Source organism: Triticum aestivum, chromosome 2D, assembly GCF_018294505.1.
Source record: "Triticum aestivum cultivar Chinese Spring chromosome 2D, IWGSC CS RefSeq v2.1, whole genome shotgun sequence".
Lineage (NCBI taxonomy): Eukaryota > Viridiplantae > Streptophyta > Magnoliopsida > Poales > Poaceae > Triticum > Triticum aestivum.
In genome coordinates, this window is record NC_057799.1 from 175,265,774 (window position 1) to 175,337,207 (window position 71,434).

Sequence of the window (71,434 nt, forward strand, 5' to 3'; positions counted from 1 at the left end):
GGATCTTTTATTCCTCGTCTATACTCTGGGACCCTGATCTCTCGTCTATTCGGGTTAAACATTTTACTAACTCTGGCATTAGGTTCTCGTACCCACTTCCTCCCGGAGAGCCCCGACAATAACGATGATCGCTTGCTTCGCCAGAAGATTCTGCGGATACTTCTCGATGTTTCTTGAGACCATGTGCCAACTGCCTTGTAGTTCCTGACCACCGATAATCCCCCTGAATAACATCCTTGCCGCTTGTACCTTCATCCCTAGTTGCTCCTGTTATTACAAGATACCAATAGTACTCTCCGTTGTTTCGAGAATCCTTTATGCCTTCTGCTTGCAGCTTCTTTTCGAACTGCGGATAATTCACTTAACCAGGGTTCGTTCAACCCCAGTTGTTCATTTTCTTTTCAAAATACCTGAAAGCCTACCTGATCTTTCAAAAATCCTCTGCAGCCTATTGCTCTTGATTCTCCTTGCCTGCTTGCATTAGGATTAATTCCATATGTCTAGCAATATTCTTTAAAATTCTTTGTGATTGTCATTCTGTTCCTATGGATTCAGCGTGTGTGCGAATACTCGTAATCATCAAATAATCCTTGGAAATTTTCTTTCCGGCCCAGACATCGTTCCGGATATGAGCTGGTTCTTGCCCAATCAAGATTTGATCAGGTGCACCTCTAAGTCTATTCAACTTACTCATCTTTTGGTCAGAGCCTCTGCTTCTGATCCTTCGTCTTGAAATCATAATTCCTTTGTACTCAAGCACTGAATTATTCAGACGTTTCTATAAGCCGATGCCTTTGCATCCCCTTCTTCATCTGATTTATTACCGATACTCACATCAACTCTGTCATGAATCGCCAGATCCATTGTTGGGTTGTTATCCGACAGTGTCCTTCACATCCAAAATCTTGTGAGTTTTTCCCTGATACAAAATACCTTCGGTAAATTGTATCATCTGCTTTGACTTCGATACTCTGCTTTCGAACTCGTATATTTTGCTTGGTTGATGGTTCTATAGATTCGTAAAAAGGCCCCGATGGGTTGAACTTATGCCTTCCATAATCCGTGTGACCCGAGAGTTCTCACGAGTCTTACTCTTCTAGTACTTCGCCAGATAAATCCTCTGCACTACTATTTCTTCGAAAAACGAGGAGTGAATGAAAGGTTATGCATTGAAGAAGTGGGATTCGACCTTGAACCCTTGTGTTCATGCCCATGGACCCGATGTAGAACTTATCATGGAAGCTGCTCGTAAAAATAATTATTTCTTTGGTACAAGCTCATCTTGTATCTATGAATTGATCCTTCGCAATCGTGGCTCCGACCATATTTCCTCCTTGATTCCATTTACCGGATAAGTTAAAATACTTATACTCTGCAACTCATTTCCCCTGTCCAACCTCTACTCGGATTTACCTTCCGGCATTACACCTAGTACTTGATACTGGGATGGTTTATACCCCATCACATCATTCCCCTGATCGGCTATATTTTTACCGTGTCAACTTTTAATTGTGCTACCTGGTCCTTATGCCCGGAGCAACTTCCGACGATGAGCTAAGCTTACGTCAATCTTCCTCATCCTATCATTTCACCTCGAACACAAGCTTGACTTCGAGCTTGTGTCGAATCCGTGGTTCTCATAGCCTTTCACTTCATCCTTCCTTTTCTGCTCGATGGCATCTTCATAGAGTCTCTTGACAAAGTTTGTCGTGATCACCGTAAACACTTTGGCTTCTTCAGAGATGTCAATTGAATTCTTGGCTAGAAATACCATCCCTGCCCTGCGATGATTTGTGATATCATCGATGACATCCTGACTTTCTGCCAACATAGACCTGGTTGTGCTTGGTTATTCCTTAAGTTCTGAGATATCTTGGAATTGTTTCTTGGTATCTCTTGAGATCTTCGAACCCAATCTTTACTTGACACCATATCATTGCTACATCGAAGCATGACTGTGGTACTCCGGACCTCTTTAAAACCATTTGGAGGCGCAATGCTAATTGTTTCTTGATCACTTATCCAAACACTGTTGTATGGGTAACGTCATGAATTTCCTCTCCCCTTTACCTAAAAGGTAATCTACTACCTTGTCATGGATGTCATCCTCTGCTTGTCCTTGGGAATAATATACTCCTGATACTTGTGTTTAAACACATTTTCCTTCCAATGATCTGATTAATCTAATGATCACAGTTTCTTTTCCATTGTTTTGTTTAACCTTTCTTGTGGTTTATGAGATCTAAGCAGTAATAGTTCCCTGCTTATGAAAACACCTCGGTGTACAATTTGTCAGTAAGACCTTGTTACTATTGTTGATGACATTCTGGTAGCCACCGATGGACGAGAACTTTGCCTATTGGTCTGCCTCGTCTTAACGAGCAGGAAAATGGTTCTCTTTGTCCCTCGCCCTTGGTACCAATGTTGTTGCCAACATAACTGACAGGCTATCCTCTGACATACCCTGCCATCATGGCCGTGCAAAATGTTAGTGCCTTTCCACTTTTAACTCACATGGTGGGCCCATAACCCACAGTTCCACAGGATCGAAACCTGACTCTTCTCTACATCCCTGTTTTCCAAAATTGTTCCTCGCACTTGGCTTTGTATGTAAATCATGAGCCACCTTCCTAGTGATCTACTATGGTATCAGATGCAATACTTATTCCCATTGCTCTGAACCCCTTTCACCGCTTGTTTCAGGCAACAAACAATTGTCTACCAGGTTGAAACTTCTTATTGCACCTCCTAACCTTGCTCTCGATGACTTTCCTAAATTTCAACTCAAGAGATGCCTCTATACCACGTTCACTGAGATAGCCCCCAGTTAACTATCTTGTGTTGAGTTCCATCCTTCCCAAGTCTTTCCCCCTTACTCCACCTCTTGAATCTCGGGACGAGATTTCTTGTAGTGGAGGAGATTTGTAACACCCCCAATGTCATGCTACAGTAATCTCCCCCTAATGGTGGCCATGTCAGAGGATTACTATGCAAATTGCCACTTGTCCAAAAATCGAAGTCAAATCCAAATTTAAATTGCAAGTGAAATTACTATTTCTCTAATCAGTAAAACTAAAATGTTCGAATAATTCTATAAGTTCCCCTGATCATCTTCATGTTGAAACCAACTTCATTGGACTCACAAATAAATTCCTAGGAAATTAATAAGTGGTCTAACAGTAAATAAAATGGCCTTTTCAAAGTAAACAAATGTATAAACTTTCCCAATTAAAATAGAACCTTGTGTGTAGCTCCCAAAATATTGTATTTGAATTATAGGTGCGGTATCTTGTAGATCTAATGTCATTTAGGTGCCTAAAGTAAATGGAAAACTGAGACAAAAGGTTTGACAGACAAAGAAAGAAGAATGTCTCCCGTGCACTTTGGCCCACCATGAATAGTACCAGCCCAGCCCATCTCTCCCTTCCTTCAATCTCTGTGCAGAAGGGCATGGCGTGGCGGCCATCCACCCCGCCGATGCCGCCGTGTCCGCCATCCCACGGGTCCCCGAGTGGATAAGAGCATCCCCAGAGCCCCCTCGACCAAACCCTAGGTCACCCATTCCTCCTCCCTCGCTTGCCCCCTTCATTTTCTTCATGCCCGAGGAGCTCATGGCCGCGCCGTCGTCGTACGCGCAACCACCGCACACCCCTCGCCGCCTCTCCATGTCCAGAAGCTCTGCGGGGGTCGACCTCATCGAATATAACTCCGGATCGGAGCTGGGAGGCCGCCACCACGTCGTCTACGCCTGTTGATTTGGACCGGGGAGCCGCCAAGACGTCAGCCGCGACCTTCTTCCCCGACGACGACCACCGCTTCCCGGCGTCGATCCGCACTGCTTCGGCAATCCCCGACCTCCCCGAGCACGCCTCCGATTCGTTGTGAGCCTCTGCTCTTTTCCCCCTTATTACCCGATGCGGTTCTGTCATCTAGAGCCTCCCCACCGCTCGATCCCGAGCCGCCAGCCACCATGGGCGCGGACTTGATGATGCCATACAACCCGGTGACCATTAGCTCCCATGCGCCGCCGGTAGCTTCACTAGCCCCCCCCCCCCCCGCTAGGCAGACGCCCTTCCGCGGAGCTCGTACTCGAGCCGCAGCCTTGCCTTCGTCAAACTCTTGCCGCTGCTGCCGTTGAAGCTCTGCTGCATTTGACTGCTTACTTACTACTACTGCTCGCTTGCTACTGCTGCTCCTAAGTATCGCTGTTGTGCTACAGCTGCCTTGCCGCGGCTGCCGCTTTGCTACTTGCTGATGCCGCTCTTCCCTACTTCCTCCTGCTGCGTTTTTGCTGCTGCCGCCAAGCTGCTTTGCTGCTGCTTTGCCATGGCCGTGCATGTGTGCCCAGCATGCACATCCGGCTGTGTCTCTGGCCGGCTTATTTTATTAGAGAGAGGATAGTTCTAGGATTAGATTAGTACACTAAACTGCCTAATGTGCAGATGATATGTTGGCCTCTTTTGATTAGGATAGTTTTCAATTATAAGTTTAGGTATAGCCTATGCCATGTGGGCCACACCTTCTCCTTTTGACAAGTCAAACTGACCTGGTCAACTCGAATTATTATTAATTCCAAAAATTGTTTAAAACTTTGAAAATTAATAGAAAATAAACCGTAGCTCAGATGAAAAAGTTTTATATATGAAAGTTGCTTAGAACGACGAGACGAATCCGATCACGCGGTCCGTTTACCTGTGTAACACCCCGCATGTAACTTTCCATATTTGTAACTCCAATTCTTGCCATTTTCGGCTATGTGATATGATATTCCCTTCGTGGTCGGGTTTTGTTTGTCATTTTGCATTTTGTTCATGTCATGCATTTCATATCATGTCATCATGTGCATTGCATTTGCATACGTGTTCGTCTCATGCATCCGAGCATTTTCCCCGTTGTCCGTTTTGCAATCCGGCGCTCCCATCTCCTCCGGTGCACCCCTCTTGTTTTCTTTCGTGAGCGGGTGTCTAACGTTCTCGGAATCGACCGAGGCTTGTCAAGTGGCCTTGGTATACCACCGGTAGACCACCGGTCAAGTTTCGTTCCATTTGGAGGTCGTTTGGTACTCCAACGGTTAACCGGGTAACCGCAGATGCCTTCTGTGTGTTCCAGCAAAAACCCCCTCAAAAACCAGCCCAAAACCCACCCAACTCTTTTCCATGCTGTAGGCCGTTCGATCACGATCGTGTGGGCAAAAACCGCACCTCATTTGGAGCCTCCTAGCTCCCTCTACCTATTTATATGCTTCTCTCCCGAAATTACATTCGCAGTCCAACCCTAGACAAACTTCCCTCCGCGCCGCCGGACGCGTTCGCCGTCGGCCGGACGTTTCGCGCCGCCGCCCCGGACCAGTGGCGCGCCGCCACATGGTGCTCCCCGCCGCCAGCCGCCGCCGGCCCGCCCGAGCCCGCGGGAGGCCCTCCCGGGCCCGAGCGCGCCCGCCGCCGCCCGTCCTCTCTCCTCCACCGCGGCCCCGCGCCCGCGCCGGCCGGCCACCGCACCGCCCCGCCGTCGGCCATCGCCGCCAACCTCGCCGCCGCGGCACGGCGCCGTCGCCGCCCGGCCTGGCCCTCGCCGCCCGGCGCCTCCCCACCGCGCCGCCGCGGCCCCGTCGTCCTCTCCTTCCCCTCCGCCGCCTTCCCGCACTCCGGCGAGCTCCAACTCCTGCGGCCCGAGCTCCCTCGAGACCCATCCCGATCGGATCTGGAAGATACAGTAGAGGTTGACTTTTCCCGAACCCCCCCCCCCCGAAACTTCCAAGTCATTTGATCTTGATGATATGTGCCCCTGTTCAACATTGCATAACTCTCTGCATATAGCTCCGTTTCGCGCGTGTAATATGTCAAATTGTTTGTCTCGTGATGCTCTACATTTTGTTCAATTGCACCATGTTCATTAGAGGTCATCTTGATGCCCAAATCTCTGGTGCAAGAGTGCTAGTTGCTGTTATCTGCTTGTTCTTATCAGAACTTCGAGATTTGTCATTTTTGTATCATTTAATCTGTGCATCTTATGGGCATGAGCTCTACATGTGTTTTGTTGTATGCCATGCCATATTTCCAGTAGTGTATGCCATGTATTTTTGTGATCTCTGTGGTGAGTAGCACAAGCATGCAAAATAGGCCCCGTAATGTTTCTGATTTCAGGGACTTAAGTTATTTCTCTAAGTCCTTGTCTGCTGTTATTTTGTTGCCATGTAAACTTGATGCTACAGAGAGATCCATGCATATTTTGGAGATGTTCAGTAAGGATGTTTTGTAGATATTGTTGTATTTGATCCATTCCTGCCCTTGTTTGCAATTATGGAGTGCCATAGCATGACTCAATCTTGCTCTACTTTTGCTATAAAATATTTCTGGCAGATTCTTAACATGGTATTCATTTTTGCCAAGCTTGTTGTAGTTGATCCATACATGCTTTGCATTTGTTCTTGCCATGGATAGCTTCATAAATATGCCATCTTAGTGTAGGTATGCTTGTATTGTCATGCATTGCCTTGTGGTGAGTGCATCAAGCTCACCAAGATGCCTTCATACTGTTATTTCTGCCATGCTCTGTTTTCTGCTAAGTCTGAAACCTGTTAACGAAACTTGCTATGTTTACAAGGTTGTCATCATATCTTCTAGTCCTTTTTGGCTTATGGTCAGTAAGGGACTTTTGTCATATGCATTTAGTAGAATACTGCCATGCCTTGTTTTGCCATGTTAAGTTCATATAGCATGTTGATTTCGTGCTCTGGACATTGCTATCTGATGCTGTTTTCTGCCATGTCCAGTAATTTCACTAAGTCTGTGAACCTGTTATCTTTTGCACTTTTGCCATGCTTGGTTGAGCTTGTTATGTTGTGATCTAGCCATAACTCAGTGTTCATTTTTTGTCAAGCTTCTCCTGTAGATCACTGCCATGTGCTTTGTTGCTATGTTGGAGTGCTGTAGCATTGTTACTTGTTGCATTTTAAGTGCTATCATGCTGTTAATTGCAGATTCGTGTCATTCTTGTTTTGCTTGCCATTTGCAAACCGTGCATCCGTTTCCGGTGATCTTTATATCGATTTCGACCGAAATCATCTCATCTTTCCAGTGGCATGCTTGGTTTGCCAAGTTACTGCCTTGTTCATCATTTTCCTTCCGGAGCACACATATGCATCGCATATCATATCTTGCATATCATACATGTTTTGCATCATGTTGCTTGTGCATTTCTCATGGTTGATTGTGGTTCCGTTTGTTTGTGTTCTTATCTTGGGTAGAGCCGGGAGACGAGTTCGTGAATGAGGAACCTGTTGAGTACGCCTACGAGGATCAAGCTTTCGACAACTCTGAGAACCTTGCAGGCAAGATGACCACCCCTCGAAATCACTTCTATCTTTGCTTTGCTAGTTGTTCGTTCTATTGCCATGCTGCGCTACCTATCACTTGCTATATCATGCCTCCCATGTTGCCATGTCAGCCTCTAACCATCCTTTCCTAGCAAACCGTTGTTTGGCTATGTTATCGCTTTTGCTCAGCCCTTCTTATAGCGTTGCTAGTTGCAGGTGAAGTTGAAGTTTGTTCCATGTTGGAACATGGATATGTTGGGATATCACAATATCTCTTATTATATTAATGCATCTATATATTTGGTAAAGGGTGGAAGGCTCGGCCTTATGCCTGGTGTTTTGTTCCACTCTTGCCACCCTAGTTTCTGTCTTACCGGTATTATGTTCCTTGAGTTTGCGTTCCTTACGCGGTTGGGTGATTTATGGGACCCCCTTGACAGTTCGCCTTGAATAAAACTCCTCCAGCAAGGCCCAACCTTGGTTTTACCATTTGCCACCTAAGCCTTTTCCCCCGGGTTTTCGCGAGCCCGAGGGTCATCTTTATTTTAACCCCCGGACCAGTGCTCCTTCGAGTGCTGGCCTAAACCGAGCGATGTCCGGCGCCCCCTGGGCAACCAGGGTCTATGCCAACCCGACGTCTGGCTCATCCATTGTGCCCTGAGAACGAGATATGTGCAGCTCCTATCGGGATTTGTCGGCACATTCGGGGGCTTTGCTGGTCTTGTTTTACCATTGTCGAAATGTCTTGTAAACCGGGATTCTGAGACTGATCGGGTCTTTCCGGGAGAAGGTTTATCCTTCGTTGACCGTGAGAGCTTATGATGGGCTAAGTTGGGACACCCCTGCAGGGTATTATGTTTCGAAAGCCGTGCCCGCGGTTATGAGGCAGATGAGAATTTGTTAATGCCCGGTTGTAGAGAACTTGTCACTTGACCCAGTTAAAATACATCAACTGCGTGTGTAGCCGTGATGGTCTATTCTCGGCGGAGTCCGGGAAGTGAACACGGTTTGAGTTATGAATGACCTAAGTAGGAGTTCAGGATCACTTCTTGGTCATTGCTAGATGACGACCGTTCCATTGCTTCTCTCCTCGCTCTCTTTTGCGTTTGTTAGCCACCATATATGCTTATTGCCTGCTGCAGCTCCACCTCATTACACCAACCTTTCCTATAAGCTTAAATAGTCTTGATCTCGCGGGTGTGAGATTGCTGAGTCCTCGTGACTCACAGATTCTACCAAAACAGTTGCAGGTGCCGACAATGCCAGTGCAGATGATGGGATCGACCTCAAGTGGGAGTTCGACGAGGAACGTGGTCGTTACTATGTGTCTTTTCCTGATGATCAGTAGTGGAGCCCATTTGGGACGATCGGGGATCTAGCATTTGGGGTTATCTTATTTTCATTTGGATCTTGACCGTAGTCGGTCTATGTGTGTATTTTGGATGATGTATGAATTATATTTATGTATTGTGTGAAGTGGCAATTGTAAGCCAACTCTTTATCCCATTCTTGTTCATTACATGGGATTGTGTGAAGATGACCCTTCTTGCGACAAAAACCACAATGCGGTTATGCCTCTAAGTCGTGCCTCGACACGTGGGAGATATAGCCGCATCGTGGGCGTTACAACCTGTCAGATGCCTCTAACTATCTGAACATGGAACTTTCCCTCTCCGGTCATCTGTCTGACACAGGTCCGGAATCAGGAAAACATTCCCGGTTGACTTCCCCCTTCACCGGTATCGTGTAGCACCGTGTGAGAACACGACTAGCTCTGCCTGTTGTCTTGTTATGCACTTGCTTGCTATGTATTTACTGTTTCTCCCCCCTCTTCTCTTCGGTAGACCCCGTGACGATGCTGATGCCCCTGTGATCGACTACGTCACCGACGACCCCTCCTTCTCGTCTGAGAAACTAGGCAAGCCCCCCCTTTGATCATCCCGATATCGCCCATTCCATTCTCTCATGCTTGCATTATATTTTGCTACTGTAATTGTTTGCTCCTATTCTGATGCATAGCCTGCTTTTGTATCTGCTGTTGTACTACCTGCTTATCCTAAACTGCTTAGTATAGGTTGGTTAGTGATCCATCAGTGACCCCCACCTTGTCCTTGTTGCCCCTGCTTCATCATCGAAGACCCGACCAATGGGATCGAAGACCAGGCCCCGACACCGCACATCACTTTCCCCTTAGTTGCTCGACACTACTGGGTTACTATCGAGTGCCGAGGGTGAGATCTCTACAGCACTTCTGATGTTAACCCTGTAGTGTAGCTATTCGGTCGTGGTCATCGGGGGTGATTCTGCCTTAACCACTTCCGATACGACTCTGTCGTGCAACCCCTCAAGTCTGAACCTCGAGGGTGGTTCCTCTTATGTTCACCTTGATGATTACATCGAGTGGAATTCACCGGGGGTGATTCCTCGGGTTTTCCCCTTGACGTTTGGACACACGGATACTTGGACTTTACAACCGTTTCTTAGAAAGGTGGGTCGACCCTGAGGGGTACCCGCGAGTGATATGGAGTCGGGTTGACCTGGAAGGTGCCCGCGAGATAATTACGAGGCATGGCCGGGCATTCCTAGCCCTTGCCGCAAGTCCTCGAGACGGGGCAACGGGGTCACATCTTTCGTGAGTCTCTGCTTGTTACCGCGCATTCCTAATCCATTAGGATTTGGATATTTGATCCGAGGGGCCTCTGGCCTGATAGCACTAACCATCACGTGGGCATAGTATGGGCGTTCTGCGTCGTATGCATCAGCCGAAGCTTAATAGACGTCATGCGACTGAGCGGCGCGCGCCGGGTTGGACTGGTAAGCTCCCGACTTTTTTAAGGAGGTAGCTAGGTCTGCTCACCGGCCGCCCACGCAACGTGCAGGAGTTCCCGGGACGATGGCCCATGACCCCTGGGGGCATAGGTTTAGTCCGGCATGCTTGACCTCTCTATTAAGCCTAGGTCGGGTTGCGGCGTATTGTTTGGCAGAGGCCGGGCATGACCTAGGAAAGTGTGTCCGGCCGGAGTTAATCAAGCGTGGTGGGTAAGTTGGTGCACCCCTGCAGGGAAGAAAACATCTATCGATAGCCTGTCCTACGGTAACGGACACTTGGAGTTGTATCCCGATCGATACAACTAGAACTGGATACTTGAGATGAGACATGTATATGATAAATGGATAGTATGGCTCTGGGATTGCTTTCTCGCAGGGAGTCGAGAAAGAATCTCTGGCCGAGGTTGATAACACTACTACTACTTTACTTTATGCTACTCTACTCCCTCCTGTTGCTGCAAGATGGTGGTTTCTAGAAGATGCTAGTCTTCGATAGGACTAGGTTCTCCCCTCTATTCTGGCATTTCTGCAGCCCAGTCCACATATACAGCATTCCTTTGATAATGTTGCATATGTAGTGTAGATCCTTGCTTGCGAGTACTTTGGATGAGTACTCATGGTTGCTTTGCTCCCCCTTTGTTCTTCTTTCCGGTTGATGCAACCAGATGTCGGAGCCCAGGAGCCAGATGCCACCGTCGATGCCTACTACTACGTGGAGACCGCCGACGACCATGAGTAGTTAGGAGGCTTCCAGGCAGGAGGCCTTGCCTTTTCGATCGTTGTTGCTTTTGTGCTAGCCTTATTAAGGCAAACTTGTCTAACTCATGTCTGTACTCAGATATTGTTGCTTCCGCTGACTCTTGTGTTTTTGAGCTTATGTATTCGAGCCCTCGAGGCCCCTGGCTTGTAATATCAAGTTTGTATTATTTTAATTTGTGTCTAGAGTTGTGTTGTGATATCTTCCCATGAGTTCTTGATCTTGATCGTACACATTTGCGTGTATGATTAGTGTACGATTGAATCGAGGGCGTCACAGCTACTGAGCTAATTATATTGGCGCTTTAAGCGCCTTTTCTTGTTAAAAGAATGATTTTTTTTCCCAAAAAAAGAGAAAGAAAAGCAATACCATGTTTTTCACTTCAGAACATTCAGGACTCCTTTGATTCAAAGAAATTTTATACTACCTCCGTTTCACACTTTTCGAGATTTAATTTTGATCATAAATTAGATCAATAATACATAAATCATTTTACTGAAAAATTATACCTTTCAGAACTTCTTTCCGATACGAATTCAAAGGTATCTGTCATGCTCCCGCCGTAATCATTTATTTTGTTAAATTTATGGTCAAAGTTAAATCTTAAAAGAATAGACGCACTACATTATGGAACGGAGGAAGTGGTATTTTTGGAGGATTGAAACCCTTAAAAAATTCTTTGTTGGTCCTTTGATTCATAGGATTGGTCTTATATGATCTTTTTTTCTATGAAATCTTTTATCCTAAAATCTTAAAAGTGCACGTGCGCTCATTGGAGAGAACGAGCGGCCGCTCTATCACTCATATGCATGTGTACTTTTTTTTGTCTGCTAGTGTATGTGGTAAGACTGGTCACATCGAAAAGAAAAGAATAGATCTTTGTGCAACTATTTTGGGTTTTCAAATTTTTAAAAAGCCATATCTTTCAAACCGTGCGTCGAAATTTAGATCCGTTTTCACCATTGGATTCCTCGCGACGACATCTTTTAAACTAGATCCCGCATGGATACGTTTCAACGAAAATTTTTTTATGCCAACTTTGATGCTATATGGTGCAACTTTAGTACTGCATTGTGCAACTTTAGTACTGTATGGTGCAACTTTTTTAAAAACCAATTTTTGGAGCTGTATGAGCCAAATTCCTCTGTGTTCGTAACCCAACTTGATGTGTAACTAGTCTACTGCCCCGACCAACTACCTAGTAGTTGATGTGCAACCCTCCTCCCTACTCGTAGATGTGTAGTTTATCAATATTTGCACACCCTGCCCCACCTCCACTACTAACGACATGTGCAATTTAGTATGTTGTTAAAGCCAACTGTCTATTTAGTCGATGTGCAACTCCTTACCTCTTCCTACTTGTGAATACGTAGTTTTAGTTGGCGAGGGCAACAAACAGAGTTGCGCATAGTCTGTTACGCAGCTGGCCGGGGCAACATACGAGGTTGCACATCTCACAGGCATGGGTAGTTTGGATGGTGAAATTTCGTATTCATGAGGGTAGTGAAAAGTTGCATATAGGCAGAGCAGGAAAGTTGTACATTTCACTAGCAGGGGTGGTTTCGACCAGGTGCTAGCAGGGAAACCACACATTTAGAGAAAGTTGCACATCACTGTTAGACAGTTAGCTGTGATAGTATCCGAAGTTACATATCCACTACTAGGCAGTTGACCGCATCCACGGGCATGAGGAAAGTTGCACATCAACTGCTAGGCAGTTGGCTTGGACAACAAACGAAGTTGCACTGGACAACAAACGAAGTTGCACATCTCACTAGAAGTAAATAGTTTGGGGGTGGAGGTGACATCAGTAAAAATTGCACGTTCACGGGTAGGCGGGAAGTTGCACAACCACTGTCAGCTAGTTGCACATTGACTCCTAAGCAGTTGCACAAAACGAGGGACTAAATTGCACAACGAAACATGCTCATGCAGGATCTAATTTCGAAGAGCACGTAACGAGGGTTTCAAAAGTGAAAACATATCTTAATTTCGATGTGCGGTTTGAAAGTTATAGTTTTTTAAATTTGTAAATAATTAAATGATAGAAAGCTATCCATGGACTAAAAAAGGACACAATCGGATGCATGTGGACCATTTAATACGCATGTTGATGGACTATTTCTTGTTCAAGTAGTTGGGACCAGAAAATCTTTCCTAATCAAAGATAAGGGGACAAACACTTAACAAAAACTACCATAATCAAAGACAAGGGGACAAACACTTAACAAAAACTACCAGCTGCCACGGAGCACTAGCGAGCCAACGATTGCTCGCTAGACACGTCCATCTTTTATAGTATATTTCATGGGAAATCTAACATCCACCCGACCTCAAAAAATTCCCAAATACTTATCGGTGCAGCTGCGCTAATTGGGCTTCCCGAGCGCACGCGCTATGCGACAAAAAACTCACACGGCACGGGTTGCATCTGAGCAAACCTGCCATAAAGGGTGTGTGTCATCAGTACAATACAAAAAAGGAAACTATCTGATCCTCGTCCCGTCCGAACACAAGTCAAGAAAGAAAGAATACGTGCATTTTTTTGGGTTTTACAAAATTTAAAAAGCCATAACTTTTGAGTCGAGTATCGGAATTTAGATTCGATTTCACCATTGGGTTTTCCACGACAAGTTCTTCAAAACTAGATCCCATATGGGTATATTTCGATGAACTTTTTTTGAGCAACTTTTGTGTGCTGTAGAGGCAACTTTGGTGCTATAGGAAAGCAACTTCTTTTCAGTTTGCCTACTATAATTGCCTATCAAGGAGAAGTCTTTATAAGTTGCCTCCCATGGCCATGATGTTCACTAAATTCACATATAAATTGTCTACCACACTATTGAGTATGCCACCACTATGTTTCAAAGTACATGCAACATGAGCTACACCGACAGACAACTTGTCCTAGGATCGTAGCCAACTAATTAGCGATGACATGAAAACCAATCATCATTGTTAGGCAACTAATTATCATTGTCATGTTCTCGTGATTTGTTGGGGCAGTTGCTTGGATTCGTTTTGAACAGGTTTTTGCATTTGTGTTTTTTGTAATATAGTTGCTTGGTTTTGCTAGACAGTTGCTTGGATTATTTTGCTAGAACAATTTTCATTTTGTGTTTTCTTTGTAATTGACTTGTTTTGGATTTTTGTTAGAATAGATAAGTTGCATGGGGAGGGGGGGGTTAAGATAGTTGTCCACAAAGGCTATTCAAGTTGGTCATACGTTTTTCCTGCCTAAAGTAGACAATCTAAGTAGGAATGCTAGGGACAGTTGCTTGGTTTTGTTAGGACAATTTTTTCATAGTTGTTATTTAGTAATGCAGTTGCTTGGATTGGATAGTACAGTTGCTTGGATTGGATAGTACAGTTGCTTGGTTTTGTAGGATAGTTGCTCAGTTAATAATTTTGCATTGTTGTTTGGTAATCCATTGGCTTGGTTTTGCTATAAATAATTTTGCATTGTGTTTTGGTATTACAATTGCTTGGATTTTCTAGGATAATTGCTTGGATTTTTTCTAGGAATAGTGGCTTTGGATCTTGCTAGAACAATTGTGTGGATTTCTGCCAGGGGGGGCAGTTGCTTAGAGTTTGCTAGAACAATTGCTATATGCAGATATGTATAGTTGTATACACACACAAGATGAGTTGGACTTGCACACATTTTCTTGATTTTCTCATTTTACACAAACCAACCAATAGGAAACACACATGAGTTGCCTGTTGAATGCACTGGAATTGCACAAAAACACCCCAAAATTTGCTAATTTTTTTGTGTTATACTCAAGTGCATAACGTTCTGAAAGTTATTGTCTTTATTTTGCCTTCAATAGCCCCATCAATGATGAACTTAGACTTTTCCATATGTAGCACTAAAGGTGCATCATGTTTTGTGTGGTTTTTTCAAAAAAAATTACACAAACCAAACCTAATAGGCAGTCCTACTGGAAAAAAATAAAGTTGCTTTTCTATAGCACTAAAGTTGCCTCCATCGTATCCAAAGTTGCCTAAAAAAAAGTTAAATGAAACCTATCTATATGAGATCTAGTTTCGAAGAACTCGTCGCGAGAAAGCCAACTGTGAAAACGAAATTGAATTTCGACACTTAAATCAGAAGTTATAGTTTTTAAATTTTTTTGAATCCCTAAATAAATGCACGCGAAGACATGGTTCCTTTTTTAGTGAACTGCGGTGACAGCTGCTCTTTCCATATTTGGATGAGCGCTAGTTCCCACCAACGGGCGCTCGGGCGCCCGCTAGCCATGTCCCAAAAAATTTCTTTGTTTTTCACACGGCAACATCAAACACTCCTTATGAATCCTATAAAATTCAAATGGGCTTGTCGCTCCAACCCTATGCCTTTCTTGTTCATGTTTTCAAAATCAGTTTTCCTATTCCTGTGTTTTCAAAATCCTGCGAAGCAGAGAGGTCCCACAAATGATCTGGAGAACCATCTGGAACTAGGCATCAAGAGATGTTCTTGAAACTACAGACTAAATAACATGGCAAACTGGCAATCAGATAGGTACAAGTTTCACAAGCATGAATCGACCAGAGACACATTGTTGGCTAGTCTTAGGTCCTATCAAGGACAAACAGCTTCTACAGGAAAATGAAATGCAGACCTCTGCACATCACCAGCCGATAAATTCAGCGGTTGAATTGAACCATCCTACTACTGCATCATCGCCGATCAAAGACATTTTTGCAAGTACGCAAGTATCACTCGAGCCATGAATCTGGCCAGAAGCTCTCCTAACGGCACGCTCATCAGGGGCCCTCACCAGGCGCCTACTCGAATTTTCTGTGACAGGCTTCGGCATTCTTCCTCGTCTCAGGAAGCCACTTACATAGAAGCCTTCGTCGCGTCGCTGACCATACGAGTTAGGGCTTGGACAACTTCAGACATTGGTGGCCTGAATTCTGGCTCAGGCTGCGCAACAAGTTTCAGGTCAGTCACACAGCTCGTCTTAGTGTAAACGATGATATTAGATACAACAGATCACACATATATTACCTGAATACAGCTGCCAATGACATCAGCAAAACGCGACAAAGCCTTTTCAGAACATTGTCCTCTAATCAAAGGATCTACCATCTTTGTTATGGCATCAATATCATAAAGCTGAGTAGAGGCCCATCGCACCAGATGTTGCTCAGCACGTGGACGGGAACTGCAATTCCATTTCATGGGGAAAAAATATATTAAGTTCAAATTCATGGGAACTCATCTGCAAGCAAAACAAGCATGATTGATGGGTGTGAAAAGTAGCTGGCATGGGGATTGCTTACCTGTCATAAGGCTCACGTCCTGTTAGAAGTTCCAACATAACGACACCAAAGCTGTAAACGTCGCTTCGATCACTGAATGATCTGGATTCATGCACTTCTGGGGCTTCATAATGGAATAAGGCATGCAAACTGCCAGATAACTGACACCCAAAAGAGCACAAGATTTATGAATGAGTAAAATAATAAAACCAAGCTCTTTTTTCTCATCTATCACAAATTCTTTGGTTGCCATGGTTGCTATATGACGAGAATGTTTGCCAATTAAATACTCTTCCAAATCCTAAATTTCACAGAGAATCTTTAGACTAGACAGAAGAACAGCAGCCAAAGGATATAAAGGCACGAATAACACATCAGAGGCACCAAATCATGATTTACACATGCATAGCTATGTCTATGCCTAGACAGCCTAAATTAGCGAACATATATGTAGTGCATTTAGGTTTCACAGACAGTAAAAATGTGTAATTCTAGAACACTGTCCATATATATAATCCAGCCCATGCCATGATTAATACCCCAAGTAATTTGACATGTGACATGCTTCTTTTCTTCATTGTAAATCAGCATGAGACTCTCTAGACCTTTCTCTCCATAACTAATGTCAGCCTTCTAGAGATATTGCTGTAGCACATAATGGTGATTCATAGCATCTGTAGTTCCGCGACAACCTCAAAAGTTCTGCAAAATGCAATGCTAAAATATTTTCATCATTGTTTACCTGAGACAACGATGCAAGTCCACACTCGGAAATTTGGACTGCCAAAGTGCTATTAAGGAGAACAACAGATGGTTCAAAATTTTGATGTACAAGCGGTGGTTGACGGCCATCATGAAGATATCTGCAAATCAACATATAAATGTCATTTTCAGAGTCATATTTAAAAACTGCACAGGAGTCAGAAAATTTACAGCAATTATTTCTGCTTACTGTAATGCCTTTGCTGCTTCCACAGCAACTTGGAGACGGGCATTCCATGACAATGCGTTGCTGGGTTCATCAACATAATGGAGTTCATCATGTAGAGTCATCTTACTACAATGCTCGTAGACAAGTAGCCACTGCTCAAACTCCGCACAGTATCCCACAAGCGCAAGTATATTAGGATGACTTAGTTCTGAAATGTTCACAACTAGTTCTAGAAAGACATCAACTGGTACTCTTGAGTTATCAATGTCAATCTTCAAAACTTCTAAAATCTGCAAACCGAGTCAATATTGTAAGTGTAGAACTGATAATGGCATCACCAACGCAATCTTACTATAGTAACTATCTGAATGTTTATTTTAAAGTGTGTACCTCTCCATCAGGAAGTTCTGCCAGATATACTTTACCAAACCTGCTATCTCTTATCAAATTTTCTTCACTGAAACTGTTGGTATATTGTTGAAGGGATGCAACAGAGAAGGACTTGACAGTAGTTCTAAGATCTATCTTCCCAAGTGAAGGTACTCTCCCCTTTTTAGTACGAACACTGGGACTGACAGTGCCTTTTTCAGTACGCAGCGCAACAGACTGCGGAAGACGCAGTGGTTCTTCCACAAAATCATCAGATTTTTCCATATCAATAACATGTTCCTTTTGTTTCTTCGTGATCACCCCAGGAATAGCTGCTATATCAGCATTTTGGTTAACCTTCATATACCAACATCTATAATGTACAGTATTTTATTCAGTTCTCTTTTACCTCTCATCGGTGAATATAATGTAGCCTCCCTTTCCTTTGTGTTATAAGCAACATTAGGAGCTGTTACATACAACCTTCAAATGTCAGAGTCAATATAGACGCAAGGAGCCGAGGACTGGCTAGCTACCATTCAGCCATGCCAGTGTTTTATACACTCAAATTTGCAAAGCAGTAAATTACAACACATATAGGCATTTACTTTAGTTGCTGCAACTCACCTTTCATTGATGCATTGACTTTCAGCTCCTCACTTGAATTAGAAACCACATTTGAAGCTGCTGTCAAAAATTCACATGTCAGTAGGGGGGGGGGGGGGGGGTATTAAGACATTTACAAGAATTCTTTTGCTTGATAAGAGAGAAGAATTAGGACCTTTCCCTACAGTATTCGTAGGTTTTACCAAATGTTCCTTTATTTCCGGCACTTCCTTGATTTTAGGCTCTCCAAGCCTCTGAGGTTCCCTTCCTATCTTGCTTTTCGGATACACATCTTTCTTTGACTTCCTAAATACCTTCTTTGACTTCCTTTCTTTGTGCTTGGATACACAAAACATTACCATTAACACAATAACCACTGCTGATACCACCCCTACAAGAATGTATCCGACGAATTTGACTGTCCAAATAGTATGTTTTCCTGATGCTGGAGGATTTCCATTTGTCACATCAGGCGACTTTGTAGGTTCTTTTGAGGGGACATGCCCTGTTGAAGGTGATAGTGATGGAGATGGTGCTGGTGCAGCAGGCAGTGGAGATGGAGCTATGCTAGTATTAAATGGGTTGCCATCCCTCCTGTGTAGGAGAGCAAATTTTGTCAGCATAAACACAAGTTACTCATTAAGTTGTTAAATTGTTAGTACGAATAGAGGATAGAAGGACATCCTAGAAGAAGAGAAAAGGATAGAAAGGCTTGTCTTTAAACATGACTCTAATATTCCCAACTAGAGGCATACAAACACAAATAATCAAGAAGAATATTTCGATAAAGGAGTGTCTTACTGAAAGTTTGGGACATTGAATAACTTCGGAGGCACAGGACCAGAGAAAAGATTATTCTGTATATTCCTATCGAATGCAAAAAAGTTATCAGAGAGAGGGAGTAATCTACAAAAGAGTGAAATAGCAATTATTTTGTTCTTTAGGAACTTCCGTAAAAAAAGAGTTGTCATACAAATCTTTCAGAGGGAGATCTTGAAGGACATCCAGGGTCCCGGATATTTGATTGTCTTGAATATGCCTGCGCCAATAGCAGATTTTTTAAAGTTGTTTGACACTAGCACACTTTATCAACGAAAATAGGCATAGATACTCACAGGGTAGTCAATGCTTTTAAGTTTCCCATCGAAGGCGGTAATGGGCCAGTCAAGTTGTTGGAAGAAAAATCTCTAATGAAGAAGGTTGATTGACGATTGTCATTGTTATGGAGCATCGAATAACAACTAATGCTAGCATGTAAACAATTAGAGAAGTCAACGCGCTCTTACAAATTTATAAGTCCGGTGAGTGCTGAAAATACATCTGGTATCTCTCCAGACAAATGATTGCTGCTGAGGGACCTGCAAAGCAAAAGAACACAAAGAGGGACAGTTTGAGAAATTAACCGGGAAGTTTTAACTTTCTGAGAGCTGGTGGTCATGCATTGGTAATAGTATACTTACATGTCTGTCAAAAGTGTAAGCGTCGACAATGTACTTGGAAGGCTCCCACTTAGCTGGTTTCCTGAGAGGAAACTATGATTGACAGGAGAAGGATTAGTAAAGAAATAGCTAGGCAAGTGGAGAGAAGGGCAACAGAATGCTCGAATGGACATACAAGCGCTGAATTGTGACCGGTAGATTATCAGGTATGGTTCCACCAATAATGTTGTTGCTAAGTTCTCTGCATAAACAAAGAAGTGTTATGCAACGACTCAGTAGCATAGTGCCAGTTTAGGACCAAATAAAGCGCAAACCCAAACTCCACATGCGATCAACTTACAAGGTGATTATCGACGTGAAATTCGCCAGTGTGTTACCCAGCTGTCCACCCAAATTTATACCATTGAGAGTTCTACCCAAGAAAAAGAAAAAGAAAAAACATCGTTCAGATAACCAAATAAAGAGCTCAGCGACAGAGAAAATCAAGCAACAACACAGCAGCACTAATCACATACATGGAGGTGATATTGGATGCCGCGCATCCAACGCCCTGCCAGTTTTCGACGCAGGGGTCGCCGCCATTCGTAACCCATCCAGGCAAAGACGGGGATCCCAGCGCCGTGTACAGGCCATTTATCGCGAACACTATTAAAACCAAATAAAAGAACACAGCATAAGGTACTATACATAAGATTATTACAAGAATGATAATATTTGCATTATCCCACGCATCATAAGAATAATATGCGCAGTACTACAGGACATAAGTGTAGGTCAGGAAAACATAAATAAATAATCTGGAACCCCTGGATGACAGTGCCAACTACTACTGGACCAAGAAGGATTCTGGAGTAGTATTTTATACCGTCTTGCTCGTAAGTGTAGGTCAGCGAGAGCGGCAGCGCCGAAAGCAGCAGCAGCAGCAGAACGGCGGCGCGAGCAGCCAGGGGCGGCGGCGCCACGCGCACCGAGCGTCTCATCGCCGCACGCGCGTCCATGGACAAATCAATCCTCTGCCGCGGGCATCACCTGACCTGAAAACAAAATTTCCACCACAGATGCGGCCTTTAATCTGTAAGCGGACGGCCAGATGAACGATGGCATGAGTTTTCTTTCTAGCCTGGGAGATAAAGGAAGCAACAAAAAACGCACAAGGAAGTCACGCAATGCCGATGAGCGATTTTATTCTCGTTTAGTAACGGAAAACGGGCCGAAATCCCGCAAGAAACCCGCCTGCGCCCCCCGTCCGTCCCCCGAAAGAAATCTATTTTCCCAAGAAACAGAGCGCGGAGGCCAAAAGTAAAAGCGCCGAGGACGAGAAAGGAAGGGAGGATGCGTCGGGTACCTGCAGATTCTCGCCGAACCCACGGCCGGCCGGCCCCTGGAGCCTTTTGCCGCTTTATGGAGCCGCTCGCCACCGAAAGCCACAACCAGCGAGCAGTGCGACTCGTCCCCCGCTTTCTCCGGGGCGCGTTTAAAACTGCCGCTGGAGCTCGGAGCGGAAGCCTTGGCCGCTAAGGATTTCGCTGGGGAGGAAGAAAGATGGGGCGGGAGTGGCTGGGCACGGGAGGGTGAGAAAGAGGACAGGGACGGGGCCGATGTGGATAGATCTACCGCTGGCTGCTGCTGCAAATCCACCGCGGGGAAAGGGGACTGGGGACCGGAGGCGGTCGGCGGCAAGCGGCGGGCGGATAGGCCGGGGAGCGTGCGCTGTGACAGTGCGGGAGCCGAGGGCAGCAGCTGGGGCAGGGAGTGAGTGAGGGGGGAATGAGCAAGAGGACAAGAGGCGCAGCAAAGCATCGTGGTTTATTTGAACTTATTTTGCGCTGCCGGCCGTACCGTGCAGTGGGCAGCACTAGGAATGAGCAGTGATGGCGATGGTGACGGTGGTTTAGAAAAATAAATGCTTTGATTGGGTGCTAATGAAATGGGGAGGAATGGCTCGAGGGAACCAGGGGCCAAAGGTAGGGCTGTGGCTTGATCTTTAATTAGGCATGGCATGGCATCCGGTACTCCTTTTGCAGCACAGGGTCGCTGATAACATAGAAAAATGCTGTGCTCTACGACTACGTATGTGTGGATATGGAGTGGGTGGTGTTGATTTCCATGTCACGTACTCCCTCCGTTCTAAAATAGATGACCCAATAAAGTTGGGTCATCTATTTTGGAACAGAGGGAGTAAAAGCCAATTTTTGGGACCTTGGAAGCATATGAACTTATCTTCTTTTTTTTTTAATACAACATGGCTATGTTTTGGTGGGGCTTGGAGTTGTCTGATCATTCATCCTAGCGCAGATCTGGCATCGAGGGGGGTCGCATGTTCGTAGCGGCGCGAAGTGTCCTGTGATGCTTGGTTTGCTTGCTGGATGTGGTGTTTGGTGACATTGGCGGCGAGATGCACCATATGACGCTGTTGCGGCTCGGGTGGTGACGGTTCTTTAGGCAGGTTGTCGCGATGATGGGCGTGGTGAGCTATCGTGAAAGCCTAGCACTGACCACATTCGATGTAGGCGTTATCATGGAGCCCCTTCGCCGCTTTTGTCATTGAGTCTCGTTTATCGGGGTCAAAACCAAAGTTTTTGGCCTTGGTTTGGGGCAGTGTTGGTGGCATACTCGTCGCTTCCCGCTAGGGGTGTTTCCTTGGAGGCTCGGTCTTTTCACTATTAGGCAATGGCTTATTACGGCTTCACCAACGGCTAGTTGGGTGCACTGTGCACGGGCCCATGACCAATGTGCAAGTCGAAGTGGCAGCTCTAAAAATCATCTTCATGTTGATGAATGGGGCTGACTTTAGTCGCCTGGGCGGCAGAGCCTCGGGCTTGTCTAGGGTGCGTTCTTCTTGCTGGCGTGGAAGTAGGAGTGATGGCTTTGAAAATCGTTGTTTTGTTGTGGGGGGCGTCCACTATCCCGCATCACTGATAGAGTCGAGTAGTGTGTCGCCTCGTGGCTATTCGTCATAGAGATTCGGAAGCCGGAGCGGCAGTCCGAGAACTGCCATCGTGTTGTAGGGTGTCATATTTTTTATCGCTTGTGTGATATAGTCGTTGACTCGACTGGACTGTTTTCTTTGCAAGTTGGTCAGTTCTCTTTTGACTTGAGGAAAAAGTAGTACTCCCTCCATTCCACAATGTAGTGCTTTCTCTATCTCCGTGCTTCAACTTTGACCGTAAATTTAACTATCAAGACCGATTGCGGCGGGAGCAAAAATTATATCAGTGAATTCATATTCGAAAGAAGTTTTTAATTATGTAATTTTTTCACCCGCCGCAGTCGGTCTCGTTCGTTAAATTTATGGTCAAAGTTCGACCTCGGGAAGCGCGGGCGTACTATATTTTAGAATGGAGGGCTCCTATATGTTGCTTGAAAAAATAATATTATAAAATTATTTTGGAACATGTGATATGGATCACACTTATCGCTTTTCACGTTGCACGAGGGACGTTGTACCCTTTTAACTTGGCAGATCTTAGATGAAAGAGACCTTTTGTACTTGAAGTACAGTACAGCTACGAAGGCGTAGTGTATTAATGCACTAGAAGGGGTTATTAAAAATACAAAATCCGACAAAGAAACTTCACACACAGGATTTATAATACCAGGGTCGATGCCATTATGTTACCAGAAGGTGTGTTCACGGTTGTAACCATCTTAACTCGCCGTAGTATGGAAATGAGGTGAAAGTACTCACCAAGTTGGCTATGTTCAAGGGATTTTGTTAACATTGATTCACGTGGTCAATATGTCCTACGCATAGATTTGGTCTTATATGACTCTGCTAGTAGCCGGCAGTACTCACCAAGCTGGCTATGTTCAAGGGGGTTTGCTAACATCTATTCCAATGGTGAATTTGTCCTACGCATAGCTTTGGTCTTATATGACTCTGCTAGTAACCGCCGTGTTTTCGTGTGTGTGTATGAGCTGGTGTTGGTTGTATGCATCTTAACTATGTAAAAGATCGGGTGTGTACTAATTGTGTTATATATCTTTTTGATGGTTCATTTTAAGCAAATAAAATCCACCCTTTATAAAAAAAAATGGTGAGTTGTGATGAATATAGATCTTTAGATGATAAAACATTCAACTCCTGGTGCTAGAGATTGTTGTTAGCAAACGTCAGTTACCCTGAGATACTATGGAGATATTGTGTAACTCAATCCGTTAGTTTTACTACTCAGGTTTTTTCTTTTTTTTTGCGAATCTACTACTCAGGTTTTAAACGAGAAGATCGTAACTGCTTGACTCTCCGATCCGTGACACGGGGTGCAGTAAATTCTGTTCCTGACGCGGGATCTCGGGCTTGTGATTCCTGTGGATATAAAAGCCTTTGTTAAACGACCGGATGCTCCCTATTTACCCACCGGGATACGCAAAACCGTTGCCAATTGCGCGTAATAATTATTCACTCAATCAACAGCAGCGCTTATCGCTACGAGCGATGCAGATCGCAACAAAACGCATGCTGGCTTTAAACAAGAAAAATAACCCGTCACGCCGGCGAAGATGCTAGAATGTGTGGGACCATGTTTAGTACTTCTTTTTTTAGTCTGCATATAAGATTTGGTCAAAGTCAAATTTTATCGACTTTGACTAAGTTTATAGAAAAATATTAAGATTCACAATATGAAATTAATATTGTTAAATGCATCATGAAATTAATTTTCATTATGTAGTTTTAGTATTGTAGATGTTGATATTTGTTCTGACAAAGTTGATCAAACTTTATAAAATTTGATTTTAAGCAAATCTTATATATAGACTAAAAATAAACGTATACGTACCCCAGTAGGTAAATACTGTGGGTTAATAGAAGAGTTTAGTTTGGGGCCCCTTGCTCTGTGCCCGTGAGTAGAAGGGCACGGCCAATCCAGAGCCCTGCAAATGGCGACAATGATGAGATGAGGCCCCTTGTGTTCCCGCCTTTTGAAATTTTGGCACCTCTCACCAATAACGGAGGAGGGGGAGGGGGAGCCGTCCGGGTCAAAGGAGTGTGTGCCCCCCACCGCTCTCCCCGCTTGGACGCTTTTGTGCTAGAAAATTGTCCCGTCTTTCCTTCGACGAGATAGATTGATAGTACAAGCAGTGGATATACTACAGAATCGGGTGCCAAGATAGATAAAAACTTGCACGTCCCGGCAACGTAGCATCCAGCACGGCACCGCCTCCTCCCGTGCACCGGGCGGCTACAGCCACAGGTGAAGCAAGCGCATGGGCCGCTTCCGTCTCCCAATTCCCCGTCAGACAAAAAGAAGCAAGAGACCAGACGTTTTGGTCCACAGAATTTCGTAACGGCTACTGAACGTCCTGCCCTTTTTTTGACACTAACCACCAATTAATTACTACCAGTAGTAGCAGCCTATTACGTCGTGGTCTAAGTAGCCGTTAGACTAGCCACAATGGGTAGTAACATAGAGTAGTAATATCGACATGTTACTAGTCTATGTTACTACCTCTATAGTGGGGAGTAGCATATGTGTGGTAACATGGAGCATTTCATTTATTAGGCCATAAACACATCTTGCCTTGATATGTGTGATGTTACTACTACTATTAGTAACTAGCTATGTTACCACTTTTCACTCTTTCTTCATTTATTACTTGCCACATCATCTATTTTATCTAGATATGTGTGATGTTACTACCTATGTTACTTTCATTGTGAGTAGTCTCATATGTAGTATGTAGCTGTGCCAGTCTCGAGCTCCGGGCATGGCACTCTAATCCAATCCGATTAATCTAAGATAATCAGGCGCAACATGATTCATTAATAATCAAATACTGTAATAGGAGTACTAGGTGGCGACACGAAAGCGACGCCCGCCCTCACGTGCGTCGCCGTATTCACATCGGAACCGGGGTAGAGCAGCTGCTAACCGCGTCGTACGGCGCGACAAGGATGTGTGTGGACTGGCAGGCAGAGGAGAGGAGATTAACCAAGGACGCACGGGCGCGACAAAGAATGGGATTCTCTTGACCCTGCACTTCAGCTACCAGAAAGAAAACTGGTCACCAGATTCACGACGATTTGTTTTGGTTGGGTTGGGTTGGAATTAGATTCAAGAGGGGTTCAAACGTGCCGGGAAAACTGCTGAGCTGAATCCAATGCCTTGTTGGGTGGCAACATTCTCGAAAAAAAAAAAAACTAAATTCAGGCAATGGGTTGTTGGGTGGTACTGTATGTTCATATGGCAAGTCAAACCTAACGGCTTCAAATGTCATTCAATCTGACCCATGATTTTGACCGGTTTCCAACTTCCAGGTCGTAATCATGCTCGCCACACCACACTTCTTTAAGGGAAACTGAAAGCCCAGCCCCCCACCAAAACTTGCTGCTTCAGGTTCAGCATCAAACAGGCACACAGGCGAGAAAGAACATGCATGGGAATGAATGAATGGCTTTGTAGAATTCCCATCCGTCCATCTGCCAGGGATGGATCTAACAATCAAGTGTACCGAGACCAAGGCAAACACAGACACATGCATATCTCAACACCAGAGAAACTGTCATCTGTCAGGTAACCTCCCACAGCAGTACACGAGCCAGCAAAACTGGCTTACAAAACACACACACATCTAAACCTATCCAGTATGGAGAGACACAGTTTTAACTTAACTGACATGCCCCGGGAGAACCGGCTACAGAAAACAGAAACGCTACTCCGCGGTCGGATGCCACAGAAAACACAATTCTTGGCTCGGCAAAAGGATCCGACCGATCATCTCCACGGGGGATCTCGGCGTTCGTTGGTTATAACAGTTTTAACCTCGTCCTCTTCGGCAGTCGCTTCCAACATGCTCATCACTGGCAGGCTGATGATCATCATCCCAGGTGGTTCTCCTTCTCCATGGCAGCATTCTTTCTCGACCGAGCCGGAGCCGGAGCCGGTACCCTCGTCGTGGCTACGCTGCCGTTGTCCTTGTTGCTGCTCACGGACTCGCCTGCCTTGGCGGCATTGCGGTCTGTAAGAGGGTTGTTCTCTGCGGCAGACATTGCCCTCGGCAGCCTCAGGGGAATGTCGGCTCTGTTCTGTGGAGCGGCTTCAGCGTTATCCGGTGCAGAGGCTGGGGCTGGTGGAGGAGGCTCCGTAGGGACGAGCTGGATTGTTGCCGACTTGCGCCAGTTCTTCCTCTGCTTCGGTTTTGCCCCACCTTGTTTCGCCTGAAAGTTATGCACGCAAAATGAGGCAGTGACAGTACAAAAATGTCCATAACAGCAAAAACTAGATTGGTCGCGAGCGACAGTTCCGTATTCCCTGAAATAGTACTCCCTCCATTCCCTTTTATAGTGCGTGTTGTTTTGTGGCATTCCCTTTATTAGACATGAGGTGGCATATTTATTTGGACTAGAATTGCCCCTTGTCTGCTGGCCTGTCACGCATGTGGCGGTGCATGCAGCTTTGCTGCGCTGATCCAACCATATTGGACTAAAGGCGCTTATGCGCACTACAATTTGGAATAGGACCCAAAACCTTATACGCACTAGAATATGGAATAGAGGGAGTAGTAGTGTGCTTACATCGGTATTTCCAATGTCCGCCAATGGCTTTCTTGATTTTGGCTGCTGAGTTTCCTTCTCAGCCATAGCATTCTCGAGAAGCATGATTCCTTGCTTCACTTCGTCCTTCATTTTGGCACCGTTCTCTGAAGAAGAAACATTACCAAACTCGCTACCTTCCTTCTCGGATGGTGGTTCATCGTCTATTTCTTCCTTGACGACGCGCACCCTATTGGAACACTTGGAAGCATTACACCCGCAACCAGTACCACATTGTGAGCCTAGAGCTCTGCACTCACAATATCTGGTGAGCTTGCACAACGATTTTGATGAGCACGAGCAGCACTGTGAAGAAGCATGCTCTTTCTGGATAGTGGGAATTTCCTCACTAGGCATCTCTGACTTCACATCTGTAAGTGAATTGTTTCTACTCGGGTTGGATGTTCGCCGCCGTGTATTATTGATTTTCCTGGATGACTCTACCCAATCTGTATCAGATCCATCATCACTCATATCTTCTAATTCTCCCGACTCCTCGGCATCTGATATGTCCATGTCATCTGACCAGTAGAAACTGTTCTTACCATGCTTGAATTGGGAACCTCGAGCACTCTACATACAGGATGGGCAACATGAGAAAAAACTGCCTATGAATGTCACCAGATGTAATCTAGACGAAACTGAAAACAGGAAGGTAGCTAGATACCTTCCGCAAAGCATAAATTTGACCATCTTCTGGATCAATAGTAGTATCACGCCTTGAGGCCCTACCAGATTTCTTCGCATTGTTCATTGCAGCGAAAAGCTGTCAATTAGAAGAAAGTATCAGTGTGCGAGTGATAACTGCAACCGTATCTGCTTAATGAAATGCATCATCAATATTTCAGTGATAATAAAAGTGCACAATTATATTGTATTTACCTGCATATTTTGGTTATGTAGGTCATTAACTTGTGCTTCTAACTGTCTAGTTCTGCCATTAAGCGCAACCACCTTTTCTTTCAGTTCGCCAATGATGAGATCCTTCTCTATACACATCACCTCCTTATCATGTAGTTGGCACCTTGAAGCGACATACAGAAAATTAGAACATATTTAGGAAAAACCAGGGATTGTCCATTTAATTTGTTTTAGGAAACTTCAATCATGAAAAACAGGTAGTACTGATTACACAACATAAGAGATATAAACATCATTGGAAACTAAAGACAAGTACAACATACCTTGAAGATGATGCTAACTGAAAAAGGTAATTCATTGTGTTCTTTGCATCAGGCAGGGACCTTACATGGTTCCATCTGCCTCTACCACTGAACACACGCTCCCGCTCCTCCGCTTCAGATAGTTGAGAAGCCATGGATACCATAGCACTAGATGATGATGACAGCATGTTTTCCAGTGCTGATATTCTGGAACTCCTAGCGCTAGGAGACATAGCCTCAGGACACTCCTTCAGCTTTGCTATTTCCTTAGATATTGTTGCTCTCCTGTTTTAAAGAAAAGTTTATGTAAAATACATCAAATTTTAATGCACAAGACAACACTCAACCAGTGCATGTAGAATTTCACAGTTACAAGTTACAACAGTTTTCGATTTTAAATAAATAAAGAAACAGATCAGAGCTAACTTTACTGAACTGTGAAAGCCCATGATTTCCCTTCAGATAAATTATGTGCTGGAAAAAATCTCAACACTTATGTGCCTTTGAAACAAGAAGGATATAAGCCTATATATTTGCAAGCCTTGCAGATTTTAGCTGACCCTACTCTACACGCTCGGCATCAATCTCTCCAGTGGTATGGTCAATTTGGTATGGAAAGGAATTATTTTCACATGGGCTGTTTCATTTCCGATGACCAAAACCGTGTTCACCTTTTTGTCCATCATCAAAATTGTTCGATACAATGCACATATACATGATAACACTACCAGGCAAGAAAGTACTAGCAACAAAAGCTTATAATAGCAACAGAAGGAACCTGAGACTTACTCTTGTATTTGTCGGTCATAGTGTGAACGTAATTCATACGCCCTTACAGTTACTTCAAGTTCATCGTCAATCGTTCGCATCAAGGCCTAGTGACATGTTAAAAGAATATTTCAGACATAGTACAACGTTAAAGTACAAAAGCCTATTGTATTCACCGAAATATTGTCAGGTTTTTGTAAGAGCACCTGAATCCCTGATGCTCCTGTTCCTTCATGTTTACAAATCAAAACCAAAAGGCAGCAATTCATCAGTTGGGACATATGAGCACATAAATATCTTAGTAGCAGCAGAAAAGAAGTCACTCTCTGTAGCTTCTTACCATGTGCATCACGGGTGGACTTCTTTGCTTCGAGCAAATCTTTCAGTCTTTTCGTGGCCATCGTAGCTTCTTCAGTTTTCCGCTGTAAAACCTACATGGAGGAGGCTGGCATAACTACCAAGTTATTTGGAAGCAACAACAAGGATTTTTTGTTAGAAAACTAACCATTTTCTGCTTCTGATTTAAAGCCAGGAGTTTATGCATCTCATATTCATTCCGTCTCCCTTCCTTCTTCAGCTGGTAATATAAACACACCATTCTCACCACAAGTCCTTTAAAAGATTGCAAGCTTACAGAAGAAATGAACTACAAACAGTCAAAACAGTAACCTGAAGCACTTCCTTTTCACGAGCCGCTTTCCAAGATCTAAATTGCTCGGATTCTTGTTTGATCTTTTGTTGAAGTTGAACCTAAGATAACATTTAAAAGAACATATGTCAGATGATAAAACGGCATTAAATTTGGGAACATTTGGAAGGAAAGGAAAACCTTCTGAGATTTGATGCGTTGAATTTCTCCTTGTAAACGCATAGCTGCATCATCACTTTTTTGTTTCTGTCGTAGCAACTGTTGGTGAGCATCCTGCTTTTTCTTGAGCTGAGAGACCTGCCATAATGGTGGCCAGTTAGTATCTGAGAAAGAGAAAAGATCAATTCATGTATGCACAAACCTGATTTTCAAGCATGCTCAGCTTCTGAAGATAGTTATCTTTCATTTTGTGTGAGCACTCATCAGTTGAGGAAGATAGTTTTGCTAGTGCATGACGGAGATCCTCAATTTCTTTCTGTAAACACAATTAAGTTTACTACTGTTTCAGGGGGGGAAAAGGAATCAGCAAATTTAAGCCAGGTGAAACCTGAAAAGCCCTCTTTTCTTGTTCCATCTCATGTAACTTCGTCTCATAATGTTGCTTGAGAACAGAGGTATCACTCTTCGCAAATTGTTTCATCTCCGCCTTCAGAAATTTAAATTTAAAAAGAGGTATAATTACAATCTTCCAGGTGGAACAAAAAAAGAATACCAGAACAGTAAAAACTATAAGAATCATAGGTTAAATGTGGTTATCTTTGAACACGAGTTTACAACGGATGGGGGAATGAAGAATATTCAAATATTCAGTACATGTAAACAAAATGCCAAGGTCAAGCCAGACAAGTTGTAAATTCATATACAAACAACTACAATCATAAAGAAAGAAAAATAGTACCTCCTTTTGCTGAAGTCTTTTATCTAGATCTTGCAGCTCCATATCCAGTTTCTCCTGTATGGATGAATGTTCTCTTTCCTTTTCTTCTTCATCAACTTCACCTGAAAAAGAAGGGTGCCTGTTAGAGGAAGTGTCACGAACGCATGGTATCAACGTGTTTCAGTAACTTACTTGACACTTCGAGCGTTCCTACTTCACAACCTGAACCTAGATCGTCTAGAAGCATGCCCTTATCCAGTGCAAGTCGATCATGCAAACCATTTCTACAGGCAGTGGTGAACTTCTGCCGTGTTACTTCAGCCTCCAACTGCTGAATCTTCGATATATAGGTCTTCATAAGGTCCACATCCTACTCAGAAAATAATAATATAACAGTTCAAGTAGGGTGGTATGACAATGTCCACACAAAGCGGTATTTGATTAGAGACACTTCATTGTACACACCTGCTCACTACCGGCATTTTCAATATCATCCCACGATTTTCCATTGCGTGCTGATTCGAGCTTTAACATGAGCTGATCCTTTTCCAGCTGTCAACAAATAAAATATTTGTTATGTATTGTGCTACATTGGCAGGGCTACTCATAGGCTACATTACATTATCTAGATGGTACAGAGAAATGGTATGCGGTATATAAGTAATTGCATATCATGAAGACATACAAATATCACATAAGAGATACACCCACATGCTGCATTACGTAAGGAGGGTGAACTCATAAAGCACTGATAAATAACACTATGTACAGAAGTATATTATGGCTTCACTGAATCAAGAAAAGTACATGCACGATTCAAGCACAAGAACAAAAGAAATCATCAATACCTGGGTAGCAATTGCACGCTGTGCTAACTGTTCACAAGACATTTCCCTTTCCTTGAGCTCACAGTACAGTTCTGAATTTTTTAACTCAAGTAGAGAGACTTTTTGTTGCAGCAGCTGAAAGATGCAGAAAAGAACATTAGTGATAAAATGAACTAATCTGATTGGTCAATGCACCAAACCAACCTGAAGTTCTTCTAGTGCTGCACTCCCACTGCGGGAAAACAGAAGTTCACTCTGGAGCTGCTCTAATTGACTCCTCAATTTTTGCATCTCTGCTGTAACTGGGTCTCTGTTGATCTATTCATAGGACACAGAAGGATAAGCAAGTGATGGCAACCCAAATAAAAGATGTAAAGGTTTCTTTAAGGATAGAGCAAGCATACCACTGCTTTGTTTTGAATATTCCGTGCACGATTGGCATACTTGAGTGTATTTATGGTTTCCTCTGCATTAGAATCAGCAGGACTAATGCAAGCTGCAAAAAAATAAATGGCAAAGAAATTTGATTTTAGTATTGTTCCCAGTAGGGCAATACGAGGATATAAGTGTGCAAAACTCTAAACCTACCAATCATAACGGTTTTACTGTTTCCTCCTAGAGAGTCCTGCAAGAGAACAAATAACCATTAGCCACATATTACATTTCAGTTTTCTGGCTTAAAATAAGAGGTCATATAGAAATACAAGTAATGGTATACATACCTGCAGCAGGCGAGTTAACTTGCTGTCCCGGTATGGGACAAATGCTCCTTCTTTCCGCTTCTTTTCATCACCTAATGCACTAATAACATTGCCAAGAGCAAGAAGGCCTCTGTTTATGTGTATCCCTATAGCCAGAAGATACAAAGAACATATTCAATATCAGTTTAGCAGTTATATACTGAATTAAACCAACATCTACAAATGCAAGAAGATCCGTCCTTGCCTTCTTTAAGCCGTAATCCATCAGCTCCTGTTCGTTTAGCCCTCTCAGAACCAGCCAAGTCAACTAGATGAAATTTTGATGATAAAATATCATATTCATTACTAGTTGACTTCTCAGATGCAGAACTTGAGGTCCTCTTTTGTTCGATAGATATCGTAAAAATAGCATGAGAGCGACTGCAAAGAAAAAATGTCCATTGAAATACAAGTTATAAATACAGTATAATCAAAATTACTGGCCAACATTGTGTTTTTCTAGGGCATGTCACTGTCCAAAGCAATTGCTTAAAATATTTGAATGTCTACACTTAAACTTTCAAAAATCATGCAAGTAGCTCATCTGCTCATGGTCCCAATTTAAAACCAATCCAACAAATAGCACATATGGCAACACAAAAGTCAACAGTAAAATAAACAGAATGATCTAACCATTTTAGTAGTATTAGAACACCAGAACAGATGAAAAAAGGAGTCTAAACAGAAAAGTTGGTGTTCATGTAAACAAAATTGCTCATCGCATCATCGAAGTATATGCGACTTACCTTGACTGGCTATTCATGTTTGTACTTCCAGTTGCGCGTGACAAAGATCCTCGTGCCAAGTGCAAGGCCATTTCTTCTTTTGACTTGACTTCAGCCTCCGTCACGCCAGCAAGTGTGATGCTTCCATTTGCAGTTTCTCGAATCTGAATAGGCACTCTAGCAGGCGCTGCTGCTTTTGCAACAGACCCAGGATCATCAAGCAAATCGAATACTTCCTCCTTGAATATCTGATGTGAACAGCAACACACACCAAATGGTAATAAGCAAAATATATATTGCAATTATATTGAAGTAAAGATAAGTGCTACTCTCTCCGTCCATAATTCTTGTCGTGGTTTTAGTTCAAGAAATATGCAACAGAGTGAGTACCAGCTAGCATACCTCAATGAAGGATACCCTAATTAAGAACTCTGTATCACCCTTCATTGCATCAGCTTTCTTGAATATCGTCTCCATGACTTGTGGAATTATTCCTCCACAGTTAGATTCACCAGAATAATTGGTGCCCATCGTATATGTCTTCCCGGATCCAGTCTAAAGGTTGTATGAGAAAAAGGCAAGTTAGAAGATAAACATCCAAGAACAAAAATAATACTCTCAAGACATAACTGTTGGTTGTTACCTGGCTACTGTCTATGTTCTATACTGAGATCTGGATATTAGGCTTAGGGATCCCATAACTAAACGAGGCATAAATGTTGTTTGGATTGTTGGAAGCAAAGTGGTAATTTTCTCATTTTATTTAAGCATGACACTCGTTCATAAATCATGTGGAAAAGTTAAGGCTACAAAATCATATGATAGGCATTCCTAAAAAGAAGTTGACATGATGAATCCGTAGTTGCTACACTATGGCTCTCAATGTAGTAATGTACTATAGTCTAAAAATTACACATTGTGCAAAGTGATGGATAAACCCCTAGCGCAAATATCGAATAGATGTCTCCCTTTAATCACGCACGGATATCCTTATAGTGATGCTAGAGTAAATATTGAAGATGACACGGTTACACTCACAAAACAGCAACAAGTAAAGCATCTTCCTAATAAAACTGTCAATAAAGGTTAATTAGCTGCTAGGTGAACAACAGTAACAGCTAGGAGCAATGCTATAAAGCAACCAATTGTAATTGCACGTGTGGAAAATACTTCCAACATACAAAATAAGTACCTGGCCATAAGCTAGCACAGTGGTGTTGTATCCACAGAACAATGAGTTGACTAGTGGATACACACATTGCTCAAATATCAATGAAGAAGAAGATCCCGTGCTGCCGTAGACATGATCATAAGTGAAGACGTGTGGGCCAATTTGAACCTACAATAGCACAAAAGAGCACCATAAACATCTATTTATAGACTTATAAGCCATTCAGAAAAAGAAATCTCCTGATAAAGTGGTTATCATATAAATTATACTGGTTCAGCATTCATTCCGACGGGCACAATAGATTCCAATGTTCTGGAAGAAAAATTCAACGGTGAAAATATAACACGTTTTAACAGTGTGCTCAAAATCAGCAAAGACAATGGTCCTAACTCCTAAGCCATAGAACCAGGGCCCCACGGCTCATCTCCCATGTGCACCCAAGCCCTTGGTGGATCTGGCCGCCCAGATTATGCTCCAAGAAGCAAAAATTCACAGATGCCATGTTTATTTTCTCGAGAATACAGAGACATGATTCCACGGACCACCCGGATGGCAACAAAGCAGATAAATAGATTGGTAAATGAATGAATCAACTGCCAGAACACATCGTGTCGATCCGAATCTATCATGTGCCCGCCCATCCGTCAGTTCAATCTGTAATCCTGGGAGCGCATGTTGCCAAGAACACCAAAGGCAACCAAGAAAACCATACCTGCGGCTCGCCCGGCGTGACGGTGACGCAGTCCGTGCATCCGAGGACGAGCTCCGGCGTGATGAGCGGCCGGACGTTGACTGCCACCTTGACGCTGTCGCTCTGCGGCTGCGACGCCATATCCGAGCTCCCCATCGGAAGAACCCTAAACACGAAATTCCCAGAACGGATCAAGAAAAGGTCCAAGGCCCAAAGTATGCCCCAAGAATACAAGAAATCTAGACATCCCAAGCCGGAAATCTGAGAAATCCGGGCATCCATTCGGGCGAACCTCGGAATCTCAGCCGAGGGTTTTGAATCCGTCTCACCTCACCGCGCCCTCGCGTGGCGGCGCCTCCCGTCGACGGGGGCTGAGAGGATGGGTCGCGGGCGTGCGGGAGAAAGAGGCTGTAGAGGAAGACGCGCCTGGCGGCGGCGGCGGCGGATGAGGAGGACGTGGAGGGGGGAGGGAGGGAGGAAGGAAGAGCTCGGCGCGGAACGGAAGAGGGGGAGGCGTGCGAGAGAAAATGGGAAGAAATGAGAACCGTGGGGCGTCCTCCAGCGGGTGGTGGACCCAACGCAACGGCTTCGGATCCGATTTCGAAATTCAAACGGGGGTGGAAACGCGGCCCCCTTCCCTGTCAGACGCTAAGCACGTGCCACGCCCAGGCATTTTTGTTGCTGTATTTGAATGGCATTGGCGGCCAGTACCACGGATGGTTGCTGTGTTTTTTAATGCTTATACGCTCCTCCAGCACCTTGTTTCGCCCTAACTACCGCCACGCCTTCCTCCCTTCTCTCCCTCGTCTCGTCTCATCGCCGTCAGAGGCATCCCGGCGAAGCCCGAGCGGGTTCTAGCGATGGCGATGGTGTTGTCGGGCGAAGAACTGGTTTTTGGGGGGTCTAGCGTCATGCCAGGCTCAGGAGCAAGGAGAGGTCAACTCACACACCACCCATCTAATCACAAACATCGAGAATCTTATAGGGGTACTCGTTGGCGCTACGGAGGAGATGGAAGACCCGAAGGAGGAGACCGGCGAGTCCGCGGACAGTCGGCCGCCAGCCACGGTGCCATTACGCACGTGGCAGGCGACCTCCATCCAGGAGTGGTAGATGGTAGACACTCCAAAGTCATGGCGATCCCGACTACAAGCCGCATGTCGATGCAAATGCTAACGACCTGGCAACGAGCTCCTAAATAGGGATATCCAAGCCCTGGACATCTTTCTGGGTAGCCCGGGGTGCGGCCACGCCCGCATGTGCGTCCTCAATTATGTGGGTTATGTTTCGAACGAGAAGTGTCGCCTGGAGCGCAGGGCGGGTGAGTTGATGAGTCCATGCTGCTGAGTAGAAATTGAGGCAATCCGGGCCTCAATCAAGACCGCCCTAGCAGCAAAGAAAGCCATCCCAACATCAACTAAGGCGGCACTTGCCATGAAGGATGACATGCGGAGCACTACGGCGCACATCTCGTCATCGTACCGCACCTCGGCAAAGAATATGTTGGCAACTGCCCAAATGTTGGCCGGGATCGAATCTCCAATCGACCATCCGATCAAGAAGCGCTGAGGAGACCATGCAACTCTTTGAGGGTGGTTGATCGTTAGCAGGACCATCACACAAAGTCAAAAAGCCACCTCGAAACGTCCCGTGATGTGGGCAGCTTGATTACACGATGTGCTGGCAAATCAGGGTCTCACAATCAAGATCGATATAAGCAGTTTGCCACTGATGTGGTTCCCCGTACCATCTACCAGGCCTAGTCCACAAATGGACTAGTGGTTCAGATCAGCCACATGTGATGTGCTTTATGTTAGCAGGGGTTGATTCAAGTACACGTCAATTTTAAAAAAACAAGTTGGTTCCTTTCTAGGCAAACAACCCAAATTTATTTAATGGATAATATCTTCTGGGATACAAAGGTAATCCAGAGGATCATTAAGCCAAACATAGCGGCCCGTATCTACCGAAGTAGCCACCATAGCTAACCTATGAGCTTCTTCATTGCTTTCGCCCCGTTCGTGGCATATTTCACATGCCTGAAATTGAGTTTTTGAGTCTCAAACTCTTTTGCAATCGTGCACTAGCCTCTCCGGTGCTCGCTTTGATTCAGCTTGTTTATGACTCTTAGACAGTTTGATGCAATGTGGATCTTACTTGGCAACAAATCTTCTCCCAGAGACAAAGCTTCTCTACAAGCGCGAGCTTCAAGAATTTTGGCTCGATGAGGTTTGCGAACACTACATCCGAAACTCCGGGGTAGTGCCCCTTCTCATCTCTGCATTAACTAGACTCAATGCATGTTAAACTAAGAATGGCATTAGCGCTCTCTATGTTGGTGCTTGAATGAGAAGATGATGACTCAACAGTAAAAGTAAATAACATAGGAAAGTAAATAGAAGGACCATTCGCAGAGTGAAATATAGATTTGCAGAGGTGCCAGAGCTCAAAACTCATAGCTTAAATCAGAGATTTGCATGGAAGATATTGAAATCCTTTGAGTGTGTGCTTTTCCTATGGAAGTCACAACAAAGGATTTCAATATCTTCCATGCTAAACACATTATTGGCGGTTCTCATGCAGAAAGGAAAATTTTACTCCCCCACAACCATACAATCACAAGCCATGGCTAGCCGAATCCATGGGTGCCCTCTAAACAATCAACTTTCGAGGGGAGCTTTGTTTTTGTTTTTATCAAGTTATGCGGGACTGGGCATCCCTTTTACCAGCCTCTCTCGTGCAGGACAAGTGAATAAACTCTCCGCGTGAGAATAACCTGCTTAGCATGAAAGATACTGACCGCCCCGTTGCTCCATGAGCGGTACAGGCACACAAAACAGATATTTATTTGAATGATTAGAGATGGCACATGCAAATTTACTTGGAACGACAAGGTAGTACCATATATAGGTAGATATGATGGACTCTTTTGAAAAAAATTGGGTTTCATCAATTTGGATGCACAAGCAGTATTGCCACTTAGTACAGGCGAAGGCTAACAATTAGACTGAGAAGCGACCAACTAGAGAGCGACAACGGTCATAATCATGCATTGTGAATAATTAACATTGAACACGAGCATGAGTAGGATATAAACACTCTGAACATAAATATAGTAAACGTTGAATTGGTTTTGAATCAACTACATGTGTGAACATGTGCCAAGTCAAGCCACTTGAATTATTCAGAGGAGGATACCATCCTAACATACTATATCACAATCATTTTAATGCATGTTGACACACAAGATAAATTATTATCCACTAGTAACTACTAAAGTATGGCCTGAGCAACTATAATCTCTAATTGTCATCATAGATGTTTACCCATAATATGCTAAATCATGACTACTGGTGAGGAAAAACCCAGAGCCAAAGTGATTGAGCATCACTGAAGAGATTGATCTATGTGATCCGATGCATGTTACCTTTGAGCACTCAAGAGTCATTGTGTAACACCCCGCATGTAACTTGCCATATTTGTAACTCCGACTCTTGCCATTTCCGGCTATGTGTTTTGTTTTTTCCTCCGTTGTCGGGTTTTTGTCTTTCGTTTTGTATTTTGTCATGTCATGCATTTTCATATCATGTCATCATGTGCATTGCATTCGCATACGTGTTCGTCTCATGCATCCGAGCATTTTTCCCGTTGTCCGTTTTCCAATCCGGCGCTCCTATCTCCTCCGGTGCACCCCTCTAGTTTTCTTTCGTGTGCGTGTGTCAAACTTTCTCGGAATGGACCGAGGCTTGTCAAGCGGCTTTATTATACCACCCGGAGACTACCGGTCAAGTTTCGTTCCATTCGGAGGTCGTTTGGTACTCCAACGGTTAACCGGGCCTCCGCAATGTCCATTTGAGTGTCCAGCAAAACCCCCCTCCAAAACCAGCCCAAAACCCACCAAACTCTCTTCCATGCTCTAGGTCGTTCGATCACGATCGTGTGGGCGAAAACCGCACCTCATTTGGAGCCTCCTAGCTCCCTCTACCTATTTATATGTGGGCATCCCGAAAACGAAATCGCAGTCTCCCGTAACCCTAAATCGCCTCTCCGCGGGCGGACGTGTCCAGCCGCCGCCGGACAAAACGCGCCGCCGCTCCCGGCCAGTGGCATCGCGCCACGTCACCCCCGCCGCCGTCTCCACCGCGCCAGGCCCGCCGGGCCCGGATCGGGCCCGCGGGGCCCATCTCCGCCGCCGCGCGCCCGCGAGCGCGCCCTCGCCTCACCGCCGCCGCCCGTAGCTCGCCGTGGCTCGCCGCCTCGCGCCGGCGCGCCCCCGCCCGCCGCCGGTCTTCCTCACCGCCGCCGCCGCCCTCGGGTGCTCCGCCACCGGCCGGCGCCGCCGCTCCCCTGCGCCCCCTCGTCCTCTCCCGTCGCCGGCCTCCTCCCTTCTCCTCCCGCCGGCAAGCCGCGCCGCCGCCTCGGCCGCGCCCGAGCCCGAGACGACGCCGGCCCCGATCCCATCTGGGTCAACGGAGGTTGACTCCCGAAACCCTAGTTTTTTTCGCTAAGTCCTCATTTATTCTCAGCAACTTGCTATGTTTCCGATGCCGTAACTTTGTGCATATAGCCCCGATTCGCGCGTATAATATGTCAAATTGTTCGTCTCGTGATGCTCTTCATTTTATTCAATTGCACCATGTTCATTAGAGGTCATCTTGATGCCCAAATCTTCGTTGGAAGAGGGCTAGTTGCTGTTAATCTCTGGTTCTTATCAGAACTTGGAGATTTGTCATTTTTGTATCATTTAATCTGTGCATCTTTTGAGCATGAGCTCTACATGTGTTTTGAAGTATGCCATGCCATCTTTCCAGGGTATAGTCCATGTATTTTTGTGGTCTTTGTGATGACTAGCACAAGCATGCAAAGTAGGCCCCGTAATATTTCTGATTTCAGGGACTTAGTGAATTCTCTAAGTCTTTGTCTGCTGTAATTTTGTTGCCATGTTAACTTGATGCTAGAGAGAGATCCATGCATATTTTGGAGATGTTCAGTAAGGATGTTTTGTAGCTATAGTTGTAATTGATCCATTCCTGCAATTGTTTGCAATTTTAGAGTACCATAGCATGACTCAATCTTGCTCTACTTTTGCTATAAAATATTTCTGGCAGATTCTTAACATGACATGCATTTTTGCCAAGCTTATTGTAGTTGATCCATATATGCTATGCAATTGTTCTTGCCATGGATAGCTTCATAAACATGCCATCTTGCTGTAGGTATGCTTGGTTGTTCATGCATTGCTCTGTAGGGAGTGCATCAAGCTCACAAAGAGGCCTACATATTAATATTTCTGCCATGCTCTGTTTTCTGCTAAGTCTGAAACCTGATAACGAAACTTGCTATGTTTACATGCTTGCCATCATATCTCTGGTCCTTTTTGGCTTATGGTCAGTAAGGGACTTTTGTCATGTGCATTTAGTAGAACACTACCATGCCTTGTTTTGCTATGTTAAGTTTCCTGTAGCATATTGATTTCGTGCTCTGAACATTGCTACCTGATGCTGATTTCTGCCATGTCCAGTTTTTCACTAAGTCTGTGAACCTGTAATCTTTTGCACTTTTGCCATGCTTGTTTGAGCTTGATATGTTGTGAACTAGCCGTAGCTCAGTGTTCATCTTTTGTCAAGCATCTCCTGTAGATTGTTGCCATGTGCTTTGTTGCTATGTTGGGGTGCTGTAGCATTGTTACTTGTTGTATTTTAAGTGCTATCTTGCTGTTTATCGCAGATTAGTGTCATTCTTGTTTTGCTTGCCATTTGCAAACCGTGCATCCGATTCCGGTGATCTTTATATCGATTTCGACCGAAATCATCTCATCTTTCCAGTGGCATGCGTGGTTTGCCAAGTTACTGCCATGTTCATCATTTCCTTCCGGAGCACGCATATGCATCGCATATCATATCTTGCATATCATACATGTTTTGCATCATGTTGCTTGCGCATTTCTCGTTGTTGATTGTGGTTCCGTTTGTTTGTGTTCTTGTTTTGGGTAGAGCCGGGAGACGAGTTCGTGAACGAGGAACCTGTCGAGTACGCTTACGAGGATCAAGCTTTCGACAACTCTGAGAATCTTGCAGGCAAGATGACCACCCCTCGAAATCACTTCTATCTTTGCTATGCTAGTTGTTCGCTCTATTGCCATGCTCCGCTACCTATCACTTGCTATATCATGTCTCCTATTTTAGCCATGTCAGCCCCTAACCATCCTTTCCTAGCAAACCGTTGTTTGGCTATGTTACCGCTTTTGCTCAGCCCCTCTTATAGCGTTGCTAGTTGCAGGTGAAGTTGAAGTTTGTTCCATGTCGGAACATGGATATGTTGGGATATCACAATATCTCTTATTTAATTAATGCATCTATATATTTTGGTAAAGGGTGGAAGGCTCGGCCTTATGCCTGGTGTTTTGTTCCACTCTTGCCGCCCTAGTTACTGTTATACCGGGATTATGTTCCTTGAGTTTGCGTTCCTTACGCGGTCGGGTGATTTATGGGACCCCCTTGACAGTTCGCCTTGAATAAAACTCCTCCAGCAAGGCCCAACCTTGGTTTTACCATTTGCGACCTATACCTTTTTCCCCCGGGTTTTCTAGAGCCCGAGGGTCATCTTTATTTTAAACCCCCGGGCCAGTGCTCCTCTGAGTATTGGTCCAAACTGTCAGTCGCCGGTGGCCACCAGGGGCAACTCTGGCTGGCCTATCGGAAGCTTGGACAATCCGGTGTGCCCTGAGAACGAGATATGTGCAGCTCCTATCGGGATTTGTCGGCACATTCGGGAGGCTTTGCTGGTCTTGTTTTACCATTGTCGAGATGTCTTGTAAACCGGGATTCCGAGACTGATCGGGTCTTTCCGGGAGAAGGTTTATCCTTCGTTGACCGTGAGAGCTTATGATGGGCTAAGTTGGGACACCCCTGCAGGGTAATATCTTTTGAAAGCCGTGCCCGCGGTTATGAGGCAGATGGGAATTTGTTAATGTCCGGTTTTAGATAACTTGTCACTTGACCCAATTAAAATACACCAAGTGCGTGTGTAGCCGTGATGGTCTCTTCTCGGCGGAGTCCGGGAAGTGAACACGGTCTGTGTTATGTATGACGTAAGTAGGTGTTCAGGACCTCTTCTTGGTCATTGCTAGATGACGCCCGTTCCATTGCTTCTCTTCTCGCTCTCATTTGCGCAAGTTAGCCACCATATATGCTTTTGCCGCTGCAGCTCCACCTCTTTGCACCTCTTTGTCCTATAAGCTGAAATAGTCTTGATCTCGCGGGTGTGAGATTGCTGAGTCCCCGTGACTCACAGATACTTCCAACACCAGTTGCAGGTGCCGACGATGCCAGTGCAGATGATGGCGTCGATCTCAAGTGGGAGTTCGACGAGGAACGTGGTCGTTACTATGTGTCTTTTCCTGATGATCAGTAGTGGAGCCCAGTTGGGACGATCGGGGATCTAGCATTTGGGGTTGTCTTATTTTCATCTGGATTTTAACCGTAGTCGATCTATATGTTTGTTTTTTTGATGCTGTATGATGATATTTATGTATTGTGTGAAGTGGCGATTGTAAGCCAACTCTTTATCCCATTCTTGTTCATTACATGGGATTGTGTGAAGATGACCCTTCTTGCGACAAAACCACTATGCGGTTATGCCTCTAAGTCGTGCCTCGACACGTGGGAGATATAGCCGCATCGTGGGCGTTACACATTGTGGTGTGCCAGTGAACAATTATGTGAATGTTTTGGAAGTCTACCTTAAAGACTTACCACCAGTGATTGGGCGAGGTATAAGTGACCTTGGCTCAAGAGGAATACGGTGAGGACTGTGTGTCCACTGAGTTCGTCTCAGCCGCCTCAACCAGACGTATAGTTGATACAACAGCTGGAACTGGTCTACCAAATTTCTGTACCTTCATCAAGCCTACCTGGTTTCAAGTTCCTCAACCCTCCTTTATTTTATTCCACTACCGAAGAATTCATGATATATCCTCTCACGAATTTGTACTGAAGACTTCCATCATGCTGTTTTTCATTTCTTTAGTTCATCTTCTTCATGCTTGTATGTCCGTATGATTGCATGTTCTTCACCTATATGATCTTGTATGCATGCTTTCTTTTTCTGTGATGATTTAGTTTCCTTGCGTTTATATTTCTTCACTCTAATCTTCATCAAATTCTTCAGAGTTTGACAAATTTCTAAAAATCTCCCATTCAACCCCCTGGGAGTAAACCTGCGCTTTCACATGTTGATACGTTCATTTTGCATCATGTTTACCTACTGTTATTTATAATGTTTTTATGCATAATAATGCTTTATGGAGTAACCCTAATGGCTTTTCTCTCATAATATGCAAGGTTTACACAAAGAGGGAGAATACCGGTAGCTGGAATTCTGGACCTGAAAAAGTTACGTCAGAGTTAGCTATTCTGCACATCTCCAAATAAGCTGAAAATTTACGGAGAATTGTTTTTTAATATATGAAAAATATTGGAGCAAATAACTACCAGAGGGGGCCACCAGGTGGGCACAACCCACCTGGGCGCGCCAGGGAGCCCAGGCACCCCCTGGTGGGTTGTGCCCTCCTCGGCCCACCTCCGGTGCCCATCTTCTGGTATATAGGTCATTTTGACCTAGAAAAAATAAGGAGGGGACTTTCGGGATGAAGCGTCGCCGTCTCAAGGCGGAAATTGGGCAGGAGCACTTTGGCCCTCCGGCGGAGCGATTTCGTTGGGGGAACTTCCCTCCCGAAGGGGGAAATCATCGTCATCGTCATCACCAACAACCCTCTCATCTTTGGGAGGGCCATCTCCATCAACATCTTCAATAGCACCATCTCCTCTCAAACCCTAGTTCTACTCTTGTGTTCAATCTTTGTACAGGAACCTTAGATTGGTACTTGTGGGTGACTAGTAGTGTTGATTACATCTTGTAGTTGATTACTATGTGGTTTATTTGGTGGAAGATTATATGTTCAGATCCATTATGCTATTTAATACCCCTATGTTCTTGAGCATGATTATCATTTGTGAGTAGCTACTTTTGTCCTTGAGGTCACGGGAGAAATCTTGTTGCAAGTAATCATGTGAACTTCATGTGTGTTCGATATTTTGATGATATGTATGTTGTGATTTCCTTAGTGGTGTCATGTGAACGTCGACTACATGGCACTTCACCATATTTGGGCCGAAGGGAATGCATTGTGGAGTAGTTATTAGATGATGGGTTGCTAGAGTGACATAAGCTTAAACCCTAGTTTATGCGCTACTTTGCAAGGGCTGATTTGGATCCAAAAGTTTAATGCTATGGTTGGATTTTATCTTAATACTTTTCTCGTAGTTTCGGATGCTTGCAAGGGGGTTAATCATAAGTAGGAGGTTTGTTCAAGTAATAATAGCACCTAAGCACTGGTCCAACCGCATATCAAATTATCAAAGTAGCGAACACGAATCAAACCAACATGATGAAAGTGACTAGATGAAATTCCCGTGTACCCTCAAGAACTCTTTTCCTATTATAAGAGTCCATTTTGGCCTGTCCTTTGCCACAAGGATTGGGCTACCTTGCTGCACTTTATTTACCGTTACTGTTACTTGTTCGTTACAAATATCTTGCTATAAAACTACCTGTTACCGACAATTTCAGTGCTTGCAGAAATTGCCTTGCTGAAAACCACTTGTCATTTCCTTCTGCTCCTCGTTGGGTTCGACACTCTTACTTATCGAAAGGACTACGATTGATCCCCTATACTTGTGGGTCATCAAGGATCTTTTTTGGCGCTGTTGCCGGGGAGTGAAAGCGCTCTTGGTAAGTGGAAATTGGTAAGGACAAATTATTACTACGTGCTGAAATTTATTGTCACTTGTTACTATGGAGAACCATCCTTTGAGGGGTTTGTTCGGGGTATCTTCACCTCGAGCAGAAGCAGGTTTATCCGGAGATGAAGCTAAGAAGAAGTTTTTACCTTTTATCTTTGAAGGGAAAAAGCATTGACATGGCATAGGCTATGCGATGATATTGGATCTTGGAACTGGAATCGATTGAAATTGGAATTTCACCCAAAAAATTATCCTATGCATCTAGTTCATCGTGATAGGAATTATATATATATATATATATATATATATATAATTTTGGCCTCGTGAAGGAGAAAGTATCACTCTAGCTTGGGGGAGGCTTAAGTCAATGTTATATTCATACCCCAATCATGAGCTCTCAAGAGAAATTATCATTTAGAATTTTTATGCTCGGCTTTGTTGTGATGATCAGTCCATGCTCGATACTTCTTGTACTTGTTCTTTTATGAAGAAGGCTATTGAACTCAAGTGGGATCTTTTAGAAAGAACTAAATGCAACTCTGAAGATTGGGAACTCGAGAAGGTAAAGAATCCGGTATTAAGCTTGCATTTGATTGTGTTAAATACTTTATGAATACCGATGCTTTTCACAAGTTTAGCACTAAATATGGACTTGACTCTGAGATAGTGGCCTCTTTTTGTGAATCATTTGCTACTCATGTTGATCTCTGCAAAGAGAAGTGGTTTAAATATCACCCCCTATCAAATAAGAAACTAAAGAACCTGACTTAGCTAAAGAAGAATCTATTATTTACAATGTTGATCCAGTTGTTCCTACTACTTATATTGAAAACCCACCTTTCCTTGTTAGGCCAAAGGAATATGCTAAGGTTTCAACTGTGGTCCGCAAAAGTAATATCAAAGCACCTAGACCTTCAGAACAAATCAAAGTAGAACCTAGTGTTGCTATGGTTAAAGATCTCTTGGTAGAAAATATTGATGGGCTTGTTATTTACTTCTGTGATGAAGCTGCTAGAATTGCCAATCCTGATGAAAAAGATAAACATAGACCTGTTGTCGGCATGCCTGTTGTCTCAGTCAAAATAGGAGATCACTGTTATCATGGTTTATGTGACTTGGGTGCTAGTGTGAGTGCTATCCCTTTTACCTTATACCAAGAAATTATGAATGACATCGCACCCGCTTAAATAGAAGACATAAATGGCACTATTAAACTTGTTAATAGAGACACTATCACACCACTTGGGATTGTTAGAGATGTTGAAGTCTTGTGTGGGAAAATAAAATACCCTACTGATTTTCTAGTTCTTGGTTCCACACAAGATGACTTATGTCCCATTATCTTTGGTAGGCCTTTCTTGAACACCATTAATGCTAAAATAGATTGTGAAAAGCAAATTGTCGGGGGTAGCTTTGGTGATGAGTCTCATGATTTTAATTTCTCCAAGTTTAATAGACAACCTCATAAGAAAGAATTACCTAGTAAGGATGAAATAATTGGTCTTGCTTCTATTGATGTGCCTCCTGCTGATTCACTAGAACAATATTTGCTAGACCATGAAAATGATATGCATATGCATGAAAGAAATGAAATAGATAAAAATTTCTTTGAACAACGACCTGTGCTTAAACACAATCTGCCTATTGAAACTCTAGGAGGTCCTCCTCCACCTAAAGGTGATCCTGTATTTGAATTAAAACAATTGCCCGACACTTTGAAATATGCTTATCTCGATGAGAAAAAGATATATCATGTTATTATATTGGTGCTAACCTTTCAGAACATGAATAAGAAAGATTATTAAAAATTATGAAGAAGCGTCGTGCTGCTATTGGATATACTCTTGATGATCTTAATGTTGGGAAACGTTGCATGGAAAAAATAATATGCACATGCAAGATCTATCCATGGAGATGCATAGCAATGAGGGGGGAGTGTGTCTATGTACCCTCGTAGACCGTAAGAAGAAGCGTTTAGTAACGCGGTTGATGTAGTCGTACTTCTTCGCGATCCAACCGATCGAGTACCGAACGTACGTCACCTCCGTGTTCAGCACACGTTCAACTTGGTGACGTCCTCGCCTTCTTGATCCAGCAAGACGGCGAAGTAGTTGATGAGTTCCGCCAACATGATGGCGTGGTGATGGTGATGGTGAAGCTATCTCTGCAGGGCTTCGCCTAAGCACTACGAAAATATGACCGAGGCACTAAACTGTGGAGAGGGGCGCCGCACACGGCTAAGACAATGTTGTGTCCTTGTGTGGGCCCCCTCCTACATATATATAGGTGGGGGAAGAGGGGAGGTAGCCAGGGGCACCACAAAGGTGGCCGGCCAGCCTAGGGCTCCTGCCCTGGCCTGCGCCCCCTGCCATAATTCCCCTACGGGGAAAGGAAAGAGGAGGAGAGGGAAGGAAGGAGGAGGCCTACTCCCCTCTTTCCTTCTCTCCCTAGGGCCGACTGCCATAGAGGGGCGCACCAGCCCCTTGTGGGCTGGTGTGCTCCCTTCTCTTGGCCCATATGGCCCATAGACCTCCCGGGGTTTACCGGAACCCCTTCCGGTGACCTGATGACTACCCGGTACGCCCCGAAACTCTTCCGATGTCCAAATAGTATCGTCCTATATATCAATCTTTAACTCCGGACCATTCTGGAGCTCCTCATCATGTCCGTGATCTCATCCAGGACTCCGAACAACATCCAGTCACCAAATCACATGACTCATATAACACTATATCGTCAACGAACGTTAAGCGTGCGGACCCTACGGGTTCGAGAACTATGTAGACATGACCGAGACACCTCTCCGGTCAATAACCAATAGAGGAGGATGCCCATATTGGCTCCTACATATTATACGAAGATCGTTATCGGTCGAAACTTATGACAACATACGTAATTCCCTTTGGCCATTGGTATGTTACTTGCCCGAGATTCGATCGTCTGTATCTTCATACCTAGTTCAATCTCGTTACCGGTAAGTCTCTTTAATCGTTCTGTAATACATCATCGCATAACTAACTCTTTAGTTACTTTTCTTGCAAGCTTCTTGTGGTGTGTATTACCGAGAGGGCCCAGAGATACTTATCTGATACTGACAAATCCTAATCTTGATATATGCCAACTTAACAAACACCTTCGGAGATACCTGTAGAGCATCTTTATGATCACCCAGTTATGTTGTGACATTTGATAGCACACAAGGTATTCCTCCGGTATTCGGGAGTTGCATAATCTCATAGTCGAAGGAATATGTATTTGACATTAAGAAAGCAATAGCAATAAACTGAATGATCAATATGCTAAGCTAACGATGTGATCCCGTTATCAAATGACAATACATGTCTATGGTTAGGAAACCTTAACCATCTTTGATCAACGAGCTAGTCTAGTAGAGGCTTACTAGGGACACGTCATTTGTTTATATGTATCCACAAATGTATTTAAGTTTTCGGTCAATACAATTCTAGCATGAATAATAAACCTTTATCATGATTTAGGAAATATAATAACAACCATTTTATTATTGCCTCTAGGGCATATTTCCATCAGTCTCCCACTTGCACTAGAGTCAATAATATAGTTCACATCGCCATGTGATTAACACCCATAGTTCACATCGCCATGTGACCAACACCCAAAGAGTTTACTAGAGTCAATAATCTAGTTCACATCGCCATGTGATTAACACCCAAAGAGTACTAAGGTGTGATCATGTTTTGCTTGTGAGAGAAGTTCAGTCAACGGGTCTGTCACATTCAGATCCATATGTATTTTGCAAATTTCTATGTCTACAATGCTCTGCATGGAGCTACTCTAGCTAATTGCTCCCACTTTTCAATATGTATCTAGATTGAGACTCAGAGTCATCAGAATCGGTGTCAAAGCTTGCATCGACGTAACTCTTTACGATGAACTCTATATCACCTCCATAACCGAGAAATATTTCCTTAGTCCTCTTAGGTAACTAAGGATAATTTTGACCGATGTCCAGTGATCTACTCTTGGATCACTATTGTACCCCCTTGCCAAACTCATGGCAAGGTACACAATAGGTCTGTTACACAGCATGGCATACTTTATAGAACCTATGGCTAAGGCATAGGGAATGACTTTCATTCTCTCTCTATCTTCTGCCGTGGTCGGGGTTTGAGTCTTACTCAACTTCACACCTTGCAACACAGGCAAGAACTCTTTCTTAGACTGATCTATTTTGAACTTCTTCAAAACTTTGCCAAGGTATGTGCTTTGTGAAAGTCCTATTAAGCATCTTGATCTATCCCTATAGATCATGATGCCCAATATATAAGCAGCTTCACCGAGGTCTTTCATTGAAAAATTCTTATTCAAGTATCCTTTTATGCTATCCAGAAATTCTATATCATTTCCAATCAACAATATGTCATCCACATATAATATCAAAAATGCTCCAGAGCTCCCACTCACTTTCTTGTAAATACAGGCTTTACCATAAGTCTATATAAAACCATATGCTTTGATCACCTCATCAAAGCGTATATTCCAACTCCGAGATGCTTGCACCAGTCCATAGATGGATCGCTGGAGCTTGCACACCTTTTTAGCACCTTTAAGATCGATAAAACCTTCTGGTTGCATCACATACAACTTTGTTTAAGAAATCCATTAAGGAATGCAATTTTGACGTCCATTTGCCAGATTTCATAATCATAAAATGTGGCAATTGCTAACATGATTCGGACAGACTTAAGCATCGCTACGAGTGAGAAAGTCTCATCATAGTCAACTCCTTGAACTTGTCGAAAACCTTTCGCAACAAGTCGAGCTTTGTAGACAATAACATTACCATCAGCGTCAGTCTTCTTCTTGAAGATCCATTTATTTTCTACGGCTTGCCGATCATTGGGCAAGTCCACCAAAGTCCATACTTTGTTCTCATACATGGATCCTATCTCAGATTTCATGGCCTCAAGCCTCGGAATCTGGGATCATCATAGCTTCTTCATAGTTCGTAGGTTCGCCATGGTCTAATAACATGACTTCCATGACAGGATTACCGTACCACTCTGGTGTGGAACATGCTCTGTTCAACCTACGGGGTCCAGTAGTAACTTGATCCGAAGTTTCATGATCATCATCATTAGCTTCCTCTCTAGTTGGTGTAGGCATCACGGGAACGGATTTCTCTGATGTGCTACTTTCCAATTCAAGAGAAGGTACAATTACCTCATCAAGTTCTACTTTCCTCCCACTCACTTCTTTCAAGAGAAAACCCTTCTCTAGAAAGGATCCATTCTTGGCAACAGAGATCTTGCCTTCGGATCTGTGGTAGAAGGTTTACCCAATTGTTTCCTTAGGGTATCCTATGAAGACACACTTCTCCGATTTGGATTCGAGCTTATCAGGCTGAAGCCTTTTGACATAAGTGTCGCAACCCCAAACTTTAAGAAACGAAAGCTTAGATTTCTTGCCAAACCATAGTTCATACGTTGTCGTCTCAACGGATTTAGATGGTGCCCGTTTTAATGCGAATGCAGCTATCTCTAATGCATAACCCCAAAACGATAGTGGTAAATCGGTAAGAGACATCATAGAACGCACCATATCTAATAAAGTACGGTTACGATGTTCGCACACACCATTACGCTGTGGTGTTCCGGGTGACGTGAGTTGTGAAACTATTCCACATTGTTTTAAATGAAGGCCAAACTCGTAACTCAATTATTCGCCTCCACGATCAGATCGTAGAAACTTTATTTTCTTATTACGATGATTCTCCACTTCACTCTAAAATTCTTTGAACTTTTCAAATGTTCCAAATTTGTGTTTCATCAAGTAGATATACCCATACTTACTCAAATCATCTGTGAAGGTCAAAAAATAACAATACCCGTCGTGTGCCTCAACACTCATCGGACCGCATACATCGGTATGTATTATTTCCAATAAGTCATTAGTTCGCTCCATTGTTCCGGAGAACGGAGTTTTTGTCATCTTGCCCATGAGGCATGGTTCGCAAGTATCAAATGATTCACAATCAAGTGATTCCAAAAGTCCATCCGCATGGAGTTTGATGTGGCTTGAACTACGTCGGTATTTCCCCAAAGAGGAGGGGATGATACAGCATAGCGATGGTAGGTATTTCCCTCAGTGATGAGACCAAGGTTATCGAACCAGTAGGAGAATCACACAACACTATGTAAACGGTACCTGCACACAAAGAACAAATACTTGCAACCTGACGTGTTAAAGGGGTTGTCAATCCCTTTCGGGTAACGGTGCCAGAAAATTGTCGAGTTGACGGGATAAAAATATAATAGATTGGATAAATAGATCGCGAATAAATGAAAAATTAAATAAAGTGCATCAAGGTATTTTTGGGTTTTTGGAAATATAGATCTGAAAATAAAAGCAAATAAAAAATAGATCTCGAAGGCAAATATGATAAAGAAAAGACCCGGGGCCGTAGATTTCACTAGTGGCTTCTCTCGAGAAAAATAGCATACGGTTGGTAAACAAATTACTGCTGGGTAATTGATAGAACTTCAAATAATCATGACGATATCCAGGCAAGGATCATTATATAGGCATCACGTCCAAGATTAGTAGAATGACTCCTGCTTGCATCTACTACTATTACTCCACACATTGACCGCTATCCAGCATGCATCTAGTGTATTAAGTTCATGGAGAAACAAAGTAATGCAATAAGAACGATGACATGATGTAGACAAGATCTATTTATGTATAAATAGACCCCATCTTGTTATCCTTAATAGCAACGATACATACATGTCGTTTCCCCTTCTGTCACTGGGATCCAGCACCGTAAGATCGAACCCATCACAAAGCACCTCTTCCCATGGCAAGAAAAATCGATCTAGTTGGCCTAACTAAACCAAAGATTCAAAGAAGAAATACGAGACTGTAAGTAATCATGCATATAAGAGATCAAAAGACTCAAATAACTTTTATGGATAAAAACATAGATCTGATCATAAACTCAAAGTTCATCAGATCCCAACAAACACACCGCAAAAAGAGTTACATCAAATAGATCTCCAAGAGACCATTGTATTGAGAATCAAGAGAGAGATAGAGAGAGAGAGAGAGAGAGAGAGAGGAAGCCATCTAGCTACTAACTACGGACCCGTAGGTCTACAATGAACTACTCACGCATCATCGGAGAGACACCAATGAGATGATGAACCCCTCCATGATGGTGTCTAGATTGGATCTGGTGGTTCTGGAACTTGCGGCGGCTGGAATTGATTTTTGTCGACTCCCCTAGGTTTTTGGAATGTTGGGGTATTTGTAGAGAAAAGAGGCGGTGCGGGAGGCGGCCTCGGTGGGCACAACCCACCTGGGTGCGCCTGGGCCCCCAGGCGCGCCCTGGTGGGTTGTGCTCCCCTCGAGCCCCCCTCTGGTACTTCTTTGGCCCAACAGGTGTCTTCTAGTCCAGAAAAATTCTCCAAAAAGTTTCGCTGCGTTTGGACTCCATTTGGTATTGATTTTCTGTGAAGTAAAAAACAAGCAAAAAACAGCAACTAGCACTGGGCACTATGTCAATAGGTTAGTCCCAAAAAATGATATAAAGTTGCTATAAAATAATTGTAAAACATCCAAGAATGATAATATAATAGCATGGAACAATGAAAAATTATAGATACGTTGATAACGTATCAGCTTCCCCAAGCTTAATTCATGCTCGTCCTCGAGTAGGTAAATGATAAAAACCAAAAAAATTATGTGGAGTGCTGCCTAACATGTTCATCACATATTCTTTTCTTTGTAGCATGGAATTTTGGACTTTTATATGATTCAAAGCAATAGTCTAGTTTTGACATGAATATTTCAATACTCAAGCATATCAACAAGCAACAATGTCTTTCAAAATATCAACACTAAAGCAAGCTATCCCTAGCCCATCATGCTCAATCATTGATCCATTCATGAAACACACTCGCATATTAGCTACACCCAATGCTCAAGTACGATCATAGTGCCCCTCAGTTGGTGCTTATAAGAGAAGATGGAGACTCAAAATAAAAATTGCATAAAGTAAATAGAAAGGCCCTTCGCGGAGGGAAGTAGGGATTTGTAGAGGTGCCAGAGCTCAAAGCGAAAAAGATAGAGATAAAAACATTTTGGGTGGCATGCTTTTCCTGTCAACGAAAACGATCGAGTAGTTCCCAATACTTTCCATGCTAGATATATCATAGGCGGTTCCCAAACAGAAAATAAAGGTTATTCCTTTTTCCACCATACTTTCACATTCCACGGCTAACCGAATCCACGGGTGCCGTACATACCAACACTTTCGAAGGAATTTATTATTTGACAACATAAAGTAAATTCATTTTTCATTTTGGGATTGGGCATCCCTAATACCTTTGTTGTACTCTCGTGCAATGACAAGTGAATAAACACTCATCTTGAGAATAAGACATCTAGCATGGAAATATATCAGCCACCCCCTACCGTTTCATGAGCGGTACGAGCACATGAAAGAGAAATTTATTTTGAAAATTAGAGATGGCACATACAAATTTGCTTAGAACGGCAAAAGAATACCGTATATAGGTAGGTATAGTGGACTCATATGGAAAAACTGGTTTAAGGATTTTGGATGCACAAGTAGTGATCATACTTAGTGCAAATGAAGGCTAGCAAAAGATTGAGAAGCATCCAACCAAGAAACGAAAAATCTCATAAGCGAGCATTAAGCATAACTAACACTGAATAATGCACCACAAGTAGGATGTAATTTCATTGCGTAACTATTGACTTTCGTGCTTGCATAGGGAATCACAAACCTTAACACCAATATTCTTACTAAAGCATAATTACTCATCAACATGACTCACATATTATATCATCATATCGCAAAAATATTACAAGGAATCAAGTTTATTTTGTCCAATGATCTTCATGAAAGTTTTTATTATATCCCTCTTGAATATCTATCACTTTGGGACTAGTTTCATATGTTGCTTTTGATAGCTCAAACAAATCTAAGTGAAGAACATGAGCATAAAATTTTTCTTCTCTCAAAATAATTTAAGTGAAGCAAGAGAGAATTTCTCAAAAATTTTACCAACTCTCAAATAAATCTAAGTGAAGCATGAGAGCATTTCTTCAAAAATAAGAAAACACACCATGCTCAAAAAGATATAAGTGAAGCACTAGAGCAATTCCATAGCTCATAAAGATTTAAGTGAAGCATAGAGAGCAATTCTAACAAGTCATAGCATAATTTTGGCTCTCTCAAATAGGTGTGTCCAGCAAGGATTCATGACTAAAAATAAAAAGCAAAACAAGCAAAGACTCAAATCATACAAGATGCTCCAAGCAAAACTCATGATATGTGTCGGATGTGGGGTTCCGGCAAACCCTTAAGGTTCGAACACTGGGGTACGCGCGAAGTCTTCCCCTCCTACTGATCTATGCCCTAGCTCGCTAAGATCTCACGGACGAACTCGACGAACTCACAACACAAAGAGACACAAGATTTATACTGGTTCGGGCCACCGTTGTGGTGTAATACCCTACTCCAGTGTGGTGGTGGTGGATTGCCTCTTGGGCTGATGATGAACAATACAAAGGGAAGAATAGCCTCCTGAGGTTGAGGTGTTCTTGTGCTTGGTGACCTAGCGGGTGAGAGCTGGGTGAACTGCTCTATGACCCTACGGTGGTGGATAGCTCTACTTATATAGGCCCTGGTCCTCTTCCCAAATATTGAGCGGGAAGGGAGCCAACAACAGCGGGAAAATTTGAAGGGGGACAGCTAGTACAAGCTATCCTGACAAAAGCGGTCTTCGCCTGCAAAAGGCTCTGGTGGTGACGCCGTCCTGGGCTCCACGATGACCTCCGTCTTGCCGTCCTCCTGGTCTTGGTCTCGTTGCACCTATATAGCAACCTTTGCCTGATGCCTTGGTACTCCTCGCCTGCGCTGGCCTCCTTAGCACCAAAGAGGAAACAAGGACGCTGCGCGCGCGGGCGCTCGCCTAGTGTCGATCGTCATGGCTTACGTCACGAGAGCCTTGTGAGGTTTGCCCCGCCTTGATATCTCCTCTCCTCATGAGCCTGCCTGACTAGGCCACTCTTGAGGAGGTCTTGTGTCGTCCACCTCACGAGGCTTGGCCCCTCGCGAGGGTCTTGGATGCCTTGTTGATGAAGATGGGCCGTACGGCCTGCTGGCTTAGCCACGCCGTGGGCCGCAGGCAGGCAAGTCTGGGGACCCCCGTTCCCAGAACACCGACAGTAGCCCCCGGGCCCAAGGTGCGCTCGGGCTTGGCTTCGCGGCGAAGCCAAGGGTCAAGTACGGAGCACCGCGGGCCCCAAAAGCCCGCGGCCTCGGTTGACGCGTGGCGGTTGATTGGACGTGGGCGTCTCCGCTTCCCCACGCTGCCCTTGAATCCGCCTGGCTATGTGGCCCCTGCCTCTCGCACAGTTATTCTTCCTTCGCCCACGCCCGGCTCCTCCAATCTCCCTGCTTCCTCGAGGCCCTGCTTTGCCCTTCCAATCTGACTTGCGCTCCGCCTGCTTCATCTCCATGGCGCCGAAACAGGATGAAAAGGGGAAGAAACCTCTGTCTTTGCCAACTGCGCCTCCGCCCTTTGAGCCTGCGCTCGGCCGGCCTCGGGTGCTCAATGACGAGGCCATGGACAAGGTGCGCCCCATGCTTGCCTCCAGCTTCAACGAGTGGGTAGAGACAGTGGCCTGGCCCGCGTCTCGCACTCGCATGGATCGGGCAGCCACCGAGGTCCCGATCTTCATTGATGCCCTCTGGGCTGGCTTGATTCCTCCCTTCTCCGCCTTCTTCAACGCGGTGCTCGAGAATTATCAGATCCACATGCTTCATCTCGACCCTCAATCTGTGACCCTTCTTGCCGTCTTCGCCTTCTTGTGCGAGGCCATGGTGGGAATCGCTCCTTCCGTGGCCCTGCTTCGCCATTTCTTCTCATTGCATCTGACCGGTCCCCGACAGAGCTCGGGGTGCGTGGGCTTCCAGGCGGTGGCCGCGACTGCGGGCACGGGGATTGACTTCGAGCTTCCTCCATCCACGAGTGAGTTCCGCATACGATGGGTGTTCGTTGACGCCGGCATGCTCAGCCCTCTGCTCCAAGTTCCGGCGGGGCCTGCTGTTCCAAACTCCGGCTGGGGCCATCAGAAGCTCACGAGCCCCCGCCTTGCCCCCGTCTGGGCCAGGCTGAGGTGGTTGAAGGACCTCGGCGTGACTGTGCCCATGGTGGTGAAGGAGTTCGTCAAGTGTCGAGTCGCTCCACTTCAGCGCCACTCCCGCCCGATGTGGGACTTGCTCCGCAGCCAGGACCACATGAGGTTTCAGGAGAAGGGGCTTCCTCTTGCGACGCGGCAGACGGTGCTCATGGTCCTATCGGGTGTCCCTCTTCCGGATGAGATGCCCAGGAATAGCTGCCTGTTGTACCGCTGCGAGAACAAAGCCGTATTTGCCGCGAGCATGCCTTCCTTTGACGAGTGGGGGCTGCGCCCAATCGGCCTGGTGGGGTCCCGCGAGAACCCCGTCGTCGTGGTTCCCTTCTTCACTGCCGGTGCCGAGCTCGCCCCTGGTGAAGGTGCGGGAGGGCGAGCTCCGGCGGGGGCCGGTGACTCGAGTGCTGAGGAGGACATGCCGAGTGGTGATCCTGGGGCGTCGTCCTCGGGGGCCTGCGAGCCCCCTCCTGAGGCGTCGGTCACCGAGGAGGCGCGGCATGCGGCTCCCGAGGCCAAGGCTCCAGGAGCCTCGGGAGGTTGTGGTCAGACGGTGCCCGGCTGTTCACCGCAACCGGGTACCCATGAAGACAACCTTCCAAGCTCTTCTTCGGCCCCGCCGTGCACCGGCCGTCACGTCCAGCGCTTCAGTCGTCTTTGTGTGGACTTCGAGGAGCTCCGCAAGAGGAAAGGATTCCCTAGCGGCAGCAATATCTTTGGGCCGTTGAAGCGACGAAAGTACATCGCCATTGACGCGTAAGTATCTTATTGTCATGGTTTCTTCCATGTAGTCTTCGTATCCTGACGTCAGTCCTTCAGGGCTCCTTCCGTTGAAGCTGTTGCGTCTTCTGAGAAGCAGCCTCCTCCTTCACCAGCTCCCCCATCGGCCTTGAGCGTTCCTAGTCTGCCTGCCGCCCCTGGAGCAGGGTCGGTCGGGGGAGCGTTTCCGCCTTCATGGCGCGCTGAGCCCACGGCTTGGCCACCCCTCCCCCACGGTTTGGCGTGGAGCTTGGCGGGCGTGCCCAAAACTCCTTCTTTGCTCATGGACAGCAGCTGGTTGGCTTTGATCTTTGGCTCCTCTTCAAGCAGCAAGCCCCGATCGGCTCGGGCTCCTCGCGAGGACTGGCTGATGTCTGGTGCGGCGTCAGCCCCAGCCCCCTGCCGGGAGGTGGCGCGCCACTTGGCGCCCCGCCCGCTGCCCCGGAGGTGGAGGACGAGGTGGGCCGAGCGTTCGAGCTCGAGCGCGGGCGAAGCGTAGTTAGTCACGAGCTCTTCCAGGAGGCGATGGGCGCGATGAGTCGACTTGGTGAAGAGCTCGCGGGTGTCGACTCGCGCCTTGAGGCTGAAGGTCTCCGGCTGGTGGAGGAGCGGTGCAAGCTGAGGGTGGCTATCAACCTCGGTCACTATCAGCGCGACCTTGAGTATGCGAAGGCCGAGGCGTCCCTCAAGATCGCGGAAGCTCGCTCACGAGCCTTGGAAGAGGCTCGCGAGGCTGACCACCGTCGCGAGGCTGCGGAGGAGCGCGTGTGGGAGCTCTAGGCCTGGAGCGCATCCCTTGAGCAGCAGGTGGAGGCGTGCAGGTCCGCTCTTGCATCGCTGAGGGGGACGCCCGCGGAGGAAGAGGAGGTCCGGAAGCACGATGAGGCGCTGGCCCTAGAAGCCGTGGAGCGCAGCCTCGAGCTCGAGCAACTGGAGATGAGGGAGCGTCAAGTTGCTCAAGCAGAAGATGCCGTCGGGGCTCGCGAGGCCAGAGTCGAGGAGGAGGTCAGTCACCGGGTGGCCGAGGTTCGCGCAGACCTGGAGGGTAGATACGACCTGAAGCTGAAGCTCGCAGGTACGGAGGATGCGGGCAGGGCCACTGCCCTCAGGCCCAGGTTGGATGAGGCTGAGAGGCGCGCGGAAGCCACGGCCGCCGCCCTGGTTACGGCGCAGGCGGACTTGGCCTCCGCCCGCGCCGAGCTGCGTTCCCTTCGGCGGCGGGTTGATGACGCTGAGGCCGTCGCATGACAAAACACGGAGGAAGTGCTCCAACGACGAACGCTGGAGCACGAGCATGCCCCTATGCTTCAAGATCTCTAGAACAGGGCCAATATCGCCCTAGGCCATATTTGCGACGTGGATGTGCCGGCCCCTCACTCGAATGATGATGCCAGCCACCTGACCTTCTTCACCGAGGTGGTGACGTGCCTGGAGGCGCGATCTGCTAGAGCTCGCCAGCTTGTGGAGGAAAGGGGGCGTGGCCTGCTTGAGCGCGCTTTCTCCCGTGTCTTCAGCCACCTTCTGAATGCCGACCCCAACTTCGATTTTGACGCCGCCATCACCCCCGTACCCACGGCCGTCCGGGGTGACCCCGGCGCGTTGGGTTGAGGACAATGTGGATGCGTTGGTCAGGGCCTTCACTTCAGAGGATGACGCGGTGGTGGTCGTCGCAGATGAAGGCGACGTGGTTGACGATGACGTCGGGGGCGTCGCCGACGGCGTCGACGATGCCGACGAAGACGATGACGACGCGAATGACGCGTCCGCGGGTGACATTTCTGGCTGATCCCATGTTCTCCTGTCGTTTCACCCTGTACAGAAAACTCGGGCGTGGCCCTTGGAAGACTTGTAAGAGCATTTTGAGAGGGGGGCCCCTCATGTAAGCAAATTGTAGTTTTTACTTTCCCATGCAATGTGAGTATGTGTCCTCGTGAACCCGCGAATCTGGGGCGAGTTTTCCATCGTGGTTTACCTTAGCCAGCGCCAGCTTTGAGCTGGGTCGTGAAGCAACGAGTTTCTGAGAATCCTGCGGAGCTTATCGCCCCGTCTGAGGGGGCCCCGCAAGGGGTGAGCACCAGCCGCAGCGCTGGCGCGCGCTTGACGAGCGTGCGCTTCGTGCGGTCCAGCTCGCGAGGAGCTTGTGAGGGAAAGGCGATGGACATGAGTCCCAGACAAAACAAGATCAAGAAGGCAAGAAATTGCTCGAATGAGAAAAGGCACCCCCCACGCGCATCGATAAAAAATCAGCTTCGACTTAAATCCAGATCCAGAAAGCAAAGCTACCGAAAGAGAGATCCAAAGCAAAAGGCCGCGTCCGGCACCTAGTCTAGTCTTCCGGTCTTCAAGTTTTCTCACCAGCGCGGAGCTAAGTGCTGCCACTAGGCGTGGGAGGGGCCCCTAGGGCCTGAGGCTAGCGCTCCTGAGACTCCGAGGCGTGTACAACCCCAACTCATTATTACATGAGAGTGTCACGGGCGGCGAGCTTCACAGGCACTGGGCCTTCTTCACAGGTACCGGCCTTGCTTCATATCGCCAGACAAGGGCCCCGCCTTGCGCCACCCTTGACCTCCTTTGAGCCGACCGGTCGCCAGGACGACACAAAAGAGGGAAAGAGGACGCCAGCGGTGCCCTCGGCGACTACAGGTCCTCTGCCGGGGGAAGGGTTGCCGAAGCCTCCCCGGCAGAGGGCCTACCTCCGGGTGTCCCCTGGCTTCGCGCGCCGTGGGGAGGGGCCTGGCTCCCGACCCCTCTCCTGCAGCCCCCAACACGATCCCCCTGCCGGCAGGGAGGCCGCCGAGCTGGGGCCGCTGGCCGTTGTGGTGATCTGTTCCTCCTGCGACTCATGGTTAGCATAAGCTTGCTCCTGAGGGATTAGAGGTACCCTGTAGTGGTCGTTGCACACGCGGTCGTGGTGGTTCCCCGGCGGCTCCTGGAAGGCTTCGACCCCTAGCGCCCCCTCTTCCCAATCTTCTCCAATGAACGAGACGGGGTCGTCCTCCGGTGTGTACTCCTGGTCTGTCATGCGGGGAACGTAGGCTTCCGGGGCTGTTACCCTGAACACCTCACCGCAGTGCCCCACACTCCATGTTGCCTGGCCCAACGTGACGTCTTGAGGGTAGTAGCATGGCATCTCGCCGGGACCATGGGGGGCGACGCTTGTGCCCGTGCTTGTTGCAGGCAGTGCGGGGGCGGCAGGGCCTCCGGCGCCGCCGGCCGCGCTGGTGTCGACGAAGCCCCCATGCGCGCCCGCCGGCGCGTGGGTGCGGCGAGGCCCGCCATGAGTTCCCGCAACGGCCTGTGAAGGGAGTCGATAGCATAAAGGCGGCGCTCCCGAGGCTGCAGCGTCTAGCAGCTTAGCAACGCGTTCCAGCAGCGCGTCCCGGCCGCTCTCCATCAGCCGGCACCGCAGCAGCTCCCTTGCCACGATGAGTGCCGCCCGCATGTTTGCCTGCTCTCGCCGCGAGTGCAGCACCGTCGCCGCGGCGTGGCTTGCTGCCCTTGCAGCGGCTCGTACCTGTCGCGGGGTGGGGGTGGACAATGCCTGGCCGCACCGCCCGCGCCCTGCAGCGTTGGACGACACCCGCGCCGCCTGGAGCGCAGGGTCGAGGTCTTCATGGGCGGGTGTCGTCGCCCGGGCCGGCCAGCGGTCGGAGTCAGCTCTTGGGTCGCCGGACATCTTGATCGCGGAGCGTCAGCAAGTCGACTGGCGGAGAAGAAGCTCTGGCGCACCCCTACCTAGCGCGCCAAATGTCGGATGTGGGGTTCCAGCAAACCCTTAAGGTTCGAACACTGGGGTGCGCGCGAAGTCTTCCCCTCCTACCGATCTACGCCCTAGCTCGCTAAGATCTCGCGGACGAACTTGACGAACTCACAACACAAAGAGACACGGGATTTATACTGGTTCGGGCCACCGTTGTGGTGTAATACCCTACTCCAGTGTGGTGGTGGTGGATTGCCTCTTGGGCTGATGATGAACAGTACAGAGGGAAGAACAGCCTCCTGAGGTTGAGGTGTTCTTGTGCTTGGTGACCTAGCGGGTGAGAGCTGGGTGAACTGCTCTATGCCCCTACGGTGATGGCCAGCTCTACTTATATAGGCCTTGGTCCTCTTCCCAAATATTGAGCGGGAAGGGAGCCAACAACGGCGGGCAAATTTGAAGAGGGACAGCTAGTACAAGCTATCCTGACAAAAGCGGTCTTCGCCTGCAAAAGGCTCTGGTGGTGACGCCGTCCTGGGCTCCACGATGACCTCCGTCTTGCCGTCCTCCTGGTCTTGGTCTCATTGCACCGATATAGCAACCTTTGCCTGATGCCTCAGTACTCCTCGCCTGCGCTGGCCTCCTTAGCACCAAAGAGGAAACAAGGACGCTACACCCGCCTGGCGCCCGCCTGGTGTCGATCGTCATGGCTCACATCACGAGAGCCTCGTGAGGTTTGCCCCGCCTTGATATCTCTGCTCCTCGTGATCCTGCTTGACTAGGCCACTCTTGAGGAGGTCTTGTGTCGTCCGCCTCGCGAGGCTTGGCCCCTCGCGAGGGTCTTGGATGCCTTGTTGATGAAGATGGGCCATACGGCCTGCTGGCTTAGCCACGCCGTGGGCCGCAGGCAGGCAAGTCTGGGGACCCCCGTTCCCAGAACGCCGACAATATGTGACGAATAAAAATATAGCTCCAAGTAAAATACCGATGGTCGTTAGAAGAAAGAGGGGATGCCACTCGAGCATCCCCAAGCCTAGTTGCTTGCTTATCTTTTAGATAATAGCTTGGGATGCCATGGGCATCCCCAAGCTTAGGCTCTTTTTACTCCTTATTCCTTCATCCATCGTGATCTCACCCAAAACTTGGAAACTTCAATCACACAAAACTCAGCAATACCTTCGTGAGATCCGTTAGTATAACAAAGCAAATCACTACTATAAGTACTGTTGCAAACCCATTCATATTTTATTTTTGTATTATATCTACTGTATTCCAAATTTGCTATGGCTCAAACCCTCCAAAAAGTCCATAGATTCATCAAAATAAGCACACAACACAAAGAAAACAGAATCTGTCAAAAATTGAACAGTCTGTAGTAATCTGAAAACTTTCAATACTTATGTAACTCCAAAAATTCTGAAAATTTGGGACAACGTGGGCAATTTGTCTATCAATCTTTTGTAAAAAAAATCAGAATTTGTCATCGCTTGTGTGATTTTTCAAAATTATTTTACAGGACGCAAAAGTTTCTATTTTCCAACAAGATCAAAGCAACTATCACCCAACATGATCCCAAAGGCTTTGCTTGGCACAAACACTTATTAAAACATAAAACACAATCATAACAGTAGCATAATTGTGTAAACACTCAAGAACAGAAATAAAAAGACAAAAATAAATTTTATTCATTGGGTTGCCTCCCAACAAGCGCTATTGTTTTACGCCCCTAGCTAGGCATAATGCAAACATTCAAGTATTGTCATCTTTATTTCTAGATCCATAAGATGCCCTCATGATTGATTCATATGGTGGCCTAATTCTTGTTCTAGGGAAGTGTTCCCTACCCTTCCTTAGTGTGAATTGAAATTTAATATTGCCTTCTTTCATATCAATCACGGCACCAATATTACGTAAAAACGGTCTACCAAGAATAATTGGACAAGACGGATTGCAATCAATATCAAGAACAATAAAATCTATGGGCCATGATTCCTATTTGCAAGAATAAGAACATCATTAATTCTTCCCATAGGCTTTTTAATAGTGGAATCCGCCAAGTGCAAATTTAAAGAACACTCTTCAATATCGGTAATACCAAGCACATCACATAAAGATTTCGGAATTATAGAAACACCGGCACTCAAGTCACATAAAGCAAAACACTCATAATTTTTAATCTTGAATTTGATAGTTGGTTCCCATTCATCATGTAATTTTCTAGGAATTGAAATCTCTAATTCCAACTTTTCTTCCAAAGCTTTCATCATAGCATCAACAATATGTTTAGTAAAAGCTTTATTTTGTTCATAAGCATGGGGTGAATTTATCATGGATTGCAAAAAAGAAATACAATCAATCAAAGAGTAATTATCATAATTAAAGTCTTTGTAATCCAAAAGAGTGGGCACATCACTAGCTAAAGTTTTGACCTCTCCAAACCCACTTTTATCAATTTTCTCAACAAGATTTTCACCCTCCAAATTATCGGGACGCCTTATAGCTAAAGTTGACTCTTCTTCAGTCCCTTTTTCATCAATCTTATTTTTACTAAACAAAGAATCAATAGAATAAACACCAATCATTTTAGGATCTTCATCATTTTTATGAAAGCAATCACTAGTAAACGCCTTTTCTAAAAATTCTCTTCTAGCTCTAAGCATAGCGGTTCTTTTCTTACTTTCATCCATAGAAACATATAAATCTTTAATTGATTCTTCAACCTTAGGCATAAAAAATTCCATCTTGAGATTTTCCACATCATGAGAAATTCCATCAATGCTTCTAGACATATCATCAATCTTACTCAACTTTTCTTCTATCGTAGTATTAAAATTCTTTTGAGCATTGATAAATTATTCAACATTATTCTCAAGATCAGAGGTGTTCCTATTATTATTATTATAAGAAGGATTACCATAGGAATTACCATAGTTATTAGAGGAATTTCCCAGAAAGGGTCTAGGATTAAAATTACCTTTATAAGCATTGTTATTAAAATTATTTTGCGCAACAAAATTCACATCTATGGCATCACTATTTTGCTCAATCAAAGTAGACAAAGGCACATCATTAAGATCAATAGGAGCATTTTTATTAGAAACCAACTTCATAAGAGCATTAACTTTTTCACTCAAAGAATTTATTTCTTCTACCGTATTAACCTTTTTACTAGTAGGAGCTCTTTCAGTATGCCATTTTGAATAATTTGCCATAATATTATCAAGCAATTTAGTAGCTTCACCCAAAGTAATTTCCATAAAAGTACCACCTGTGGTGGAATCTAAACGATTTATAGAAACAAAATTCAATCCCGCATAAAAAAATTGTATGATCATCCAAAGATTTAAACCATGAGTAGGACAATTTCTTAGCATCAATTTCATTCGTTCCCAAGATTGCGCAACATGTTCATGCTCAGTTTGCTTAAAATTCATGATTTGTGTCCTAAGATAAATAATTTTCGCGAGCGGAAAATACTTAGTAATGAAAGCATCTTTGCACTTATCCCAAGAATCGATACTATTGCGAGGCAAAGAAGAAAACTAAATTTTTGCACGATCTCGCAAAGAAAACGGGAATAATTTCAACTTCACAATATCATTGTACACATCTTTTTTCTTTTGCATATCACATAATTCCACGAATATGTTAAGATGGGACGCGACATCCTCACTAGGAGTACCGAAAACTTGATCTTTCATAACGAGATTCAACAAAGCGACATTAATATCACAAGACTCCGCACTAGTGGCGCGTGGAGCAATCGGAGTGCTAATAAAATTATTGTTGTTGATATTGGAGAAATCACGCAACTTGGTGTTCTCTTGAGTCATTGTGACTATGCAACAAGATTGCACTCAAAAACAGATTTGACGAGAAAAAAAACGAACGAAAAAGAGAGGGCGAATAAAACAACAAATTTTTGTGAAGTGGGGGAGATGAAAATGAGAGGCAAATGGCAAATAATGTAAATTTCAAGGAGACGAGATTTGTGATTAGGAATCTAGTAGATGTTGATGATGTCTCCCCGGCAACGACGCCAGAAATTCCTTTTGCTGCGGCTTGAAGTACGTCGGTATTTCCCCAAAGAGGAAGGGATGATGCAGCACAGCGACGGTAGGTATTTCCCTCAGTGATGAGATCAAGGTTATCGAACCAGTAGGAGAATCACATAACACTACATAAACGATACCTACATGCAAAGTGTTGGGGAACGTAGCATGTAATTTCAAAAAAATTCCTACAATCACGCAAGATCTATCTAGGAGATGCATAGCAACGAGAGGGGAGAGTGTGTCCATGTATCCTCGTAGACCGAAATCGGAAGCATTAGGTTAACGCAGTTGATGTAGTCGAACGTCTTCACGATCCAACCGATCCAAGTACCGAACATACGGCACCTCCGTGTTTAGCACACGTTCAGCTCGATGACGTCCCTCGAACTCTTGATCTAGCAGAGGCTCGAGGGAGAGTTCCGACAGCATGACAGCATGGTGATGGTGTGGGTGATGTGATCCACGCAGGGCTTCGCCTAAGCACTATGACGCTATGACCGGAGGAGTAAACTATGGAGGGGGCACCACACACGGCTAAGAGAAACAATTGATGTGCCTTTGGGGTGCCCTCGCCCCCGTATATAAAGGAGGGAGGGAGGAGGTGGCCGGCCAGGGGAGGCGCGCCAAGGGGGGAGTCCTACTAGGACTCCACTCCTAGTAGGATTCTACCCCCTTCCTTCTAACAGAGAGGGAAAGGGGAAAGAGGGGAGAGGGAGAAGGAAAGGGGGGATGCGCCCCTACCCCTTGTCCAATTCGGATTGGGCAGGGGGAGGCGCGGGCCACCTATTGTGGCCCTTCTCCCTCTCTCCACTATGGCCCATGAGGCCCATTAACTTTCCCGGGGGGGGGGGGTTCCGGTAACCTCTCGGTACACCGAAAAATCCCCGAACTTCTTCGGAACCATTCCGGTGTCCGTATATAACCTTCCAGTGTATCAATCTTTACCTCTCAACCATTTCGAGACTCCTCGTCATGTCTGTGATCTCATCCGGGACTCCTAACAAACTTCGGTCACCAAAACACATAACTCATAATACAAATCATCATTGAACGTTTAGCGTGCGGACCCTACGGGTTCGAGAACTATGTAGACATGACCGAGACACATCTCCGGTCAATAACCAATAGCGGAACCTGATGCTCATATTGGTTCCTACATAATCTATGAAGATCTTTATCGGTCAAACCGCATAACAACATACGCCATTCCCTTTATCATCGGTATGTTACTTGCCCGAGATTCGATTGTCGGTATCATCATACCTAGTTCAATCTCGTTACCCGCAAGTATCTTTACTCGTTCTGTAATGCATCATACCACAACTAACTCATTAGTCACATTGCTTGCAAGGCTTATAGTGATGTGCATTACCGAGAGGGCCCAGAGATACCTCTCCGATACACGGAGTGACAAATCCTAATCTTGATCTATGCCAACTCAACAAATACCTTCGGAGACACCTGTAGAGCATCTTTATAATCACCCAGTTAAGTTGTGACGTTTGATAGCACACAAGGTGTTCCTCCGGTATTCGGGAGTTGCATAATCTCATAGTCAGAGGAATATGTATAAGTCATGAGGAAAGCAATAGCAATAAAACTAAACGATCATAATGTTAAGATAACGGATGGGTCTTATCCATCACATCATTCTCTAATGATGTGATCCTGTTCATCAAATGACAACACATGTCTATGGTCAGGAAACTTAACCATCTTTGATTAACGAGCTAGTCAAGTAGAGGCATACTAGGGACACTCAGTTTTGTCTATGTATTCACACATGTACTAAGTTTCTGGTTAATACAATTCTAGCATGAATAATAAACATTTATCATGATATAAGGAAATAAAAATAACAACTTTATTATTGCCTATAGGGTATATTTCCTTCAGTCTCCCACTTGTACTAGAGTCAATAATCTAGATTACATAGTAATGATTCTAACACCCATGGAGTCTTGGTGCTGATCATGTTTTGCTCATGGAAGAGGCTTAGTCAATGGGTCTGCAACATTCAAATCCGTATGTATTTTGCAAATCTCTATGTCTCCCTCCTTGACTTGATCGCGGATGGAATTGAAGCGTCTCTTGATGTGTTTGGTTCTCTTGTGAATCTGGATTCCTTCGCCAAGGCTATTGCTCCAGTATTGTCACAAAAGATTTTCATTGAACCCGACGCACTAGGTATTACACCTAGACCGGATAAGAACTCCTTCATCCAGACTCATTCATTTGCTGCTTCCGAAGCAGCTATGTACTCCGCTACACACGTAGATCCCGCCATGACGCTCTGCTTGGAACTGCACCAACTGACAGCTCGACCATTCAATATAAATACGTATCCGGTTTGTGACTTAGAGTCATACGAATCGGTGTCAAATCTTGCATCGACGTAACCATTTACGACAAGCTCTTTGTCACCTCCATAAACGAGAAACATATCCTTAGTCCTTTTCAGGTATTTCAGGATGTTCTTGACCGCTGTCCAGTGATCCACTCCTGGATTACTTTGGTACCTCCCTGCTAAACTTATAGGAAGGCACACATCAGGTCTGGTACACTGCATTGCATACATGATAGAACCTATGGCTGAGGCATAGGGAATGACTTTCATTTTCTCTCTATCTTTGCAGTGGTCGGGCATTGAGTCTGACTCAACTTCACACTATAACACAGGCAAGAACCCTTTCTTTGACTGGTCCATTTTGAACATCTTCAAAACTTTATCAAGGTATGTGCTTTGTAAAAGTCCAATTAAGTGTCTTGATCTATCTCTATAGATCTTGATGCCTAATATATAAGCAGCTTCACCGAGGTCTTTCACTGAAAAATTCTTATTCAAGTATCCTTTTATGCTATCCAGAAATTCTGTATTATTTCCAATCAACACTATGTCATCCACATATAATATTAGAAATGCTACAGAGCTCCCACTCACTTTCTTGTAAATAAAGGCTTCTCCAGAAGTCTGTATAAAACCATATACTTTGATCACACTATCAAAGCGTATATTCCAACTCCGAGATGCTTGCACCAGTCCATAAATGGATCGCTAGAGCTTGCATGCTTTGTTAGCACCTTTAGGATCGACAAAACCTTCTGGTTGCATCATATACAACTCTTCTTTAAGATATCCATTAAGGAATGTAGTTTTGACATCCATTTGCCAAATTTCATAATCATGAAATGCGACAATTGCTAACATGATTCGGACAGACGTAAGCATCGCTACGGGTGAGAAGGTCTCATCGTAGTCAACCCCTTGAACTTGCCGAAAACCTTTCGCAACAAGTCGAGCTTTGTAGACAGTAACATTATCGTCAGCGTCAGTCTTCTTCTTCAAGATCCATTTATTCTCTATGGCTTGCCGATCATCGGGCAAGTCAACCAAAGTCCACACTTTGTTCTCATACATGGATCCCATCTCAGATTTCATGGCCTCAAGCCATTTCACGGAATCTGGGCTCATCATCGCTTCCTCGTAGTTCATAGGTTCGTCATGGTCAAGTAACATGACTTCCAGAACAGGATTACCATACCACTCTGGTGCGGACCGTACTTTGGTTGACCTACGAGGTTTGGTAGTTACTTGATCTAAAGTTTCATGATCATCATCATTAACTTCCTCAGTAATTGGTGTAGGCATCACTGGAACTGATTTCTGTGATGAACCATTTTCCAATTTAAGAGAAGGTACAACTACCTCATCAAGTCCTACTTTCCTCCCACTCATTTCTTTCGAGAGAAACTCCCTCCCTGGAAAGGATCCATTCTTAGCAACAAATGTCTTGCCTTCGGGTCTGTGATAGAAGGTGTACCCAATAGTCTCCTTTGAGTATCCCATGAAGACGAACTTCTCCGATTTGGGTTCGAGCTTATCTGGTTGAAGCTTTTTCACATAAGCATCGCAGCCCCAAACTTTAAGAAATGACAGCTTAGGTTTCTTGCTAAGCCACAGTTCATATGGTGTCGTCTCAACAGATTTAGATGGTGTCCTATTTAACGTGAATGCAGCCGTCTCTAAAGCATAACCCCAAAACGATAGCGGTAAATCAGTAAGAGACATCATGGATCGCACCATATCTAATAAAGTACGGTTACGACATTCGGACACACCATTACGCTGTGGTGTTCGAGGTGGCATGAGTTGTGAAACTATTCCACATTGTTTTAAATGAAGACCAAACTCATAACTCAAATATTCACCTCCACGATTAGATCGTAGAAACTTTATTTTCTTGTTATGATGATATTCTACTTCACTCTGAAATTCTTTGAACTTTTCAATTGTTTCAGACTTATGTTTCATTAAGTAGATATACCCATATCTTCTCAAATCATCTGTGAAGGTCAGAAAATAACAATACCCGCCGCGAGCCTGAACACTCATCGGACTGCATACATCAGTATGTATTATTTCCAATAAGTCAGTTGCTCGCTCCATTGTTCCAGAGAACAGAGTCTTAGTCATCTTGCCCATGAGGCATGGTTCGCAAGCATCAAGTGATTCCAAAAGCCCATCAACATGGAGTTTCTTCATGCGCTTTACATCAATCCTATATACCTAAGAGACTCTTCCCCACTATCTTTTTCTATCTCAACATGCAAGCTATCCACATCAGCGGCCCCACTACTTCTAATTAATCTTGACATGCATGCTTCCACGTCACTGCACCATCTCAACAATTTTCTTAAATCTTTTAGTTTACAGGGATAGAAGGATAGGTGTATCAGCCAATTAGTTTGAGGCTTTCATTATGGTCGCACACCTCTTACCCTTCCCTTCCTTTTACTTCCCCTTTCTTCAGTTTCCTTCTTTCGTTCTTCTAATAATTGGAATGTCAAACAACCATCTACCCCACCAGACAAAAGTGACAGACTTGGGTCCCTCCATATTCTTTCCACTATCACGTCATCCATATTCCTATATATTGGGATGAAGCCCAGTTCTACTTCCAAATGCCCTCCTGCACCTGTGTCCATTTAACGACACATTCACTTCTAATCACATAATCACGAACCATTCGTTCAACATTCCAACTACTGGGCATGATTACGCTCGCGTGAAACATTGACGCTGCTGGAAGGCATCAGGTAGATGCGTCGGTGACATGTAGATGGAGCAGGGGAATGGGTAGTCGTGCGCCGGCAACATACACCGTAGATTGAACTCTCTAGCCAGGAGAGCGAAGGTATGCCTAAAAAATGAATCAATCTCTTTGTGCAGTTTCTTTAGACACCAAACTAGCAAATCATAATTTTTGAAAAAAACTAGCAAATCATAATTTTGATTAGTTGTGGAGTGATTAGTTTGGTGAACTGGTTTATCTGACCAGACCATAGAGATGGCAAGGCATAATTCTGAATTCTAAAACAATTTGTGGCACATTAATTTTTTAATACATTCTTTTTTGCTTTGAGGAGCAATGTGAACAAGCAGATCAAAAGACGCCATATGGATGGAGAAGAATGCCACTACAGAGAGGACGACAATCAAAGCGGAGCCGTGGGCTGTCGCCGTGCCGATCACTATGTACTTAAATCCGAAGGGTCTCAATTGCGCTAAATGGCTTCATTCCCTCAACCTCCAGTGTCGCAAGCAACCTTTTAATCATAATTTGATTGTACTGCATACATAGACGTAGGTCATCAAGATTTTTTTTCTTCTAAATCCAATGTTCCAAGCGATATGTTGATCCTATTTTGACTCGATTGCATACAACCAGATAGCTAATCAGACTTTTCTATGATCGATGTGGAACTAAGCTTCACCTAATGCAGATGCTTGAATGGTTGCGCACTAGATAAGACAAACAAAAAGAACTAGAGCTGCATGGGTATGTTGTCGTGAATGGTAGTAGTACACTCCACAAGGTTATCCGGTAAGAAGCATGATTTACTGAACAAGGAGTGTCAAATTTATAAGCTGCCTTCGTTTTATAATAGACAGAAAATCAGATTATGAGATAGTGTGCGTCAGATTTATAAGCTACCTTTGTTTTATTGCAGAAAATATTTTTCTATGCAAGTTATATTTTGTATGAATGCACATCTATAGTTTCTATCGTTGTTTTAGGTTTTGCCAAAGGCTGAGATGTCTGTATTTTCTGAACTGAACATTGTTTTTTTCTCCTCATCTTCATGATATATTGTCCAAGGCAATAAATTAATACTAGGAAAAATAACATGAGTCATTTTTGGCTTCTCATCAAGTTTTCTTTAGATGCTTCCTCTAAACAATATTTTGCCAAACAAAGCTCTTTGTCATTAACTTACACTATGTTTTCATAAACTCTCATCTTTTTAAACATCAAATTATTTGTTAATGATTCCCGCAGCAACGCGCGGGGAATAATCTAGTATGACCTAAACTATAGTGCCACAAATAAGTTGCACTATCATTATTAACTTTGTATCTTTTGGCTTCAATATTATGAATATGTGTATCACTACAATCGAGATTCAACAAAAATAGACCACTCATCAAGGGTGCATGACCATAAAAGATATTACTCATATAAATAGAACAACCATTATTCTCTGATTTAAATGAATAACCGTCTCACATCAAATAAGATCCAGATATAATGTTCATGCTCAATGCTGGCACCAAATAACAATTATTCAGGTCTAAAACTAACCCAGAAGGTAGATGTAGAGGTAGCGTGCCGACGGCGATCACATCGACTTTGGAACCATTTCCCACACGCATCGTCACCTCGTCCTTACCCAATCTTAATTTAACCCGTAGCCCCTGTTTCGAGTTGCAAATATGAGCAACAGAACCAATATCAAATACCTAGGCGCTACTACGAGCCTTAGTAAGGTACACATCGATAACATGTATATCAAATATACCTTTCACTTTGCCATCCTTCTTATCCGCCAAATACTTGGGCAGTTTTGCTTCCAGCGACCAGTCCCTTTGCAGTAGAAGCACTCAGTTTCAGGCTTAGGTCCAGACTTGGGCTTCTTCCCGGGAGCAGCAACTTGCTTTCTATTCTTCTTGAAGTCCCCCTTCTTCCCTTTGCCCTTTTTCTTGAAACTAGTGGTCTTGTTAACCATCAACACTTGATGCTCCTTCTTGATTTCTACCTCCGCAACCTTTAGCATCGCGAAGAGCTCGGTGATACGTCTCGGTTGTATCTATAAATGTTGATTGTTTCATGCCAATATTATACAACTTTCACATATTTTTGGCAACTTTTTATATGATTTATTGGACTAACCTATTGATCTAGTGCCCAGTG

The 71,434-nt window shown here is 44.9% G+C and overlaps 2 protein-coding genes across 10 annotated transcripts; both read right to left on the reverse strand.

Moving 5' to 3' along the window:
• Positions 1-15,376: 15,376 nt before the first annotated feature.
• LOC123052415 (protein STRUBBELIG-RECEPTOR FAMILY 3) lies at positions 15,377-21,296 on the reverse strand. Of its 6 annotated transcripts, none has more exons than XM_044475583.1 (19): positions 20,863-21,296; positions 20,383-20,551; positions 20,033-20,162; positions 19,858-19,929; positions 19,693-19,758; positions 19,539-19,610; positions 19,365-19,436; positions 19,194-19,265; positions 19,052-19,117; positions 18,880-18,945; positions 18,254-18,672; positions 18,100-18,159; positions 17,882-17,941; positions 17,494-17,804; positions 17,125-17,393; positions 16,915-17,035; positions 16,194-16,333; positions 15,919-16,075; positions 15,377-15,834 (listed from the first exon to the last, which is right to left on the reverse strand). In XM_044475583.1, exons 2-19 carry the CDS (start codon positions 20,513-20,515, stop codon positions 15,748-15,750), a joined length of 2,373 nt encoding a protein of 790 aa, XP_044331518.1. In that variant the 5' UTR covers positions 20,516-20,551; positions 20,863-21,296; the 3' UTR covers positions 15,377-15,747. The 6 variants fall into 6 exon arrangements, with proteins under 6 accessions (XP_044331518.1, XP_044331514.1, XP_044331515.1 ...); XM_044475579.1 differs by having other exon boundaries at positions 17,494-17,807; XM_044475580.1 differs by having other exon boundaries at positions 17,494-17,807; positions 20,383-20,589.
• A 4,702-nt stretch (positions 21,297-25,998) lies between these two features.
• Positions 25,999-35,226, reverse strand: LOC123052417 (kinesin-like protein KIN-4C). 4 transcript variants are annotated; one of them, XM_044475587.1, is made up of 27 exons: positions 34,989-35,226; positions 34,681-34,825; positions 33,990-34,136; positions 33,200-33,352; positions 32,819-33,045; positions 32,278-32,453; positions 32,055-32,179; positions 31,921-31,957; positions 31,737-31,828; positions 31,537-31,650; positions 31,354-31,467; positions 30,971-31,057; positions 30,698-30,875; positions 30,527-30,627; positions 30,176-30,274; positions 29,990-30,103; positions 29,809-29,925; positions 29,649-29,729; positions 29,485-29,556; positions 29,320-29,410; positions 29,186-29,208; positions 29,001-29,086; positions 28,233-28,496; positions 27,931-28,072; positions 27,716-27,814; positions 27,031-27,621; positions 25,999-26,673 (listed from the first exon to the last, which is right to left on the reverse strand). In XM_044475587.1, exons 2-27 carry the CDS (start codon positions 34,813-34,815, stop codon positions 26,335-26,337), a joined length of 3,804 nt encoding a protein of 1,267 aa, XP_044331522.1. In that variant the 5' UTR covers positions 34,816-34,825; positions 34,989-35,226; the 3' UTR covers positions 25,999-26,334. The 4 variants fall into 4 exon arrangements, with proteins under 4 accessions (XP_044331522.1, XP_044331524.1, XP_044331521.1 ...); XM_044475589.1 differs by having other exon boundaries at positions 34,952-35,200; XM_044475586.1 differs by lacking the exon at positions 34,989-35,226 and having other exon boundaries at positions 29,186-29,202; positions 34,681-34,941.
• Between the last annotated feature and the right edge of the window lie 36,208 nt (positions 35,227-71,434).

What these genes read in the sequence shown, in the direction of transcription:
- LOC123052415 (XM_044475579.1), bottom strand. Translation starts at nt 20,515, where the DNA reads ATGGACGCGCGTGCGGCGATGAGACGCTCGGTGCGCGTGGCGCCGCCG. An exon ending in TACGAATACTGTAGGGAAAG is followed by an intron (nt 18,160 to 18,253) that starts GTCCTAATTCTT and finishes AATTTTTGACAG; the next exon opens with CAGCTTCAAATGTGGTTTCT. An exon ending in GGACGTGAGCCTTATGACAG is followed by an intron (nt 16,076 to 16,193) that starts GTAAGCAATCCC and finishes ATGGAATTGCAG; the next exon opens with TTCCCGTCCACGTGCTGAGC.
- LOC123052417 (XM_044475585.1), bottom strand. Translation starts at nt 34,941, where the DNA reads ATGGATGCCCGGATTTCTCAGATTTCCGGCTTGGGATGTCTAGATTTC. An exon ending in TGGATTACGGCTTAAAGAAG is followed by an intron (nt 32,180 to 32,277) that starts GCAAGGACGGAT and finishes TTCTGGCTATAG; the next exon opens with GGATACACATAAACAGAGGC. An exon ending in TACATAACCAAAATATGCAG is followed by an intron (nt 27,815 to 27,930) that starts GTAAATACAATA and finishes TCTAATTGACAG; the next exon opens with CTTTTCGCTGCAATGAACAA.